Source organism: Mirounga leonina, unplaced genomic scaffold, assembly GCF_011800145.1.
Source record: "Mirounga leonina isolate KUSES-001 unplaced genomic scaffold, KU_Mleo_1.0 Mir_92, whole genome shotgun sequence".
Taxonomy (NCBI): domain Eukaryota; kingdom Metazoa; phylum Chordata; class Mammalia; order Carnivora; family Phocidae; genus Mirounga; species Mirounga leonina.
The window spans coordinates 11877826-11949914 of NW_023270852.1; the positions used below are offsets into that span (position 1 = coordinate 11877826).

General features: G+C 41.5%; 3 protein-coding genes across 3 annotated transcripts in view; 2 read left to right on the forward strand and 1 right to left on the reverse strand.

Annotated features, from left to right (window-relative positions):
• LOC118003920 (putative olfactory receptor 52P1) overlaps nt 1-3295 on the forward strand; it is a 3979-nt gene extending 684 nt beyond the window's left edge. Inside the window, exon 1 of the mRNA XM_034995030.1 lies at nt 1-3295. This exon is cut by the window's left edge and continues 684 nt beyond it. Within this exon, the coding sequence (XP_034850921.1) occupies nt 2113-3060 (948 nt within the window). The 5' untranslated portion in view covers nt 1-2112 and the 3' untranslated portion in view covers nt 3061-3295.
• A 12210-nt stretch (nt 3296-15505) lies between these two features.
• Nucleotides 15506-16459, reverse strand: LOC118004010 (olfactory receptor 51H1-like). The gene has a single exon (XM_034995136.1). It carries the CDS (start codon nt 16457-16459, stop codon nt 15506-15508), a length of 954 nt encoding a protein of 317 aa, XP_034851027.1.
• Nucleotides 16460-29878: 13419 nt separating this feature from the next.
• Nucleotides 29879-38065, forward strand: TRIM21 (tripartite motif containing 21). The gene is made up of 7 exons (XM_034995181.1): nt 29879-29984; nt 31033-31487; nt 31959-32054; nt 33117-33347; nt 35148-35170; nt 35840-35940; nt 36187-38065. Exons 2-7 carry the CDS (start codon nt 31080-31082, stop codon nt 36735-36737), a joined length of 1410 nt encoding a protein of 469 aa, XP_034851072.1. The 5' UTR covers nt 29879-29984; nt 31033-31079; the 3' UTR covers nt 36738-38065.
• Nucleotides 38066-72089: the final 34024 nt, after the last annotated feature.

The following is a 72089-nucleotide window of genomic DNA, read 5'->3' on the forward strand; positions in this document are numbered from 1 at the left end:
AAATATCATTGAGGACAGGAAGTGATGACCCCCAAGGCCTTCACCTTGATCTCTCTTAGAATCCGGGCATACTGTGCTCAACAAGTGCTTTTCCAACTTCATTTTCTCTATCTGTGCAAATGGGTCTGAGGCAAGGGGAGCATGCAGTCATTGTGCTATGTAACTACAAAGATAGAGTGAACATTCTTTGAGAGGCAACTCAGGGGCTGAGGAAACTTGATTCAATTATTAAAAGGCTGAGTAGAAGAAGAAAAAAGGGAAAAAGCAAGGCTGTCCCATTTATGTCTGATTATTCAACTCTCAATTTTCTCCACACCAAAGAAAGGGCATTGAAGTATGAACACTCCAAAACAATGTCTTAACTAAATGGATGTACCTGTGTCTTCTGAGTACAGCTTTGTTCACGCATTTTATACAGCAACATATATATACACACAGTTACATGCTGAACTAAGCACATAGTGTGCTTATTCATAGAATGGAGCAGGTTTACATATACCATTTTTACAAGGACCCCCTCACCCAGATTGTTCTCTGTCCCTGACACCTCAGCCGCCACCAAAATTGAAATACCCTCTGGATATACTCGATCCCAAGCTGAATGGTAGAAATTCAGGGAGGGGAAATAGCACAGAAGAAAAAAATAGGAAACACATGGAAGAAGGGATGATGAGACATAAAGAAACAAGATGATTGTCTCAATACCACAGTGACAGCCACAATTGGCACTGGGATGGCAACCTGGTCCAGGGTTCCTTCGCCCAGACCACATTAGAAGAACTTACCCTTTCTCTTCTTGCCTCTTTCTTTCTGGGTATGGATAGCTGATGTAAGGGATTATAAGAAGTATTGTAGCTTAATGTTAGGGATATAAATGGGCTATCTCCAGAAGGTTCAATTAGTTCCATTCTCTGTCCCAACTAGTAACCAGAACACAGTCAAATCCCATTATATGTAGAAATCAGTGTGAGAAAGGTACTCTTCTCTCACCTATGTCTATTCCTGGTTCTTGTTCTCAACTTTCCTTTTCATCCCTTGTCCCTCTACTGTCCCCTTCCTGACTTTCTTACTTAATCAAATTCTTTCTTAAATTCTCAATTACTCGCTGGCTAGTGGATAAGAGAGTAACGAGAAGGTACATGTAGGTAAGGGAAGATCAGGGGATATAGAAAGTGCGGATAAGAGATGTGGTGGACATTGTTAACATTTGCTTACAGTTAACAATTGTGTTCCCAGTGATTAAAAGTCACTTCTCATACCATCTTTATGTACCTTTGATTTTTATGAGACTGTTTTCATCCCTCAATAACTTTATCAGATCACATATTATGGCCAAATTAGCCTGACCTCTGCCACTGACCAATTCTGCATGATCTCACTTGTTTCTACCAGTATCCATACAGACACCTACAACAAGCACAGGATCCTAGTACTAACATGAGCCAGGCAATGTTATGGCTTTAGCAGGCTATAAGAGACTCAGGCCCTCACCATGTAAAGGTTGTTCTGGATCAGAAGTCAGGTTCTGAGTCTCATCCATGAGTAACCATGGGCTCAGTGCCCGAAAAACCCATTGAACGTCCCCCCACTTTCCTTTCTATTACTTCTCAGTCCTGATCTTCCCATCTTGAAAAGTAACTATATTTGAGTCTTCCATCCAATCTGCCTGACCTTTCATCATTACATCACCCTTTTATTGTCACATAGGCAGATGGATTAGAAAGAAATGAGAGTATAGGCAGAATAGGATTCACAGGCAGACAGAAGACTGGTAAGATTCTCTAATCACTTACCTTCACCATGATAGCTCTATAGCCATGCCACTCACCCTACAGCCCCAGCCTAGACATCACTGAATCAGACACAAATGGAAAGGACTCCTTTGATCCCTGGTAATGATAACTTCACCTCCTGCCTTGCATCACTTCCCAATGCTCTACAACCTTCTTATCCTGGATGTTTCTCATGAGCTCTAACTCAAATATTTTCTGCTGCCCACTTTGTTTCAGCCACAGCATAAGAATGAGTCCCAATGGCTTCATCTCCCAGGGCTTCCTAGGGTTTAGAGCAGGGTAATAAAGTCTTCTCCACCCACCCTACCTGGACCTGACCATGCAGTTCACAAACCACAGCCATCAGAACCCAAACACTTTTCTGCTCATGGGAATTCCTGGCCTGGAGGCATCCCACTTTTGGATTGCATTTCCCTTTTGCTCCATGTATGCCCTGGCAGTGCTTGGCAACATGGCAGTGCTACTGGTGGTGCAATCAGAGCCTGCCCTGCACCAGCCCATGTACCTATTCCTATGCATGCTGTCCATCATTGACCTGGTACTCTGCACTTCTACTGTGCCCAAGCTCCTTGCACTTTTTTGGACAAATGCTACTGAGATCAACTTTGGGGCCTGTGCTACCCAGATGTTCTTTATCTATGGCTTTTCAGCTGTTGAATCTGGTATCCTGCTAGCAATGGCCTTTGACCACTACTTGGCCATCTGCCGGCCACTGCACTATGGGTCATTGTTGCCCCCAGAGACTGTGGGCAAGCTGGCAGCTGCTGCTGTGTTTCGTGGCTTGGGGCTCATGACCCCACTCACCTGCTTACTGGCAAGGCTGAGCTACTGTAGCCGAGTTGCGGCCCACTCCTACTGTGAGCACATGGTTGTAGTGAAGCTGGCTTGTGGGGGCACACAGCCAAACAACATCTATGGCATCACTGCTGCCAGGCTGGTGGTGGGCACAGACTCCATTTGCATCGCTGTCTGCTATGCACTCATCCTCTGGGCTGTGTTAAGCCTTTCCTCCAAAGAAGCAAGGGCTAACACATTTGGCACTTGTGGCTCCCACCTTGGTGTCATCCTTCTCTTCTATACACCAGGACTCTTTTCATTCTACACACAGCACTTTGGCCAGCATGTACCCCGGCACATCCACATCCTCCTGGCTGACCTCTACCTTGTTTTACCACCCATGCTCAACCCCATCATCTATGGCATGAAGACCAAACAGATCCGGGATGGAGCCCTCCGACTGATGAAGCAGGGCATTGTTCAGTCTTAAGTCTTCAACCCCACCCTGGAAAGCTATCTTCTTCCTTTAGGCCTTGGGCAATTGTTGGAGGAGGCCATTGAGAGGATGTGACCACCAGTTAACCTGTGAGCTGGCTGGGGGTATTTGGGCATTCTTTATCCCTTCCTCTGTCCCTGGAATGTACATTCTGACCACCATTCCCACAGTGAGAGCTGCTCTAAGTACACAGCCTTGAGAGCGTAAGGTATTGTTGAGCCCATCTGGACCTTATACATGACTAAACCCAGTTAAGGCCTCTACATAAACTTTTAAGATTTGGCAGATGGGTACTTATCTTGTGGCCACCAAGACAAATCTCTTAAGTAAGTCCCTTGCTCTTTAAACCTGCCACCTACCCATCTGGAGTGGCCTGCCTCTTTCCTTGGTCTCTTCTTGCTCTCTGTGTATGGGAGCCAATTTGTGAACCAACATCAATTGTTAAGAGACCAGTAGTTTCCCGCATGGTGGAGAGAGAAAAACCCACACTCAGTGGTATCCTTACTTCAATAAGGAGATAAAGCACAAGTCTGATGGGTGAAGAATCATCATATATTTCCCACTTGTGATGTAGATATGGTTACAAAGCCTAGGGATCCCCTGTCTATTGGGAAACATGGTCATCAAGCTGATGATAGCCTCCCCGGGAATTCCACACTGCTCTTCTGACATGGCTCCTACCTTCTAGGAGACCTTGATAAAATGAGAAAGATATGACTGATGATCTGAAAAGGAAAAAAATCCTCATCCATAGTCAGGTGTTCCTACTCTGATATGGATACATGAATACCTCCCTCAGTGAACTCCAACTTTGACAGGAGAAACACATACACAGAGAAGAGAAGCAGAGAGATGGAGATAGAACACTCAGCAATGGACCATAGGGACAACCGTGTCCACTGTACAGAGGAATATGCAACAAAGTGTAATGTCAATCTAGGAAGGTGAGAATTTTCATCTTTTCATTGAGCATTTAGTATGCTAAAAATCTAGGGGTATGGACTTGATTAGGTCAAAAGTCCTTGTGAAGACTGTTAACTGTTAGCCAGAGGAAAATGACAATAGGGAGACAACAGTGAAATAAATTAGTTTAATTAGCCAAATTAAAGAAATATGATTAGGATAAGCACAGGGACCATGGGTATTGAGTAAGGACACCTAACTTGCTCAGGGAAGAGATCCCAGTACCCACCTCTTTTCATTCCACATCTCTACACATAGGAAAGGCCACTTTCTCAGAAGCCTTCGATGATGCCTGGGGTGTAAGGTGTGGGAACAAAGTCTCAGACTAGATGATATCAAGTCTGTTCCCTGGGAGTGGCCATGTGGAGCTGCCACCAAGCCTCAAATGTCCAGGGAAAAGACTACACCCCTTCTTTGGAGAGAAAATAGAGAAAGCAGTCCAATTTGACCTCCAGAGCAGGTTTTAAAAATTAAAGTGATGGCTGTGATTAGAAGGCCCATTAGGATCCAGAGTTCGCAGAGTCTCTGGTTTTGACATCCCTGCTCAGAATCTACATTCAGGGGCGCCTGGGTGGCTCAGTTGGTTAAGCGACTGCCTTCAGCTCAGGTCATGATCCTGGAGTCCCGGGATCGAGTCCCACATCGGGCTCCCTGCTCAGCGAGGAGCCTGCTTCTCCCTCTGACCCTCCCCCCTCTCATGTACTCTCTCTCATTCTCGCTCTCTCAAATAAATAAATAAATAAATCTTTAAAAAAAAAAGAATCTACATTCAGATTGGTAAGGAGTTAATAGGTATTTGGCTTTCAGGCAAAGCATTCTAGTAAGTTAGGGAAGAGCTTGCACAGAAGGCCACTAGCAGGCTCAGGAAGACCTAGGTCATCAGAACTTCATCCAGTTATAGCAGTAGATTAACTTAACACTCTGCAGTGCCTCACAAGAATATGCATCATCTTCTTAGAGTTTCATAACCATCTGATGAAGGCACATAATTACCTCCAATTTAGAGTCCAAGGCAGAAGATTAGGAAGGTAATAACTTGCCCAAGAAATCAAGTAAATATCAGAGCCAGAATTCAGATCTTTTTAATTCTAAATTCTGTGTTGTTTACCCCTTATCCAATAAGTTCCTATAAATCTAGACCCTGGAAACAAAAATCTAATAAGATTTAATCTAGGAATGAGGGGATAATTCTTTCCCTAATATCACTGACCTTACTGAGAATATGCAACATGACAAACACTCTTCTAGGGTTTGGAAATATAATGATGATTCAGGAAGATAAATCCCTGGTGACAACTTAAATAGGAGACCTCAGCAAAATCCCCCACCCATGTACTCTGACTCCTGTGTTACCATAATAATTCTTCCTTCACTCTAGGGCTCAAAATTAGTAGCTTTAATTTTCCCACAAACAGCCCAGGTTGCCAGGCAACTAGAGACCTCAGATTGGCCAATAAATTCTAGTCTCCAGGATACTTAATTCAAATTATGGGGGAAATCAAGAAAACCAGCTATACTCTATTTGGGACCATTGGTTACAGTTGATTTATTTTTCCAAAACTATTTTTTAATGAGGTATAATTTACCTAAAATAAAATGCATATGTTAAATATATAATTAGATGATATCTGACAAACATGTGCATCAGTATAAACACCACCTAATCAAGATACAGAATATTTTTATAATCCCAGAAAGTTCCCTTGTGCTCTTTCCAGGTAAAACCCTTAGGGGTCCTCCACTGAGAAAACCACTGTTTGATTTTGATTACCTTGGATCAAACTTACTGTTCTAGAAGTTCATATAAGTGGAATGCTATAATATATATTCTATGTGTCCAACTTCCTTGGCTCAACATGTTTTTGAGATTCATTTGTATTGTGTGCATGAGTTGTGAATTCCTTTTTATTTGCTAGTATTCCATTGCATGAATACACCAAAGTTTAACTATTTGGGGACACTTGAGTTGCTTCCTTTTTTTTTTTTTTTTTGCTATTATAAATAAAGCTGCTTTGAATATTTCTTAAACTAAAAGTAGAATTTCTGGGTTATAAGGTAAATGTATGTTTAATAGAACCTACCAAATTGTTTTCCAAAGTAATTGTACCATTTTATACTCTCGCAAGTGTTGTATAACACTTCTCAGTTGTTCTACATCCTGATAAATCCTTGAAACTACCATTCTTTTATTTTAACCATTCCAATGGTAAAATGGTAATTTGTGGGTTTAATTTGCGTTTTTCTGATGACCGACATTGAGCAACTTTTCATACATTTACTGTTTGTGCATACACCTTCATGAAATGTCTGTTAATATCTTTTGTCCATTTTTTATTGAATTTTTTGCTTATTGATTTGTACTAGCCATTTATATATTTTGAATACAAGTCATCTGTCATATAAACATAGTGAAAATATTGGCCAATTTTGTGGCTTGCCTTTTGATTTTCTTGTATATCTCTTTGATAAAAAGAAATTTTTAGTTGCATATAAAGTAATGAATCATTGAACACCACAACAAAAATTTATGAGAACTATATGTTGGCTAACTGAACATAATAAAATAAATTTTAGTTATAAACTCAAAATTAGCAATCTTATTCATGGTTAGTGCTTTGTTTTACAGATTTAACTTATAATTTTAGCTGTAACCCAACACAAATAATAATTGTATAAGGTGTGAAGTAGAGATCAAGATTTATTTTTTTCACTTATGTATATTCAGTTCCAGAATTTATTGGAAAGACTCTTCTCCAAATTGAATTGCCTTGGCAACTTTATCAAATATCAGTCAACTCTTTATGTGTGGATATATTTCTGGGTTTTCTTTTCTCTTTCATTAATCTATTTGATTATCATATCAATCTCATATCCTCATATCAACACTGTCTTAATAACTTTATAATAAATCTTGAAAGGAAATAGTATAAGTCCTCCAACACTGTACTTCCACAGTTGTTCTGGCTGTTCCATATTCTTTGCATTTATATATATATATATATAATGTGTGTGTCAATTTGTTAGAAAACATAATCAAACCTTAGTAATATTTTTTGTAGAAATTATTTTTTTCTGATTTCATATTGGCTAGGACCTCTGATACAATATTCAATAAAATTAGGCAAACATCCTTGCCTTGTTTCTGATCTTAGGAGGAAAGTATTCAATCTTTCATAATTAAATATCATGTTAACTGTAGGTTTTTCATAAGTTTCCTTTACCATTGTTGAAAATTATCCAGATGTGTTGAATTTGGTCATCATTTTTTTTAATAGAGTTAGGTAATCACATGATTTTTCTCCTTCATTCTATTAATGGAATATACCAGTTGACTTATTTTTAAATGTTAAACTACCTTATATTTCTGGAATAAATCCTACTTGGTTATGATGTACTATCAATTTTGTATATTGCTGGAATCAGTTTGCTAATATTTTGATAGGGATAATTGGCTCTCTGTTCATGACAGATACTGATCTTGTAATTTTCTTTCTTATAATTTCCTTGTCAAGTTCTTATATCAGTTTTGTTTACCTCCTAAAATGTACTAAAGTATTCCCTATTGCTCTATTTTCTGAAAATGTTCATATAACATTTATTTATTCCTTAAATATTTGATAGAATTACACAGGAAAGAAATTTGGGTCTGAATTTTCCTTTGTTTTTTATTTTACATTTAATTTTTAATGAATAATACTATTCAAATTTTCTATTTTCACAATCTTTCCATTTTCTCTAGATTGTCAAAATAACAATTGTCATAATATAACAATTTTATAAATTTTATAATTTTATAAATTACTCATAATATCCTTTTATTATCCTTTCAATTCTGTAGGACTTGTCACCTTTTATTATATTGGTTATTCATGTTTACTTCGTCCTGTTTTGTCATGCTGGTAGGGGAGAAAGGTATATCAGTTTTATTAATTTTTAGAACCAGACTGTGGCTTTATTTTTGTTTTTCTTTAATTTCTGCTCTTTATTTCCATTCTTCTACTTACTTTGGGTTTAATTTGCTCCTCTATTTCTAGCTTCTTAAGGTGGAAACTTAAGACCATTGATTTTTAAAAACTCACATGTATAAGCTTCTCTCTATGCATTGCATTAGCTGTATCCCACAAATTTTGATATGTTGTGTAAAAATATTTTGTACTACTGTTTAATTTCCCTTATGACTTTTTTGTGACCCATTGGTTATTTTTTAAGTGTGTTATTTACTTTTCAAATACTTGGTGATCTTATTTATTATCACTATTAATTTACAATTTAATTCCATTACGGTTGGAAAACATAGGCTGTATTTTAGCCCTTCAAAATGTATTCAAAATGTATTCAGACTTGTTTTATGGCCCTGATATAGTCTGTCTGGGTAAATACTCCATGTCTACTTCAAATTAATATTTCTTCATGTTTTGAGTGTATTTTATGATTATCAGGTAGATCAAATTGATCAATGATCAACTTTACCATATCTTTAAAGATTTTTTTTATCTGGCTCTCCTATCAGTCACTGACAGGACTGTTAAAAATTTCTAATTACAATTATGGTTTTCTCTATTTTTCCTTTTATTTCTGTCAATTTTGCTTTGTGTATTTTGAAGATCTGTTATTAAGTGTATACACATTTATAATTTTTATATATTTTTTCCTTAAATTTTTTTTATTTAAATTCAATTTAGGTAACATATACTGTACTATTAGTTTAATGGGTAGAATTTAATGATTCATCAGTTGCATATAGCACCCAGTGCTCATTACATCAAGTGCCCTTAATACCCATCAGCCAATTGCCCATCATCCCCTCACCCACTTCCCCTCTAGCAACCCTCAGTTTGTTTCCTACATTTAAGAGTCTCTTATGGTTTGCCTCCCTGTTTTCATTTTATTTGAATTGACATTTTAGCATTATAAAATGAGAGACTATGGATTCCAGGAAACAAACTGAGGGTTTTAAAGGGGAGGGGGGTGGGGGGATGGGTTAGCCCAGTGACAGGTATTAAAGAGGACACGGATTGCATGGAGCACTGGTGTTATATGCAAACAATGAATCATGGAACACTACATCAAAAACTAATGATGTACTGTATGGTGACTAACATAACATAATAAAAAATAAAATAAGATGATCCTCTTTATCTTGAGTGGTAATCTTTCAAGTCAATTTTGCCTGATTTATACAACCAACTTTCTTCTTAAACTGTATAGTACATCATATTCCATCCTTTTACATTTAAACTGTCAGTGGCTTTATACTTAACTGTAAAGAGCAAAAAGTTGGGCCTTATGTATCTAGTCTGACAAATTCTGCTTATTAACTGGAATATATAGTCTGTTTACATTTAGTGTTATAATATACTTGGGTTTAAGTCTATCATACTATTTGTTTTGTATTTGCCTCCTTTGTTCTTTGTCCTTTATTTCTGCTATATTGCTTTGGGGGGGGTAATTGAACATATATTGAAATACCATTCTATCCCCTCTACTTGTGGTTAGCTGTACTTCTTATTATTTTTGTATAGGTAGCTCTAGGGCTTACCCTATATATCCCTAATTTATCACAATCTTCCTTAAATTAATGTTATATCACTTCATGTAAAACATAAGAATAGTAAACAGTTCAGTTCATTTACTCTGTCCTTTGTGCTATTTTTAACATATATTTTACATAAAATATATATTTACACATATTTTGTATACATTATAAACTTTGAAAACTTATTTAAACTACTTTAAAGAATTTAATAAAACTATTTTATGCATATATTTACTATTTTCAGTGCTCTTCTTTCCTTCCTCTAGATCTAAATTTTCATATAGTATTTCTCTTCAACATGAAAAACTTTCTTTAACATTTTTGTAGTACAAGTTTGTTGGAAAGAAATTCTCTCAGCTTTTACCTGAAAATATTCTTACTTAAAATGTATTTTTGATAAAAAATTTTTTGCTAGCTATAGAATCCTAGATTGACAGGTTTATTTTTCCTTTTAGCACTTTAAATACATTGGCCCTTTGTTCTTTTACCTCATTTTTTTCTTATGAAAGTCTTTCATAATTCTTATTATTCCCATAAATATCTTTTTTCAGAAGCTTTGGTTACATTTTTTTCTTTGTATTTAGTTTTCATCAGTTTGACTTTGTGTCAATGTGTAATTTTCTTTGTATTCATTTTGCTTGGGACTCTGAATTTCCTGGATCTGTGAATTACTTTTGTAATTTTGTAATCAAATTTGGAAAATGTTTTTAATTAGTTCACAAAGTATTTTTCTGACCCGTTTTTCTCCTCCTCAGACTTCAATCACTTATATGTAAGACTACTTGGTAGAGACCCAAATGTCATTCTATTTAAATTCTTTTCTGTTTCTATTAATTGGTTAATAGAATACTGGATAATTTTTATTGACTTGGTCTTCAGGTTCTCTATCTTTTCTTTTGCATTATCCAATCTGATGTTATCCCCAACAATGATTTTACTTCAGATATATTTTCAGATCTAGAACTTTCATTTGATTCTTTTATGCAGTTTCTAAATTTCTCCTTAAATCCCTATATCATCAGGAGGTAATCAGAAGAACCCCTGGACCCAGGCAATCGGAGGCTCCTCACCTCCTCCCCTGTCCTGGGGTTGTTTGCTCTGCCTACCACTCTCACAGTGGGACCTGTTCCAAGGACATATTCTTGAGAGAGTAAGGTGTCTGAGATCATCTGGATGGCATACATGACTAAGCCCAGTTAAGGCCTCTATATAAACTTTTAAGGTTCTGGTGGGTGGATGTGGAGATCAACTCACCTTGTGGCTACCCAAGACAAGCCTCATATATAAGTTCCCTTGCTTATTAAATCTTCCACCCACCAATCTGGAGTTATTTGCCTCTTTCTTCAGTCTTTCTTTGCCTTCTCTGTACAGGGGCCAGTTTCATATTACACCTGGGAAGCTCCCAAGAAGGTTGCATACTAACGGTCACCTATTTATCCATCTTCTTTGTATTTTTTAAACTTTTTATAGTTATGCTAAAATATGTTTTAATATTTCATTCCAAACACAAAGAGAAAATGTTTGTGTAACCCAAAATATGATCTATAAGAAGTCTCTTTCTGCTTTTTTTCCTCTTGATTATGCTTTTTTGGTATGTATAGTAATTTTTCAGACTATAACAGACATTGTAAATGATGTATTGAAAAATCTCTTGATCCTGTTATCTTGCCTTGAGGAGTGTTTAGTTTTTGTCTAGCAGGCATAATTTACTTATTGATGGGTCAAGATCTTATCCTAAGAGGTTTAACTTCAGGCTTTCAGACTTTATTATTCTATTTTTCTCTTATTCCAAGATCAAAGCCCTTAGTATGTGGATGTACTATTAAGGCACAGCTTTTCTGAAGGTTTAAAGTCTGAGGTGTTACCAGTTGTTCTCAACTTAGTGAAACTAAAATATCAAACTCTGTCTTCCTAACAGGAAATTGCTGATATCAGGGATGCTACCCTAATTTAAGCTATTGTACAATTTTCTTAGTTGTAGTCTCTCTGACCTTGTAATACAGGAAAAATTATACCTGGTGGCCAGGATCATTGCACTCTCTGCTCCTTCATTCTTGTATGGCTGGTTCATCATAACATGTACTGCTCTATTGTCTCATCTTCTCCTTAGGCCCACCTGTTCTCCTCACTTGAAGGTCCATTCTAGGGTCCTTTGGTTTCCCTTTCCCTTCTGATATCCACTATTTAAGCATTCTCCCAGCAGGGTTAGAGGTCCAAGCCCTTCTCAGGACACTACTTTTCTCTATTTTGTAACTCCAATAGGCCGGGGGCCAACATTATATCCTATTCAGATGAGTGATTAGATGGGCTTAACCAAGTTACTACTACTAATAAATGCTTTGAAGTAGCAAGTAGATATAAAGTAACTCTCTGGACCATCTCAAGAGTCAGAAGACGGATACTAAGTGTTTTGGTGCCTAGAAACAGAAGAATATCCATGGGTCAGGACAATCCTTTCAGTTTTTCTAAGAAATAGAGACAGTTGCCAGTCTTAAGATTGTTATACAGAGCCTGAGCCACCCTAGGATTCAAGGTCAGAAGAGGAAAAAGCAAAGAAGGGAAGAAACTGATGAACTAAGAATTTATATAGGAATTTTATTATGTTATTACAGTGTTTCTCAACTGGAACTCAGACTTCTGGGATTCTTGGTGGGAGGAGATAAGGGATATACCATATTTATACTTTCTACAACTTTATTTGCATATAAGTTATTTCCTCTAGAAGCAAATACTATATTTCTCCACCTACACTGTTCTAGGGTATAACCGGGCGTGAAAACCATGAAAAGTGATGAAGTAGATCTTGAAGAGAGCAAGAAACTTCTTGCAAAGCACCTGCTTCAAATAAGGTCATGTCATGATTCCCAGGCAGAGAAACTGTTCTCTTCTTGTGAAGGGAAAAGAAGTGCTTCTGCCAGCCTGGAAAGTTCAGAAAATATTGAAGGTTGAGTAGTTGTAGGCTCATTCACTGAAATGCCTCATTTCTTGCTCTTAAAGTCCCACACTTTCTGTATCAGGTCATCTACACCAAAGTAAATTTTCTATTGAGACTGTATATTCAGTTGTCTTTATATTTCTGCCAACCTTAAAATCCTAGCCTGGGTTTGATTTTCAGTAGTCTGTCTTCTGGCTGAAGAAATTAGAGTCCCTTTTAAAGCTACCATGGAGGACCTCTGCCTTTTACTGGTATAGGCCAGAAGATTTTTTTTTTTTAACTCTAGTTTTCTGCATGGGTGGAGGATAGTCTGGTGTTGTGGGGTTTTTTTTAATATTTTATTTATTTATTTATTTGACAGAGAGAGAGAGACAAGAGCACAAGGAGGGGGAGCTGCAGGGAGAGGGAGAAGCAGGCTCCCTGGCCCAATGCAGGGCTTGATCCCAGGACCCCAGAATCATGACCTAAGCTGAAGGCAGACACTTAACCAAACAAGCCACCCAGGAATGGGTGGGGGGATAATCTTATTAGCCTAAAGATTAAGAGCAGGAGCTTTTAGATACATGTACATAGACTTTTTTTTAACTAATAACAAAATCTAATATATATATCACACTTTGATAATTTTAACAGGGCAAACTAGTAATGAAGCTTTCTAGAAACCATCTTAGGATTCCACCTTGTGTCAGGCTCAAATACTTCAGTAGTTATCAGGTCTTTGGAGCAGAGGAAGGCATTACTGGAACATGCCGGGATGTCTGTACCCCGAAGGTAAAGTAGTAGAGACATTGACCCCAGATCTCTTCCAGTTCTTGATGTCAGTGGAGCCACAAAATATAAGAGTGGTTGTGCTATGGCAACAACAATTAAAATGAGACAAGTCTCCAAGCTCAGTGCTGCTGTTGAGAAAAGGTAAAAATGACAAAGCCAAAGAGGACCCCTACAATCCTAGATTGGGTGTCTAATATCCAAGCTTAATTCTGCTAACCGTCTCAATAGAACTTTTCCAGCCTTGGGGCCTGTATACATTTTTTGTTTTGTTTTTCCTGCCCAAGGCTGCTTGTGATTCTGAACACCATCCCGTCAGCTTCGGGTTTCTGATAGAAATAGGTGGGACCCTCCTCAGCAAGATGGACATGCTGTCTCTCTGGTCAGAACCTTACTATTGGGATGGAGAGTGAAGTGGGCAGAGGGGCCTAGATAACACAGTTGCTTGTTCAATCCAAGATCTGTGGCTCTGATGAGGAACCTTGTCATATAACACAAACTATCTTTTCAAATGACCTCCTCTTCCAAAGTAGCCTGTCAAACTAGACTTACTGAAACCTTTAGTTTGCTACTACTAGACATAATATTCTAAAATGGTAACTCTAAACTCATGATTTATTATCCTTGCTTCTTGACCTCTATGGGCAGGATCTGTGACCTTCAGACACACAGGGTTGGCAGTGGCTTTCTCCTAGTTACTGATAAGCATGGGGATCTGAGTTCTTTGGAATCCTATAGTAGAAACAGTGGTCAATGTAAATACATCTAATAGGGGAAACAGCCTTTCCAGCTAGAACTGCATGTAGAGGGCTCACAGCTCCCCATCCTGCCTCCTGCCTCTGAGTTCCTATTCTCTTGTCTCAGTTCATGAAAATGATACATAGAAATGACTATGAGCAGTAAATTACTAATTATCTAGATAGCTATAGATAGAAGCTTTATTGTGGCCTTTTCTATTAAATTTGAGTAGTGATTTTTCTACCAGGAATATCCCTATTTCAGTTCTCCATGAAATGTTTGGTTATTTTAGGGCTGAGCAGGCCAAGGGCAATGCTAGTGCTGGAGTGGGATACCCTTCAGTTTCTGGGTAAAATTCCTTCTGAAAATTTGCAAACAGCTTTGGAAAAATCTCCACAAAAAATTTAAGCTCCTCTCTGAGCTGCACCCTTGGAACCAGGCTTCTTGATCATGTGATATAGAGATAGTCACACCTTGTCCCCAAGGCCTGTGACATCCCATCCTTACCTCATTCCATCACAGTTTACCAACTGCTCATTATACCCCACAGGCCTCAGACATTCAGATCTCTTGGTCCTCTCCCTTCCTGAGGACCAGCCATAAAGACTTTTCTTGTCCCTTTGTCTTCCCTACTCATTTATTCAACAATATATATTGAGCACCTCTTATATGGTAGGCACTGTTCTTGGAGCTGGGGACACAACAGTGAACAGAACAGTCCCCAAATTTCTGGCCTTATGGAGCTTATATCCTAGTAGATCACCTGCATTGGAAGTGAGTGGGCTATTCCACCTTTACCATTGATGCTTGAGAAACCAGCACGATCCAGAAGTTCTGCTGAGCAGCTTTCCTAGGTTTAACAGTACCAAACTTCAAGCTCAAAGCAGAGACATGCCTGAAGAGAATCAAGAGAAAATTACCACTCCCTAGGCTGCAGATAAGTGCTAGATAAATTCAGCATGTGCAGTGTCACCCTGTGTGTTACCCACCATCCACACCCACCCATGTCTATTTCTTGATATGTGAGCTGGTTAATATTGAATTTGGGAGAAGGCCAGTGTCAAGGTGAATACAGTTTACTTCTACCTAACCTTATATATAATAGGAATATAGTTCTTCCTTAGGCTTAGAAATGAAGTGGTGGGAGGGGAATCCAATGGGGAAAAGGAGAGAGGTGCCTGCACAAATGGGTATGCACACATATCCTCTCAATTGCTGTGTCTGGGTCCCCTAGGAAAGGAGATGTCACAGTATGAGTCTGAAATAGTTTAGCTCTAATCAGACAGAGCAATGAGAGGATTATCAAGGTAATACTTAAATATACTTTTCAGTGGTCTCAGTCCCCCAAAATTATAAAAGCTGACTGTGCCCCCACAAAGGGCTCAACAAAAGCTGAATCATTCAAACCTCAAAAATTAACTATCCACCACTAATTCTCCCCCACCCCAAGACCCAGGTTTCCCCACAGGGGTCTGGTATTTCTGGGTCCTTCTGTTCTTCTAGAAGACATCAACCCTTTTCTGCTGGAAGCGCTTAAGGAGGCCCTGACGTATCTGCTTAGACTTGAGGCAGTAAACAATGGGGTTCATGAAAGGTGGGACCAAGAAGTGCAGGTTGGCCAAGAGCACTGCCAGAGCAGGATAGCTGTGCTTCTCTACTCGGTGCAACACAGACAACCCCAGTTTGGGCAAATAAAAGATGAGAACAATGCTGAGGTGTGAGACACATGTGTTGAGTGCCTTGAGCCTTTCCCCAGGTGAAGCAATGCCCAGCACTGTTCGTAGGATCAGGGCATATGAGAGCACAATGAGAAAGGAGTCAAGGCCCAGTGACAAGAGGATGGAGACCAGGCCAACAAAGCTGTTGATCTGGGTGTCTGAGCAGGCCAATCCCACAAGGTCACAGTGCAGGCAGTAACAGTGAGAAAGTACACTGATCTGGGGGAAAAGCAGACGCCGCAGGAGGATGGGTCCTGGGAGGTTGAGCAGGACAGCCCTCACCAGGATGGCAGCCCCCGCTCTGGCCATGGCTGAGTGGGTCAGAACCGTGGCATAGTGCAGAGGTTCCCGGATGGCGGCAAAACGATCAAAGGCCATGGCCAGCAGCACACCAGATTCCACATAGGTGAAGGCATGGATGAAGAACATTTGTGCTGCACAGAGATCAAAGGGCAGCTCACGAGCACCCAGCCAGAAGAGCCACATCATGGTGGGGAAGGTAGAGGCACAGAGTCCCAGATCAGAGGCTGCCAACATGGATAGGAAGATGTACATAGGTTCATGTAAGGACGGATCTCTGCGGATCAGGAGAAGGATGATACTGTTACCCAGAATGGAAACCACACAGATGAGGTTGATGGGGATGGAAACCCAATGATGAGAGGCTTCCAGGCCTGGAAAGCCAGTGAGGAGGAAGGTAGAATGACCAGAAGTGCTGGTGTTGCAGGAGAACATAGTGATTCCAGGACGGAGTGGTCCACCCTACAAGTAAGAGGCATTCATTCATTTGATCATCACTTATAAAGTCCCTACTAAGTGTGGGATGGAAAGGAAGAGCTGCCCCATAACCCTTTCTTAGGCCATGAAAGAAACCTCATTCCCCTCCATCTCCTGGCTAATTTAGTCTCCTCTTTGGATATAGTGACAATGAATACATTTTAAGAGTTGATCTCCGTTTACTGCTTTAGCCACTCAATATCTTCTCTTGGGCCTAAACAACCTCCTTTATTCACTTAAGCCATACCCAAAGGCCTATCTCCAGAGTGTCTCCTCAGATTAAATAATGAAGAAAGGAGAATAATTTTCTGTCAAAATTTAGGATGGTATTATGAATAAGCAGTAGAGACTCCATTTTTCTTTATTCTTAGAGGCAGGTTTTCCACAGCCCGAGATACCTATTAGCAAATACACTAGAAAGGACACATTCAAACAAAGGATGTATTTTCAAAAACTTTGTCTGACGATGGACTCTGAAAAACAAACTGAGGGTTCTAGAGGTGGGGGGGGGAGGATGGGTTAGCCTGGTGGTGGGTATTGAGGAGGGCACATTCTGCATGGAGCACTGGGTGTTATGCACAAACAATGAATCATGGAACACTTCATCTAAAACTAATGATGTAATGTATGGGGATTAACATAAGAATAAAAAAAAAGAAAGGAAAAAAAACTGTGTCTGAGGAGGCTGGTTGGTTTTTTCCTCTGGTGCTGCATAAAACCAACATTTTCTGTACTTCTTTTCTGGAAATGCCTTTGGGACCCCAAATAGGTTCTTTTGAATGTGTTCAATAGTGACAGATTACTCTCCTGTGAAGATGGGTTGGCTTAGAGTAAGTATCCAAGGATTCTTCAAGCTAAGTCTGGTAAAAAAGACAGGAACTCGGATGATGCACTTTTTGTTAAAATGCCATCCTCCCCAGCCCCAGCTCCAGCTCCCTTCCCTGCTTAAAGCTTCTGACTCTGCCTTTGAGACAGTCCTGTGGACACGGACTCAATGGGAAGGCACTGTCCTCCAAAATATCTTTTTCAGCCCTCTTGCCATAAAAGCTGTTATGATAGCCCCCAAGTACTTTGAAGTTCTCCTCAGTGTGGGCAGAAGGGTGAGGCTGACTGGCGTGAGGGTAACCACCTGAAGAGTTAGAGCAGCTGAGGTTCCAGAACCCCCGGATTAATAATGTTAAGCAAGGAGTCCAGAGTGTAGTATTAAAGCTCCTCTGATGCCATAACTTCACATCGCACCTTTGGGCTTTCCAGACTCCCCAGATTCTCTCCTCAGCAACAGCACTGCATCTCCTTGTGTCTACTATCTTCACGTTGGCTTGCATTATAAATTGAATGTCTCACAGAAGCACAAACTGTAATTCTCCTACTTTGTCCTCAGAGCTCACCCTCTAGTACCTGTCAGGCCTTCCTCCCATTCCTGTTATCCATGAAATCTCCAGGGGAAAAAAAAAAAAAAAACACCTGGTATCTTTTTTCACTCCATAACATATTCCCCAAATCAATTGTATTTGAACACTCCCCTCCTCTCAGATCCCAGTGAAACTGCAAATTGTCATCATTTCTCTAGATATTTATGCCCCCTAACTGTCCTACTTTCTTCATCTTCGGGGTCCTAAGGTTTTCTTCTTACAAAATAGTAGTAAAAGTCAGAAACAACATTTGTCTTTTATAAATGCTCCATACATGTATTGCTTGCTTAATCCTCCAACCTGTGGAGAAACCCTTTTTCCATTTTCTGATGAAAAAAACTGGGGCTCTGAGATGCTAATTGACTTTGCCAAGGTCATGAAGCTAGGTGGCAGATCTGGGACTTAAATCCAAGCTGGCCTAAAGACAAAGGCTATTTGCTTAATTGCTTTATACAAGAAAGCATGGTTCCGGCACTTTATGGTTATTAGATCCTTGGCCCTCAAGACAATTTAAAGGCCAGTTTTTCTGTCTCCTCCCTCCAACCCCACTTCCTCTAAAACAGATGCAGAAGTTGGGGACTGGAATGAGGTCACCCACTAGAAGTGGTCCTCAGATCAATCCAGCCAGACCCCTCTGCTCCAATCATTTCTAGTTTTTCTAGCCTTTCCACACAGATTGTGACTCATCCTCTGGATGCAGTGGCCAAGTCCTCTTCCACAGCCCACCTGCACCCAAGACCCAAGAGTGCTGTGGTGGCTGATACAGGGAAGCTGGTCCCTCCTCCCCCACCCCCGTGCTGCAGGAGTGACAAGTTCACCAAAAAGTTGTGTCTTGTCATAGAAAAAGGACAAGAATACTGACCTCACAGAGTGTGAACACGGAAAAGACTATAAACTGTTCAGCACATGGTAGGCATTAAAATGTAATAACAAGCAGATTTCACATCCATTATCTCTTGAAGTCTCCCTACTTCCAAGGGCTGTTAATGGCAGCATTCCCCTTCTGGAGATGAAGAAATAGAGCCTGAGAGGTGAGGAAACTTGTCAAGGACCACACAAAGAATCCGCAGAAGAGAAGACCAGCTTCAAGTTTCATCCATTTGACTCCAAAACTCATGCAGCTGTCCATTCCTCAGAATTCTCACCCCTAAAATCTTTGAAAATAATATTTATCCTTTGAGATCATTATAAAATGAGAATACATGCAAAGCACTTAGGACAGTGCCTGGGTTGCAACATAATAAGCAGTTGCAAATAATAATGGCTAACATTTGAGTATTTACTGCTTCATGATCATAAGCAAGTTTCCCACTTCGCATATGTGAAAACTGAGCTACCAAGTGGTTGCAAAACTTGCTTAAGATCATGAAGTAAGAAAGTGGATGAGCCTGGGTTCAAATCTAAGCAGTCTGACTCCAGAACCCACATTCGTAAGCATGGTGTTCCTCGGCTGCTTTGTTGCTAGCTATGATGATTATTAGTGCTGCGAATGTTCATCCCCAAAGAAGATGAAATAGGACTACAGATGTATGGAATCTCCTCGTTTACCACCCCTGCCTCCTCTCTGGTCACTTATAATATGCATCAATCCTTGAATTTCCTCATAGAAAATTTCTAAATTTATAAGGGGCCCATGTGCTTATTAACTGTCCCTGTGTTGCATAGTGCATGAGTTTAATTATAGGCTCATAGTTTAGGAAGAAGAACTTTCTCCTCAAAGTAGTAATCTCCTGAGAAAGTAAAGGAGAAACATGATAAAACTATATCTGGAAAGAAAAAACAGGGAGACAAAGGGAGGGAAACAATGCAGAGCAGACCCTTCTGAGGATGGGGGGAGGGGCAGAATTAAACTACACTTTCTGTCCCTCTACACTCTTACTCATTCAGGTTCCAGAAAGACTTTGTCTTTCTCTAATCAGGGAAGTCTGTCCCCAGATGGCCTGTAGCTGAACTATGAGCCACTGAAAAGAAATGACCCAACTTAGAGAAGACTGGAGACGCTTTTCCCCCACCCCGAAAGATTTCTATGGCAACCAGGTATCAGTCCCCAGCACTCAAGGGGATGTAAAGCTTTAAGCCTCTGGATTTGCCAGCTGAGTCCTGGGACTGAAGAAGTCCCAGGCTTGGGGCCAAGAGGAAGTTTTTTGTTTGTTTGTTTTATTTATTTTTTTTATTGTTAGCCACTTTATAGTACATCATTCGTTTTTGATATAGTGTTCAATGATTTCTTTAGTTGCATATAAGGAAGTTTATGGAAAAATAGGCTTTGACATTTAGCCTAGCAGAGACCAGCAGGAGCTAGGGACCCAAGTTTTCCCCAAGCCCATGACGCTGTTATGCTGTAGCCAAGATTAGCTTTATCACTGCTCTGCTCAGAAATAAGCTTAGCATAAACCTGCCTGGGCCACATAGCAATAACTGGGCAGTCACAAACTGTCTGCAGGGTCTCCAGCTCCCCAGAAATAACTCAGGCTCCTTCCACCTACAGCTGCTTTCTGGTTGTTTGAAGCTGCTATTATGATTTACGAATGAATGGGGATGTGTGGGGAGATTTCCTACCCTCCATATATCTTTCCTCCTCCTACCACATATAAACAGATTCTCGGAGGCTACAGCTTTCATACAGGACTTAGATCCCAAAAGCTATCAATGAAATTGCAGTGAAATCTGAGTGAAGGAATAAAATCGGAATTCCTCAAAAGGTTGTCATTTATGTATAGATTTAGGATCCATATAGTAAAAAAATCATTAAGTAAATCTGGTTCTATCAGTCTTCTAAATCACTTTAAATATTTTTAAACAGTAGATTCCCTTCAAATTTAACTATATGTGTTGCCTCATTTAGAAAGTTGACAACCAGAATCCTTGATTAGATTTAACTGATGAAGTGTGGTTATTTACAACAAGATGCCAAGGTCTGGAATGAAGTGGGACTATCTCTAGTACTTAATGGTATTAAATTTTAAATGATAGAATCATCCTGGTATACAGGCCTGCTTGTATAAATCAGACTTATGAATGTGTTATTACCCAGCCTTCTGTGATCTTCCTTCCAGAATCAGCATATAAAGCTCTAAGGTGTCTGCAAAAGGGATCTCCAACTTCCTTGAATGTCTTTAATAGCATGAATACTGTAGGTTCTGTTAAAATCACGTGTCGTCTCACATTAGCATTTCAGAGTTTGGGACAGGCTCACATCTAATATGTATTTTATCCTGGGTGGACAGTACAGAGTAGAAGTATATGCAGTAGACCCAGACTACCTGGGTTTGAATCCTGGCTTTATACTACTGATTAGCCACATGACTATGGGCAAATTTCTTAACCTCTCTGTCCTAATGTTCTGACCCATAAAACATAATGAGTACTTCTCCCATTGAGTTTTGGTGAGGTCAAATGAGTTCATCAGGAAATCATAATCTTTTCAATGTTTACTATGATCATCTATTACATAGCTGACTGCCTTCTTGACTTAGAATGAGATGGAAAGTGGCATACTGGTTCAATATGGCATACCTCCATACTGGTTCAAATTAGTCAGAATACGCTGTTTCAAGGAAGGTTTTGTCATATACCTGAACCCCAGATTGAGGCGGAGTCTATCCCTATGCCTGTCTTTGCCCCAAAATCAGAAGCCCCACACTGTGATGCAGGAAACCTGTCAGATTCAGCCTTTCCTACCAGAAGCCTCTGCTGGTGAACCTGGAGATTCATCTATAGTTCATTTTGCCTAGATTTGGCCAGGTAATTGAAGATTGAGAAGGAACCGTGTTTCCTCTTATCATGAAGTAACCATGTTTCTCAGCCCAGAACAGCAAGGAATAATCTAGCTCAAAAGATGGCATTGATTAATGTAATAACAACTCATTACAGATGCCTACCCAAGCCTATTATGTTATAAGAAAAAGGATCTGCAAAAGCCTTAAAGTAACACTCACCTCTCTGGATTTGGAAAGACCAGAAGGGTGGTTGCCTGCCCTAAACAGAGACTGGGCAGTGCAGCCCAGAGGCAGAAATGCTGAATCAGGCTGAAGCTACAAGGTTCTGTGCTCCACCTCCTCACCCTGGGCCCTGGCTTTGACCCTCCAGTGCCAGCACTCACCATTGCTCCAGAGTGTATGTCTCTTCTCATCTGTTTCTCTGTTTGTGAAAAGCATTTTTTGCTGTGTCAATAAAGACCAATATTTTATAATCCTCCTGATGGAAGTAGGGGAATAACTGGTCTTCTGGGATCCAAGTGCAAATCCAAGAGATTTTCATAGTTGAACTTCCTGAACCCCCTGAGTGCTGCCAGGCAGCTCTGGGACTTGGAAGGAAGCATCAAGCAGTACATGCTGATGATTTTTCATAGTGAGCATCAGAAGAATCCTAAGTTGCCCCAGATTGACCACCTGCCCTTCCCAAAGAGCCAGCCCCATGAATAGCCTGGTGACAGATGGAGGCAGGTGGGAACCAAGAGGATAGTTAGAGACCAGGACACCCAACTGTCCTGCTGGAGCACCAGAGACCATGAAGAATTTCCATTTCTAGAGAGAATAAGTATAAGTTCTTTCCAAATCCTGCCAAAGAGAAACCGGTAGTGTAGCTAAAGAGATGTGCATGAGTGCTTTATACATGGGGAACGTGTTAGAGAGGAGAAAAGAAGTTCTCTTTTTGCCCATACCTAGGGAATGAAGGTGGTTGAAAATGAAGCTATGATGATGAAGCAATCTCTCTCTCTCTCCTGGTAATACCCTTGGAGGTCACACATCAAGCATGATGTAGTAGAAAAGCTGGGATCTATTTCTGGGTCTGTCACTTACCAACTGTGTGATAATGAGCAAATTAACCCCTTGAGCCTTTTATGCTTCACTTATAAACTAGGAATAATGGTTATTTCTTGGGATTGTTAGAATTATCCTAGACTATGAAGGCACTCAGAAAAGGACTTGGCACATCATATAAGCTCCATATACGCTCCTTTCCTTTCCAGTAGGAAATCGAGAACAGGCTTCCAGTAATGTCTGGACGCCCCCGGTCTTGCCCCTCCACAGATCGTATTTCCCCTACCACTCATAGAGTTTTGGGCAGGGTGGGAAGAGGTGGTTTAAATAAACTTTTTATTTGGGGATACATTCAGATTTACAGAAAAGTTACAAAAATAGTGTAATTTCTATATATCCTTCCCCTAGTTTCCTTAATGTTAACAACTTACATAAACATGGTATATTTGTCAGAACTAATTAATAATGGTACATTGCTATTAACTAAAGTCCAGATTTTCTTTAGATTTTGACAGTTTTTCCATTAATATCTATTTTTTGGTCCTGGATCCAGTGCAGAGAACCACACTGCAATTAGTCATCATGTCTCCTTAGTCTCTTCTGGTCTGTGATAGTTTCTCAGTTTTTCCTTGGTTTTCATGACCTTGAGAGTCTTCAAAAATATTGGTCAGTTATTTTGTAGAAGGTCAGAGCATTTAATTGACTAACCTCAACCATCCCCTCCTTCCTTTCTCTCCAGCATGGAGAGGAGGACAATGTAGGAGTAACAGGCTACCCCACAGGATGTCCTGACTCCTCTTTATTCCACTCCAAGTCCCAGTGTGTCCTGCAGATTCGAGAACAGGACATTTCAAGGTTCTGTCTGCATGAGGCCATCAGCATTTCCTGAGGTTTTCCTGGTGGTTTTCCTGATTAGGAGACCAAACTCTGTCCTCCATGGGCTGCACCCCAATATAAGGCTTTCCCATACCTATCACACACCCTTTTTCTCATTCATTGAAATTTTAGAAATTTTTTAGGTTCTTATGTTTCAGGCTCTAAAAAGCAGATAATTTTTTTTTAATTTTATTATGTTATGTTAGTCACCATACAATACATCATTAGTTTTTGATGTAGTGTTCCAAGATCCATTGTTTTCATATAACACCCAGTGCTCCATGCAGTACGTGCCCTCCTTAATACCCATCACCAGGCTAACCAATCCCCCCTCCCCCGTCCCCCCTCCCCTCTAAAACCCTGTTTGTTTCTCAGAGTCCATAGTCTCTCATGGTTCATCTCTCCCTCCAATTCCCCACCCCCTTTTTTCCCTTCCTTCTCCTAATGTCCTCCATGCCATTCCTTATGTTCCACAAATAAGTGAAACCATATGACAATTGACTTTCTCTGCTTGACTTATTTCACTTAGCATAATCTCCTCCAGTCTCCATGTTGATGTAAAAGTTGGGTATTCATCTTTTCTGATGGCTGAGTAATATTCCATTGTATATATGGACCACATCTTCTTTATCCATTCATCTGTTGAAGGGCATCTCAGCTCTTTCCACAGCTTGGCTATTGCAGACATTGCTGCTATGAACATTGCGGTGCATATGGCCCTTCTTTTCACTACATCTGTGTCTTTGGGGTAAATACCCAGGAGTGCAATTGCTGGGTCATAGGGTAGCTCTATTTTTAAATTTTTGAGGAACCTCCACACTGTTTTCCAAAGTGGCTGTACCAACTTGCATTCCCACCAACAGTGTAAGAGGGTTCCCCTTTCTCCACAACCTCTCCAACATTTGTTGTTTCTCTCCCTGTCCATTTTTGCCATTCTAACTGGTGTAAGGCGGTATCTCAGTGTGGTTTTGATTTGGATTTCCCTGATGGCTAATGATGATGAACATTTTTTCATGTGTCTGTTAGCCATTTGTATGTCTTCTTCAGAGAAGTGTCTGTTGTTCATGTCTTCTGCCCACTTTTTGACTTATTTGTTTTTTGGGTGTTGAGTTTGAGAAGTTCTTTATAGATCTTGGATACCAGCCCTTTATCTGTAGTGTCATTTGCAAATATCTTCTCCCATTCTCAACCCTGTGAGTTGCCTCTGTTTTGTTGACTGTTTCCTTTGCTGTGCAGAAGCTTTTTATCTTGATGAAGCCCCAAAAGTTCACTTTTGCTTTTGTTTCACTAGCCTTTGGGGATGTATCTTGAAAGAAGTTGCTGTGGCCGATGTCAAAGAGGTTACTCCTATGTTCTCCTCTAGGATTTTGATGGATTCCTATCTCACATTGAGGTCTTTCATCCACTTTGAGTTTCTCTTTGTGAATGGTGTTAGAGAATGGTCAAGTTTCATTCTTCTGCATGTGGCTGTCCAATTTTCCCAGCACCATTTATTGAAGAGACTGTCTTTTTTCCATTGCATGTTTTTTCCTGCTTTGTCAAAGATTATTTGACCATAGAGTTGAGGGTCCATATCTGGGCTCTCTATTCTGTTCCATTGGTCTATAGGTCTGTTTTTGTGCCAGTACCATGCTGTCTTGGTGATCACTGCTTTGTGTAATATAGCTTGAAATCGGGCAACGTGATGCCCCCAGCTTTGTTTTTCGTTTTCAACATCTCCTTGGTGATTCGGGGTCTTTTCTGATTCCAAACAAATTTTAGGATTGTTTGTTCCAGCACTTTGAAAAATGTCATTGGAATTTTGATCAGGATGGCATTGAAGGTATAGATTGCTCTGGGTAGCATAGACATTTTAACAATGTTTATTCTTCTGATCCATGAGCATGGAATATTTTTCCATCTTTTTGTGTCTTCTTCAATTTCTTTCATGAGTGTTCTGTAGTTCCTAGAGTATAGATCCTTTACCTCTTTGGTTAGGTTTATTCGAGGTATCTTATGGTTTTTGGTGCTATTGTAAATGGAATCATTTCTCTAATTTATCTTTCTACAGTTGCGTTGTTAGTGTATAAGAAAGCAACTGATTTCTGTGCATTGATTTTGTATCCTGCCACATTACTGAATTGCTGGATGAGTTCTAGTAATTTGGGGGTGGAGTCTTTTGGGTTTTCCACATAAAGTATCACGTCATCTGCGAAAAGAGAGAGTTTGACTTCTTTGCCAGTTTGAATACCTTTTATTTCTTTTTGTTGTCTGATTGCTGTTGCTAGGAGTTCTAGTACTATGTTGAACAATAGTGGTGAGAGTGGGCATCCTTGACGTGTTCCTGATCTTAAGCGAAAGGCTCTCAGCTTTTCCCCATTGAGGATGATATTCACTGTGGGTTTTTCATAGATGGATTTTATGAATTTGAGGAATGTTCCCTCTATCCCTATACTCTGAAGAGTTTTAATCAGGAAAGAATGTTGTATTTTGTAAAATGTAAAAGCAGATAATTTTTAATGGATACTTACCTATGTTTTTTTATTAACTATGTTGAAATATGTACATCTTTCTGATGAAATTGTTTCTTGAGCTTTTCTAGCTCTGCATTCAGAAATGCATTCTTTGCCTTAAAACTAATAAATATGGCTAATGCTAGTTTGTCTCTCAAATCTGGAATGGGAGGGAAAATGGTAAATGGAAGTAGATGGATGAAACCTGAGACCAATTCCATCTGCTCCTGAGAGACTATTCTATTCATTCTGAAATCTACACTATCTGGTAGTCTTTTAAATGGTTCACAATATTGGGGTTCCTATATTCACTGTACTTTACCTAGAGATTAATCAGGTTCCAGTCCTATCCTGTAGTGATTTATGCCTCCAAAAGAAAGCACGTGTAAAAACTAAAATGGACTCTTTAGTAGACAAGCGGGAAATAGAGAAGTCTTTATATAAAGAAGATGGTATTTGACTTGAGACTGAGAAGAGTTGGTCTTAAATAGGTAGAAATAAAATAAAAGGCTTGCCAAGGGGGCACCTGGGTGGCTCAGTTGGTTAAGCATCTGCCTTCAACTCGGGTCATGGTCCCGGGGTCCTGGGATCGAGCCCTGCATCAGGCTCTCTGCTCAGCCAAGAGTCTGCTTCTCCCTCTGCCCCTCACTCCTCTCATGCGTGCTCTCTCATAAATAAAATCTTAAAAAAAAAAAAAGTCTTCCCAGGACTGTAGTTAAGATCATTGTATATGGAATCAAACAGGGCTTAAACCCCCTATTACTAAACTAGATACCTTGTGCCAGGTACCTAGACTCTAAATGCATCAGTTTTAATTAGTAATAATCAGGTGAACAAGATGACCCATCCAGTGGATATTGATCAGTCTCTGCTCCAGTGACCTGTTGCCATTCAATGGGCTTTTATACAAGAGTCCATATCAGTAGAGGTAAACAGAGAAGCCTCAGTGAGGGGAAACCCAGGCTCAGGTAGAGCCTCTATCCTTGCTGCTCTGGACAGATACATAAAAGACCAACACTAAGCCTGAATTTTCACTACTTTTCGAATACACAGTCTTCTAGTGGCACATTGGTTGAATTGAACCAACAGCAATTTGTCCTCACAAAATTGGTGGTAATATTCCAAAGACAGATTCATTTTCTCTCCTACACTGCTTCTGCCAGCACCATGATTTTTAGACTTACACCATCAGGATATCCCAACATCACTTGCACCTGAGGAACTGATTTTGCAATCAAAGAATTCTGATAATGGGATTGCCCTATGGAATGCCTTAGTCTTACAATGTACACCATCAGCCAGAAAAAGTCGGCCCAATAAGACTATGAGATGCCCTGCTAAAGGCACAGCTATGACACCAGTTTGGAAACCCCACCCTATGAGATAGGAAGGTTGTCCCATAAATTCTGGTAAGTGATTAAAATCAATGACTATATCGTGGGCATTTTTTCATATCTACTATATATACACACTTCAGAGAATCAAGGGAGGAGGTATAAGTGGCCCCTATTATCACCAAATTAGTAACTCCTTTATAGAACACTTTCTTTCCATCCCCCAACATAGGGCTCAGCCTGTTTGGGAGGGCCTAATTAAAAAAAAAAAAAAAGACTTTCTACCAGAGTAAGCAGACCTGGTTCTAATAAATTGGAATTTGCAACTATCCCGTTGCTCTGTGGGTCTCCTTCAGCCATTGATGAAATAGAGGATAGGCTTTCTATACCAGCTGGAGTGACCTATTCCTATTACCAAGGAGAATTTAAGTGGCTGGTACATAATGGGGCAAGAAGGACTATGCCTAAAACCCAAAATATACATTGGAGATTCCTAGTTATGATTACCTGATGACAATGGCCAGTGCATTAAAGACAGGAACATTAAGGATACTGATCCTTCAGGAATGATTTGGATGACTCACCAGGAAAAGAACACTGAAGTACTAACATACTGGCAGTGAGTGAGGGAAATTTGGAATGAGTAGCAACTTTGGTCTTATAGCCAATACCAAGGTGGAGACTGTTGCAGCATGCATGTGTTATATTCATCGATCTATATGCATATTATTGAACATGTACCAAAGCAACCCTGTGGTATGTATTAATATCTTTATTTAATAGGTAAGTACATTGAAGCTCAGAGAGATGGCACGTGGCTGGTAAATAGCCGGGTTAGCCCTGAATCCATGACTGCCCTATCATGAGATCTATGTTTTCTACCACACCCAACAGTGGCTTACTCAGTGCCTATAGGAATGAGTGAATGCAGTGATGTGAAGCAGAGTCATTTTCTGAGTGTCTGCAAATTCATACATAGGTCTCTTCCTTTGATTTTTTTTTTTTTTCCCACTTTGCTTTCTGGAACTATATTCCGGGAATCAAATCAGTACAGTGATACAGTTTGGATATTAGAGGTCACCTAATAACCTTCCACTATACAAATTCTCTTAAAAACAGAACTGAAAATTTCAAAGAGGCATGAAGTGTTTTTAGGTTTCCTAAATCTATAGAAAACATTTAGCAAAGTTCAACTAATGTTTTTACCTTAAGTTACACAGGGACAAAAAAATATGAGCTGGAAGGAATTGAGAATTATTCTAGTCTCATCACCCTTCCTTTTTTTCCCCTTCCTCCTCTACAGCTTTTAACCACATCCCTCCCAGCTGCCCCTACAGCCTCTGCTTGAGCTGATGGGGCAGTCTGTTATCTCTGGGCTGTCACTAAAATGAGGGTCTTCCCTGGACCTTTAATTCTCATGCACCTACTTACTATGTCACTTCAAGCAAGTCACTTTACTCCATTCAGCCTCCATGTCCTCTCCTGGAATGTGAGTTTAATAACTCCTCAATCACTAAATTGTTATGTGGCTTAAATCCTATAACCTGACCTAGCAACAGTATTCACAATAGTCAAAAGATGGAAGCCACCCAAGTGTCCATTCATAGATGAATGGATAAACAAAATGCATATACAGACTTTGGGATATTATTCAGCCTTTAAAAGGAAGGATCCTGTCACATGCTACAACATGGATGAACCTTAAGGACGTTTTGTTAAGTGAAATAAGCCAGTCACAAAAGAACAAATACTGTATGATTCCACTTATATTGGAGCACCTAAAGAAGTCAAATTCATTGGGACAGAAAATTGAATGGTAGCTGCGAGGTGCTGAGGGGAGGGGATAATGGGGGAATTATTGTTGAACAGTCTCAGTTGGGCAAGATGAAAAAAGTTCTATGGATGGTGCGAATGGTCACACAATGAAGTGAATGTATTTAATGCCACTGAACTATATACTTGAAAATGGTTACGATGGCAAATTGTTATATTTTACTACAATTCTTAAAATAAAAAAAACCTCAGAAAATCCCTAGCTCAGTGACAAGTACACAGTTGGTGCCCACTAAATGTCAATTCCTTTCTTACCACTCACCGGCGTGACACCTGCCTTGGGGTCATGCGGTATAAATCCCTCACCCCCTGATGTTAAAAGAATATCAAGTCTTTCCTCAGAAGGACTTGTTTCTGGAAGTAGGAAGCAGAGGGTGGCGTGTAAGGGAGAGCTCCAGGCGCTGTGGTCGCCCTCCAAACCTCCCCAAGAGCAGCTCCCAGACGTGGGCACGGCACAACACGTTGGTGTGGAGTAATGATGACCAGTGTCAGATGGAAGAATCATGTTGTCTCCTTTCAGATGCGATATTTTATCTTATTAGAATCTGAGGACACGGGAGGGAGGGCGAAGCAAGGACGAAACGCTGCGCAGCTCTCTCTGGGGCCAGCCCGGGGCTTCCGCCCCCTGCGGCGCCCGAGCTCTGCCCCGCCTCACGCAGCGCCCTCTCCTCCCACTCTCCGCCCCTCGGCCCGCCTCCTGGGCGACGGGACTCCGACGGGAAATCGAAAGTGAAGTAGGGAACCTGCTGCCGGCTGCTCAGTACCCTGAGAAGGTGAGTGACTCGCCCAGACCCTAGTGCCCCAGCCCTGGCTGGGGGACCGCTCTCCCCTGCCCCAGCTTCGAAGGGCCCCTTCCATCCATTGCTCACCCCTAGAGCCTGTAGTCCCAGTTCTCCCTTCGCAGTGGGGCTCGCTCAGCCCCAGCCCCGCAGTCCGGCCCCCCCGCCCCGGCCGCGGCTGGCAGCCTGCCTGGAAGGGGGCCCGGCTGTGAAAGTGAATTCCAAGCCACCCGGAAGGAGGAAGGGGCCAGGGCCGCCTTGCTGCTGCCGCCTGAGCGGGGCCGAACCGGGGCGGCATCCTAGCCCGGAGCATGGGCCAGGGACTCCCGTCGACAGTTCCCCTCTGAGGGTGAGGGTTAGGAGTTAGGGTTAGAGTTAGAGAGGGGCAGGATGGTTTCAGATGTTAGAAACATAGGAGTCCGTGCCCCAGAGGCAATGAAGACAGCTACCAGGTTCCCAGGAAGGAGAGGAGAACCCAGGGAGCGCTTGACCACACGTTTGTGTGTATAGAAACACAAACATGGAAGCCCATACATACCTACAGGTATATATGCATACAGATACACATATATAATAAATATGTACGTAATCACAGATATATATAATTCCTGCCATTATTGTGCAGATTAATGATGTTTGCAAAGCATGAAGCACCTTCTCAGGCACATGGAGTGTGCATAGTAAATGTCCCCTATCATTGATGATGAGCTGCTCAGCAGGGGACTGGTGACCCGAGAGGGGAGAGGATGAACAGGAAAAGCCTGGGAGCAGAGGATGAAGCAGAGATGGCCATGATGAAAATAGAGCTGTAAACAGCTTTATCACTGAAGTTCTCAACATTCACAGTCTCTTTGGGGGACTCAGTTTCGCCTTCTGTCTGACTAGATAAGTAGATGAGACTAGAGAGGAGAAGCTCTTATTATTCAAGTTAATGTTCTGGTCTTATTTTCACCCTTTCCACTTCACTCATCCTCATGTTTTCCTTTGGATTGTTTTTTCTCACACAACACTTACCTTCTTTCTTTTCTCGTCTCCCCACTAGGCTACCCCAGAATCTCCACAGCGCTGCTTACTAAGAACACTATCCCTATGGCCTCAGCAGCGCCCTTGGCAATGATGTGGGAGGAAGTCACATGCCCTATCTGCCTGGATCCCATGGTGGAGCCTATGAGCATTGACTGTGGCCACAGCTTCTGCCACAAGTGCATCTCTGAGGTCGGGAGAGATGGGGGCGGCGTCTGTCCTATATGTAAGCACAAGTTCTTGCTCCGAAACTTCCGACCCAATTGGCCACTAGCTAATATGGTGGACAACCTCAAACAAATGGGCCAGAGTGCCAAGGAGGGCACACAGGGGGAGCAGTGTAAGGTACACGGAGAGAAACTGCACCTGTTCTGTGAGGAAGATGGGAAGACCCTTTGCTGGGTGTGTTCCCAGTCCCAGAGCCACCGTAACCACCACATGGTCCCTATTGAGGAGGCTGCTCGGGAATACCAGGTGAGGCCTTAGCACAGAGGCATGAGCAGGTAGAAGGGAGATGTGTCCCTGGGAGGGGGGGGTGCTTTGTTCCCCAGAGCTGGGGAGGCAGAGTCGCCTGTGGAGTGGAGGGGTTGGGGAAATGTAGGGGGTCTCCCACCTTCCATGTCTAATTTAAGCAGAACTGCAAGCTCAGCACAACTTTCTCATTCCCTAGGAGCAGGGAATATGCTTGGGAAAATGCTGCAAGGATCACATTTCCTTGTAGCCTCCTGGTTAATTAGGAATGAGTAGTGCCCCACCCCATACCACCCCCCCAACAGTATGGCTGTATTTTTAAGAAACATCTGCTGAATTCCTACCCCAGTCAGACCGTAGTCTTCCCTCTTTCTCTGCACTCAGGCTTTTCAAAGTACCAGCATGGTGGTCATCTTCATGCCACCCCACCCCACTTTTTGGTCTGGTTGGGCACTAATCTATCTTTCTCTGCAGGAGAAGCTACAGGTGGCATTAGGGAAACTGAGAAAAGGACAGGAGTTGGCTGAGGAGTTGGAAGTGAATATTGCAACAAAGAGAGCAGCCTGGAAGGCAAGTGTCGCGTCCCAAAGGGAATCTCAGATCAGAAGCCAGGGCAGAGTCCAGGGTCCCGGTCTCAAGCCCTAACCATAGCTATGCGCATCTGGGGAGTGATAGTATATCTCACTCTCCAAGAACCAGCTGTTCTCTAGGTCTCCTGATAGAGGAGATTAAAAAGGAGAAAATTCCCAATCAGAAAAATCAAGAGTCTTAGAAGAAGGTGCCAAGAGGAACAAGACATACCCTAAAGCTCCTGATCCTTGAGCCTAGTCTTAAAACATGACAGCACCCCTGCCTTTGTGTCTGGGACAGAGGTCCCCTAGGAGAGATGCCCAATGGCTAGACCTGTCAGGAAATGACAAGGGCTGTGAGGAACAGAGTTATGGGAATGACCAAGGTCAGACAGAAAAACCAGTGTGAGCAGGTAGTTGCTTGACCGTGTCCAGATCACTGGTCCAAAGTAGAATGGACAACTAAAGCTTGTTCTGCCTCTAACTGGGAGATGGGGCAGTCAGGGATTAGAGGAATGGAGGGAACTCATGGCAAAGCCCAGAAAAGGAAGATGTGGGATCAGAGAAGGGTAAGTCAGACTGTGGTGGCAAAAGGAGTCATTCTGTGTCATCGGGTGACCTTCAGTCACTAACAGGAGAGGACAAGCAAAGATTATCCCAAAGACTCCCTTTCCTCAGGACTGAGGAACAGTGTTGTGAGCCTGTGTTTGGGAGGTTGTTGGCAGTGGGGACGGGTCACTCTCTCAGGAACCCACAGAGATATGAAGACAGAGTGGCACCGTTGGGGGCTAACTAGGTTTTGAAAGAGGCCATAGAAAGTCTGATACCACGGGCAGTACAGCTGTGGTTGTGGGGCAGCTACAGCGGGCCCCCCCATAATCCCATCTCCCTCTCAGCCCAGAGGCCTCACCCACGCACCTCCCCAGCAAAACAGTATGTGTACGTACATATGTTCTGAGACCCAGAGTGCTGAGTCTATGGGAATAGAAATAGACATGAACACCTTCCTTCCCGAAGCTGAGGAGATTTTGATCAAAACCTTCTCTTTCCATTGACACCAAAGAGCCAGGTTGAGACACACAAACTGAGGATTCACGCAGAGTTTGTACAGCAGAGAAACTTCCTGGCTATGGATGAACAGCGGCAACTACAGAGACTAGACACGGAGGAGAGGGAACAGCTGAGAATCCTGGGGGAGGCTGAGGCCATGCTGGCCCAGAAGAGCCAAGCTCTGCAGGAGCTGGTCATGGAGCTGGAAAGGAGGAGCAGAGGCTCAGCCCTGGAGCTGCTGCAGGTGAGCCGGCCCCTTCCCTGCAGCCCAAGGAGAAACTGAAAAACGGGCAGCCTCGGGGAGCTCTAGCATCAGCAAATGGAAACCCGGTGCCTGGAATAACCGGAATTCAGACCCATGAGTGGTTTGCATTCAAGCCCTGGAAAGGTCCCGATTTAGGAGGGAATTTTCCTTGCGGCAATTAAAAAGAACATGCATCCCTGTTAGAGCCTGCTCTGACACATACAAGGTTCACGACCTTGAGAAAGTTCCTTAACCTTGCCGAGTGTCAGATTTCTCATGTGTTAAGTGGATAGTATAATATTAAATATCCCAAAGGATTTTTGTGAGGATTAAATGAGAGAAACAACAAAAGCTTCTACATGAGGGTTTGGCCATAGGAAAGTTCTCATACATGTAACTGAAAACACGGCCCTAGAAATGGAGACAGTAGCCCAGCCCCAGCCCTGCCACCAATTGTCTCCATCATTCTAGGGCAAGTGCTTTTCTTTTCCTAGACCTACTTTCTCCATTTGTGAAACAAGCGGGAGGAAGTGGACTGAATAACAAGGATTCCCCAGACGTTAGTCACGATGTATCATCTTCACACTTCTGGCATTTCTGTGGACTACCCAGATCCTGTTAGCATGTTGTTTCCTTGACCTGTCTCACTCTTTCATCAGAAGAAATTTAGCATAAAAGGAAATTTGCCCTAAGCACTAATAGCCACGAAATCCTGTGTTAATATGTTACGGATTTTTTTTTCTATTTTCATGACAACAATGGCCATTTCTTAAATAGCACATAGGACACGCTTCAATGTATTCATTCTGTCATGACAATGCAGTGAGGTATGGGTGCTGTTATCCCCATTTTGTAGATGGGAAAACAGAGGGGCAGAGAGTTTGAGAAACTTAGAGACTAAAGCTGAGTAACTTGACCAGTTTCACCCAAACAGTAAGAGGCAGAGCTAAAATTAAGGTAAGCATATAACTATTTTTTTAAAAAACCTCACCCACGTGTGTTCTACTTAAAATCATCTCTCATCCCCTAATATGTTTGCCTTGTTTTGGGAAACTGTCGACCAGAGGGTCTCAAAAGTTCCTTCTGCTCTAACCTCCTGCAGTTTTTCTCTTCCCCAACCTTTTCAAGGTCTCTGTCAGATGTGGTCATGAAGCCATTCTTGTGTTTTTTATATTTTGTTTGTTTCTTCTCATTCTCTAAATCTTGCTTCTGCCCAACACTGAGCCATGCTTTCTAACACTTTTGACTGGGCCTAGGAGTGTGTCCGTTCCCAGGGAAGGGCTCCTAAGTCCTGCCACAGCATATTCTCAAATGATTCAATTTCACATGCATGAGAAAGTAGCATTAACTCCAGCGTAAAACAGAGCCCTTCCTTCCCAAACAATACAAGCCTGCAAATGAGATGGAGCAGTTTCTGTGCATCGTGACCTGGCCATTCTCACCCTGTGACTGTCTCTGGGCCTCAGCCAGGCTGGGCTACTTATTCCTTTCCACTGTCCCCCCACTCCTCTACCCACAAATCTGGGCTTTCTGATTTGTCTTCTGAATCAGAGTCCTTAAACTGGTCATCCTTCCCCTCGCTATAGGTCATACCCATGCCAGTTACCCTGGTTACCCCACAAATATCCACACCCTTTCTCCTCCAAGCTGGTCAGAAATATTTCTGGTATTGGCCCAGAGGAACAATAGGGTAGAGCAATGTCCCATGGGCTTCAGGGGGGCATCACCTCACCCACAGAACTGAGGTCTCCATGAGAAACCAGTGATCCAGAATTTACACTCTATCTCTTTTCTCCTCAGGAGGTGAAAAGTGTCCTGGGAAGGTAAGGAGAGGTTTTCTTTGTAAGAGGAGAGGGTGACAGGAAGCATACATACCTGTGGAAAAGGTTTTTGAGTTAGAAAAACATGCACTGATGTTTTCCCCATTCTCCTCCCTATTTTCAAAGACCCAATCATCCATAAAATATTTTCTGGTCTGAAGCTAATTAATGGGCATCTCAATTGGTGAGTTGCCCAAAGTAATTGGACTATAAGAGCTTCACAAAGTGAACCCTGACAAACCGGGAAATTCTGAGTCCACAGCCTGGTGGGTAAAAAGAATCTAGCTGGTTACAAATCTCCCAGAAAGAGCCAGGTGTGAGACCAGCAGCATGGGGCATGGGCAAGACTCCTTGGGGATCCTTACGGAAGTGATTCCATCTGTAGCACATGCCTCACCTGTAAAATGAAACAATGTGCTTGCCTGCTTATCTCAGGCTTGGGGAAGAGATATAGACTGTCCAGTAGCTTCAGGGGGCCCATGTAACCAGGAAGGCCTAGATAGGAACCAAGTCCTGCATCTTTTTGCCTTCCACCCGCCCTCCCACCCCGGGATCCTAACACAGGTGTTTGTAAATTTGCACTAAATTGTTATCCACAAGGGAGGTTATAGTGTCGTGGTTCAGGAGGGTGGGGCAGGAGTTGGAGACAGAGTCTGTAACTGTTTGCCCCAGGAGTGAGTCTTGGAACCTGAAGGAGCTGGACGTCACCTCCCTAGACCTGAGGAGTGTGTGCCTCGTGCCAGGGCTGAAGAGGATGCTGAGGACATGTGGAGGTGAGGCGAGTACCAGGAGTGTGGGACTGGGGAACAAAGTGGGTGATGAGGGTGCAGAGTGAGTCCTAGGGTCAGGGAGAAATGCAGGTCAGGGTAGGTGAGGCAGGGACAGAGAGGCAGTTCCCTCAAAAGTCAGGCCTGGGGTTCCTTTCCTCCCACAGTGAGGCCACAGTCACCTCCCACCACCGGCCCAGGGTTCCTGATTCCCCTCCCTCTCCCATCCTGACTGTGGTCCTCTCTCTGCAGTACACATCACTCTGGATCCACACACAGCCAATCCGTGGCTCATCCTTTCAAAGGATCAGAGACAAGTGAGGCTTGGAGACAGCCAGCAGAAAGTGCCTGAAAATGAGGACAGATTTGACAGTTACCCCATGGTCCTGGGTGCCCAGTGCTTTGACTCTGGAAAGGTTTACTGGGAGGTAGATGTGACAGGAAAGGAGGCCTGGGACCTGGGTGTTTGTAGAGACTCTGTGCAAAGGAAGGGGCACTTTTTGCTCAGCCCCGAGAATGGCTTCTGGACCATTTGGCTGTGGAACAAGCAAAAATATGAGGCTGGCACCTGCCCCCAGACCCCCCTCCACCTTCAAGTGCCTCCGCGCCAAGTTGGGATCTTCCTGGACTGTGAGGCCCGCATGGTCTCCTTCTACAATGTCACTGACCATGGCTCCCTCATCTATACCTTCTCTGAATGTGCCTTCGCTGGACCTCTGCGGCCCTTCTTCAGTACTGGTTTTAATGATGAAGGAAGAAATGGAGCCCCTCTTGTCCTCTGTCCACTGGAGATGGGATGGTAAGGATCCACTGACCTGTGGCGGCACTCTCTGGACACCAACACCTCTCTTGTTGGTGCCCTTCTCAGCCACTGACCCTGCCTCATTTCCCCAGGAACTCTGAACCACTTTCTCTGCAGAGGGGTCAGGATACCAGCAAGCAGACTTTGGCAGGGAATTCACTGAAAATCTACATCAAATGACCTTCAACATCAGCATTCCTGCACTAGAGTGCTTTCTGATTCCCTCCATGAAACAAACTACTTATATTTGGCCCAAATCACCTAGATCAACCAAAACTTGTTTCTTCCATCTTTATGTGACCCAAATCTTGTTTCCTCCTCTCCATCTCTAGACCTTTGGTTAAATTTCTTATACACCTTGCATGGTTTACAAAGGGGCTTCCTAAATGCATTGGGCCTCAACCTATCCCATTCGATCCTTGTTCTTGTATACATCAAGGATTACTGTTGCAACATACACACATCAGATCCTAAGTGGCTCCACACCACCAATAGAAAAACAGTCATCCTTTGAAAATAAAGGCTGAATGATGTATGCCTTAGATTGCCACATTACATATCCAGCCCCTGGCTCCCCCATCCCTACCATGCTCTTCCAACCACATCTTGTTGATAATGGAGTTGGTCAAAAGGTATATCAATCTAAATGGAAGGTGGGATGGATTTTTGATACGTCAACTTGTCTAGGCCATAAGCCCCCAGTTTTTCAATCACTTATCTAAATGTTGCTGTGAAGGCATTTTGTAGATGTTATTAAAGTCCATAATCATTTGACTTTAAGGGAGATTGGATTAGGCCTGCCCAACTTATCCAGGACAATTAAGTGAAAGACCTTAAGGGCAGAACTTCACTGAAGTTCACTGAAGATGATCCATCTACCAATAGTACCTTTAGCTCCTGCCAGAGTTACAGCCTGCTGTTCCTGATGCCCTGCCTTGCAGATTTAGGACCTGCCTTGCCAACCCCCACAATTGCATAAGTGAATTCCTTACAATAAATCTCTTCACATTTATCTACTAGTTCTGTTTCTTTGGTGAACCTGATGGTTATGAAGGCCAGGACTGCAGTAACAGCATCACCTGGTGATAGCAAACACTCTCTTGAGTTTAAACTGTTAAGATTGGAACAAAAAGTGCTACACTCAAGCAGTAGTAAGCTGTGAGAGAACAGCTATCCTTCTAGTAACCTGAGTCCTTGTCTAAAATAGAATCTCAGGAGGAGAGGCTGGGAAAATGGCAGAGTAGAAAGACCCTAAGCTCACTTCCTCCCATGGATACAACTAGATAACACACACATCAGTGTAAACTCAGAAAATGACCTGAAGACTGGCAGAACAAACCACCACTAAAGATAGAGAAGAGGCCACATTGACAAGGTAGGAAGGGTAGAGATGTGGCCGAGAGCTAAATGGACCATGGACCACCCACAGGAATGAGGGAGCCACTGGAGCAGAGAAGGGCAAGAAGCAGACTATCACTCCAGGGAGCTTGCATGGGGAAGACCAATTCCTATAAACTTTGGCTTCAAAAACTAGAAGGGCTGAATTTGATGAGTTCTTACAACCAGTGGGACTTAAAGCCTGGAATTTTGAAAATTAGCTGGCTTGGCCCTGAGAGAGTCCTGAGGATGATAGGAAGTTGAGTGCCAGACTTTAAAGAGCATGACAAACAGCCCTCAAAGATTCAGCATAGAAGCAGCCATTTGAAAAAACACCTGGGGCATGTTGGAGGGAGTGTTACTCATCTCAGAGTGCATCCTGGAGGGGCAGGGTTTGCTGAGGCACTCCTCCAGGAACAAAGGAGCTGGTAGACCCTATCTCCCTTCCCCATCACCCAGCACAAACACAAGGCCATCTGCAGGATACAGCACAGTGCCAACACTATCAAACTTGCTTACACCAAGCCCTGGCCACCCACATGTCGGCAGATCTGCCTTTTCCAGTCATGCTTGCCTTGGCCCCAGCACTGCAGTCCCCTCCCCCAGAAGACCAGGACAAACATTGCCAACACTCTGTTTCCCAACCCATGCACTTTGTGGGGCCTCAGTCCTGGAGATGGCAGTAGCAGGCCACCTCCAGAGGAAGACTAGGGCACACCTTGTTAAAATTGTACACCCTGCCCACGTGCTTTGCAGAACTGGCCTGGTCCCAGCAGCTGCAGTGGTGGCAGATCTCATTTCAAAAGCAGACCAGCATGCACCCTGTTAAAACCATATGCCCCACCTGGGCTGGGCTGGTCTCAGAGGCAGTGGCAGGTCCTCTCTTGCTGGCATGCATACCTTGCAGGCACAGTGCACCCACCTCCTCCAATTCACTCTTGGCCAGAGCCCATACACACTAGGGCCATGAGCCTGGCAGTGTACAAACAGCCCCAACAGGGGCCAGCACCACTCCAAAGTGACTCCTGCCTTCAGGTGAGGGGAAGATAACTACACACATCAGTCAGATGAGTGCCACAGCAGTGGGCTGGGGGCAGACAGTTGGTGTGATTGCAGGTCCCACCCACCAACAAAATCTCAGGGCAGAACAGGGAAAGCACACTGCAGTTTGGTGCTACTAAATCTTTAACAAATGCATGATCTGACTAAACTGAGGCCCAAGGACACCCTAGACTGGCCCACTAACACCACAGGGACCAAACATTGCCCACAACAGGCAAAGAGAACCACTGCAGATAACTGAAGGAAAAAGTGGCCAAGACACAACAGCAGGGCACACACACATACCTAGGAGCCACCTCTGAAGTGCCAGATTCTGGTAAACAGGGGACACTGCCCTGCGGGGCACTACAGGACTTCATAAGGCCATTACTTTTTTTTTTTTTTTTTAAGGCCATTACTTTTAAGAGCAGGAGACATAGCTGATGCTCCTAACACACAGAAATAGACACAGAGAGTAAGATAAGATGTCCCAAATGAAAGAACAGGACAAAACCACAGCAAGAGACCTGAATGAAACAGATATTATTTATCTGCTAGAGATAGAGAATTTAATGATCATCAAGATAATCAATGGACTTAAGAGTAGATTACATCGGTGAGATCCTTAAAGCAATAAAGAACAAATCAGAAAAGGAGGGCACAATAAAATTTAAAATACACTAGATGGAATAAATAGACTAGAAGATGCAGAAGAACAAATTAGCAACCTGGAGGACAGAGTAATGGAAAGTAATCAAGCTAAGCAGGTGAGAAAAAAAATATTAAGCAAATGAGAATAGACTTAGGGAATTCAGTGATTCAACCATAATAACATTCACATTATAGGGATCCCAGAAGAAGAGAGAAGGGGACAGAAAATGTATTTGAAGAAATAACAGAAAACTTCCCTAATCTGGGGAAGGAAACAGATATCCAGATCCAGGAAACTGATCCCCCCAAAAAAATTAGCCCAAGGAGGTCCACATGAAGACACATAGTAATTAAAGTAGCAAAAAGTAGTGATAAGGAGAGAATTTTAAAAGCACTGAGATAAAAGACAGTTACATATAAGGGAAGCTCATAAGACTATCAGCAAATTTTTCAGCAGAAACTTTGTAGGCAGGAAGAGAGTGACATGATATAGTCAAAGTGCTGAAAGGAAAAAGAAATCTGCAGCCAAGAATATTCTATCCAGCAAGGCTATCATTCAGAATAGAAGAGGTAAAGAGTTTAGCAAACAAAAGCTAAAGGAGTTCATGACCACTAAACCAGTCCTACAAGAAATGTTAAAGGGAACTCTTCGAGTGGAAAGGAAAGACCATAATAGTAAGAAAGTAGGAAGAACAAAAGCAGTAAAAATGAGTATATCTGTACAAATCAGTCAAGAGAGTCACAAAAAGATGTAAAGTATGACAATATATACCTAAAACATGGGTTCAATCTTAAGTGACCATCAACTTAATATAGACTGGTATATGCAGATGTTATATACAAACCTAGTATATATACCCACAAATCAAAAACCAGCAATAAACATGCAAAAAATAAAAGAATCCAAGTATATCATTAAAGAAGTCCAGTAAACCATGAGAAAAAAAAAGATGGGAAAACAACAAAAACCACAAAACAAGTAACAAAATGACAATAAATATATACCTATCAATAATTACTTTGAAAAATCAACAAAGAAACAGTGGCTTTGAATGACACACTGGATCCGATGGATTTAACAGATATATTCAGAACATTCCATCCTAAAATAGCAGAATACATATTCTTTTCAAGTACACATGGGACATTCTCCAGAATAGATCACATAGTAGGCCACAAAACAAGTCTCAACAAATTTGATCATGGTATGGTCAAAGTTTTACCATGTATCTTCTCTGACCACAACATTATGAAACTAGAAAGCAACCACAAGAAAAAATCTGGGAAGTGTACAAATACATGGAGGTTAAATAACATGCTACTAATCAATGAGTGGCCAACCATCAAAAAAAAAAAAATCAAAAATTACATGGAGAGAAATTAAAATAAAAACACAACAATCCAAAACCTCTGGGATGCAGCAAAAGTTTGCTAAGAGGAAAGCTTATAGCAATAGAGGCCTATCTCAAGCAGCAAGAAAAATCTCCAATAAGCAACCTAACCTTACACCTAAAGGATCTAGAAAAAGAACCAAAAAAACCCAAAACCAGCAGAAGGGAGGAAATAATAAGTGATATAGAAACTAAGTAGAACAGGGGTGCCTGGGTGGCTCAGTTGGTTGGGCAACTGCCTTCGGCTCAGGTCATGATCCTGGAGTCCCAGGATCGAGTCCCGCATCGGACTCCCTGCTCAGGGGGGAGTCTGCTTCTCCCTCTGATCCTCCCCCTCATGCTCTCTGTCTCCCATTCTCTCTCTCAGATAAATAAATAAATAAATCTTTAAAAAGAAACTAAGTAGAACAGATCAATGAAATCAGGAGGTTGTTCTATGAAAAGATCAACAAAATTGATAAACCTCTAGCCAGACTCATTAACAAAAAGAGGACTCAAAATCACAAATGAAAGAGAATAACTGACACCACAGAAATACAAAACATTGCAAGAAATTATGAAAAATTATATACCAACAAACTGGACAACCTAGAAGAAATGAATAAATTCCTAGAAATATATAACATACAAAAACTGAAGCAGAAACAAAATTTGAAGACTGATTACCAGCAGTGAAACTGAATCAGTAATAAAAAACTCCCAATAAACAAACGTCCAGGTCTAGATGGATTCATAGATGAATTCTACCAGATATTTAAGAGTTAATACCTACTCTTCTCAAACTTTTCCAAAAAATGAGAGGAAGGACAATATTATCCTGATGCCAAAACCAGATAAAGACACCACAAAAAAGGACAAGTACAGGCCAATATCCCTGATGTACATAGAAGCAAAAATCCTCAACAAAATATTAGCAAACCAAATCCAACAATACATTTTAAAAAATCATTCACAATCAAGTGGGATTTATTCCCTGAATGCAAGGATGGTTCAGTATTCACATGTCAATCAACATGATATATCACATCAACAAAAGAAAGGGTAAAAACCAAAAGGTCATTTCAATAGATACAAAAAAAGCATTTGATGAAGTACAACATCCATTCATGATAAAAACCTTCAACAAAATAGGTTTAGAGGGAACATACATATCTCAAAATAATAAAGGCCTTATATGAAAAACCCACAGCTAACATCATACTTAATGGGGAAAATAGGAGAGCTTTTCCCCTAAGTTCGGGAAGAAGACAAGGATGTCCACTCACCACTTTTATTCAACACAGTCCTGGAAGTCCTAGCCACAGTGATCAGATAACAAAAAGAAATAAAAGGCACCCAAATGGGTAAGGAAGAAGTAAAACTTTCACTATTGCAGATGACATGATACTCTATACAGAAAAACCCTAAAGACTCCACCAAAAAAACTTCTGGAACTGATAAATGAATTCAGTAAGATTACAGGATACAAAATTGATGCACAAAAAATCTCTTGCATTTCTATACACCAATAATGAAGCAATAGAAAGAGAAATTAAGAAAACAATCCCATTTACAACAAAAATAATACCTAGTAATAAACTTAAAAATTTAGGTGAAAGACTTATACTCTGAAAACTATAAAACATTGATGAAAGAAACTGAAGATGACACAGAGAGATTCTATGTTCATGGATTGGAAAAACAAATATTTTTAAAATGTCTACACTACCCAAAGCAATCTACATATTTAATGTAATCCCTGTCAAAATATGAAGAACATTTTTGTAGAACAATCTTAAAAATTGTATGGAACAATAAAAGACCCCCAAATAGCCAAAGCAATCTTAGAAAAACAAAACTGGAGGCATCACAATTCCAGACTTCAAGTTATACTACAAAGCTGTGGTGATCAAAACAGTATAGTACTGGCACAAAAACAGACACAAAAATCAATGGAACAGAATAGAAAGCCCAAGAAATAAACCCACAAATATATGGTCAATTAATCTTTGACAAAGTAGGCAAGAATATGCAATGGGAAAAGGACAATCTCTTCAACAAATGGTGTTGGGGAAACTGGACAGCTACATGCAAAAGAATGAAACTGGACCACTTTCTTTCACCATACACAAAAATAAACTCAAAATGGATTAGCTATTTAAATGTGAGACCTAAAATCATAAAAATCCTAGAGGAGAACACAGGCAGTAACCTCCTGGCATCAACTGTAGCAACTTTTTTCTAGATATGTCTCCTGAGGCAAGGGAAACAAAAAGCAAAAATAAACTATTGGGACTACATCAAAATAAAAACTTCTGTAGAGGGAAGGATACAACCAATAAGACTAAAAGCAACCTACTGAATGGGAAAAGGGTTTTTTTGTTTTTTTGGTGCAAAATGGTGGTTTATTAAAGCACGGAGACAGGACCAGTGGTCAGAAAGAGCTGCTGCACCAGAGTTGTGAGGGGTGGCTGATATACTATGGGGTGGGGGAGGTAAGGAAAAAGGAAGGTTTCAAAAGAACTTTCATACACTAAAGAGGACCTACAAGATACCAGAGGCCTTGCCATTGTCAAGTTAAGGTTGTTTTTCCCCTCTAGTAAGGTATTAACATTAAGATATTTGGGAGATTCCTGGAAGAATATCACACATGGTTCTTCTCTCTCCTCTTATTAATGTGTTCTATCACATTGATTGATTTGCGAATGTTGAACCACCCTTGCATCCCGGGGATAAATCCCACTTGGTCGTGGTGGATGATCCTTTTAATGTATTGTTGGATCCTATTAGCTAGGATTTTGTTGAGGATTTTGGAATCCATATTCATCAGGGATATCGGTCTGAAATTCTCCTTTTTGATGGGGTCTTTGCCTGGTTTGGGGATTAAGGTAATGCTGGCCTCATAGAATGAGTCTGGAAGCTTTCCTTCTGTTTGTTTTTTGAAACAGCTTCAGGAGAATAAGTATTATTTCTTCTTTGAATGTTTGGTAGAATTCCCCAGGGAATCCATCAGGCCCTGGACTCTTGTTTTTTGGGAGGTTTTTGATCACTGTTTCAATCTCATTACTGGTTATTGCTCTATTCAGGTTGTCAATTTCTTCCTGTTTCAGTCTTGGCAGCTTATAGGTTTCCAAGAAGGCATCCATTTCATCCAGAGGAGAGAGAAGAACCATATGGTCCTCTCAACTGATGCAGAAAAAAGCATTTGACAAAATTCAGCATCCTTTCCTGATTAAAACTCTTCAAAGTATAGGGATAGAGGGAACATTCTTCAAGTTCATAAAATCCATCTATGAAAAGCCCACAGCGAATATCATCCTCAATGGGGAAAAGCTGAGAGCCTTTCCCTTAAGATCAGGAACACGTCAAGGATGCCCACTCTCGCCACTATTGTTCAACATAGTACTAGAACTCCTAGCAACAGCAATCAGACAACAAAAAGAAATAAAAGGTATTCAAACTGGCAAAGAAGTCAAACTCTCTCTTTTCGCAGATGACGTGATACTTTATGTGGAAAACCCAAAAGACTCCACCCCCAAATTACTAGAACTCATCCAGCAATTCAGTAATGTGGCAGGATACAAAATCAATGCACAGAAATCAGTTGCTTTCTTATACACTAACAATGCATTTGTAGAAAGAGAAATTAGAGAAATGATTCCATTTACAATAGCACCAAAAACCATAAGATACCTCGGAATAAACCTAACCAAAGAAGTAAAGGATCTATACTCTAGGAACTACAGAGCACTCATGAAAGAAATGGAAGAAGACACAAAAAGATGGAAAAACATTCCATGCTCATGAATTGGAAGAATAAACACTGTTAAAATGTCTGTGCTACCCAGAGCAATCTATACCTTCAATGCCATCCCGATCAAAATTCCAATGACATTTTTCAAAGTGCTGGAACAAACAATCCTAAAATTTGTATGGAATCAGAAAAGACCCTGAATCACCAAGGAAATGTTGAAAACGAAAAACAAAGCTGGGGGCATCACGTTGCCCAATTTCAAGCTATATTACAAAGCAGTGATCACCAAGACAGCGTGGTACTGGCACAAAAACAGAAGTATAGACCAATGGAACAGAATAGAGAGCCCAGATATGGACCCTCAACTCTATGGTCAAAGAATCTTCAACAAAGCAGGAAAAAATATGCAATGGAAAAAAGACAGTCTCTTCAATAAATGGTGCTGGGAAAATTGGATAGCTATATACAGAAGAATGAAACTCGACCATTCTCTAACACCATACACAAAGATAAACTTAAAATGGATGAAAGACTTCAATGTGAGACAGGAATCCATCAAAATCCTAGAGGAAAACATAGGCAGTAACCTCTTTGACATCAGCCACAGCAACTTCTTTCAAGATACATCTCCAAAGGCTAGAGAAATTGTGATATTGTATCTTTGCTTCTGGAACAATGTATTTGACGAAGATCATAATCTAGCTGTTACTATTTTAATGAAGTTAGAGACTTTACATCAGTAATTACCTCCCAAATATTCAAGTCTAGCAATCATGCTTCATTTCATGTTAAAAATTAGTTGTATGAAAGTTTTGACAAAGTTCTAAATTCCTACAGAAGTGTTGAGTGTGTGTGTGTGCATGTGTTTAAAAACAGACCATCTCAGGATGCCTGGGTGGTTCAGTCAGTTGAGCATCCGACTCTTCATTTCAGTTCAGGTCATGATCTCAGGACTGGGAAATCAAGCCCCTTGTTGGGCTCCCTGCTCAGTGGGGAGTTTTCTTGAGATTCTCTTTCTCTCAAGTCTCTCACTCTCTCCCTCTGCCCCTCTCCCCACTCGCTTGCTCTAAAATAAAATCTTAAGAAAAAAATACAAAGTTTCAGAGTAGTATCATTGGAATTTACCCCATCCTGACGGTCACCATTATTCTAAGACTCAACTGGAAAATTGCTTCCTTTTGTAGCTTAAACATGGATTTTTAAGCCAAGTGATCTGTTTTCATATTAGTAAATCTAACTTGATTTCAAATAAGGAGATAATCTTTCCTGATAACAAGGGTTAGTAACTGAACCAGACTAAGCATAGGAGTCTAAGACTGTAGGAAGTGAGGAAAAAGCAGGAGTCAAGAATCTTGATCAAAGACTAGGCAGAAGACTCCATTGCTTTTCTTTACAGGTATGTAAGGGGTTATATGTGCAGGAGAGGGTAGGTGAACTCGTGGAAACCAAGTGGATGGCAAAAATTAAGGGGCCAGGAGAACAAAAAATTCAGTTAAGAGTCTAACATGCCATATCAGGGGTAAGTTTGAGGAAGAATGCTACAATAGACCATCAGAATTCGAGGCCTCTTCTTCCCAAGAAGAGCATATTTCCTCCATGGAAAAAGGGCATGCATCCCCCAATCCCTATTTCATGATGATCTCTAGCTAGAGCAGACTTGAATGAAACCCCACAACACTAGAGGCCAGTGATGCATAGGACATCACATAATATGTTCAAGTTCAAGGGGCCCATTTAACATTTCTAGAAGTTTGGCCACAAGTTTGTCTTTTCTGAGGGGGCAGTCTTTTTAGGGGATGTAGGCTCCCCAAAGGAAAAGCTTTAAGTTAGCTGCTTGTATCTCCCAGAATGGGCCTATGGATGAAGGTGCTGACGACAAATGGAAACACCCCAATGTTGGATCATTTGGGATAGTGGGGAAACTTCAATAGATCTCTGCACCCTACTGAGAACACCAGCTCCTAAAGAGTTTTCCTGAACTTTATGCTAGACTACTGAACGACACAAAAGTTAGTACTGAATAGCTCATAAAAATACACTTGGATTATTTCAATGAGGAAGGCAATTCTGCACTTGGATAAGAAACTGATTAACACAGGGGAAGGGAAGGAAAAATAAAATTCAGAGAGGGAAGCAAACCATAAGAGACTCTTAACTATAGGGAAGACTGAGGATTGCTGGAGGGGAGGTGGGTGGAGGGATGGGGTAACTGGGTGATGGGCACTTGATGTAATGAGCACTGAGTGTTATATGCAGATTACTACATTCTACCTCAGACTAATAATATACTATGTTAACTTGAATATAAATCTAAAAACAGTGGGAAAATAAAGGATTAGTATGGAATATGATCTATATTCCTTTAATGCCCTTTGAAAGATAAGAGTAAAGACTAAAATTGTGCTTATTAAAATTAGTAATCATTTGCCTGTTTGGACTGTGCTTAAGTGTATACTGCTCCTGAATTGAACACATGGGTGATGGCTCAAACAGGTGAGGTCATGAGGCTTATCACTGGGAGACCAAATATGGGTAGGAGTGAGCTTAGGGGAGCAGGAGAATTTCAGCTTGCTACTCGCTCACCTGGTCAACTGCTATGCATCCTGACATTGGGGCTTCATTTGGGGGAATAAATGCTCGTGGAATGAACAAATCTTTTTTGTGGCATGAAACTTCAGAGGCTGCTCCTCTCCTGGTTTACATGGTTAGGTAGTCGTACCAACAGAAGATTGACTTCCATAAATATCAAGCTAGTTGATCATATAATTCAAGAAAACCCATCTTTTTATTCAGCCATACTATTTGGAGTGTTTCACCTTGTCTTAACCCACGAGTTTGAAATCCTGAATAGGTGCTCGCATTGTCTTGGTGTTAAAGGCCATCTGTACTCCTAGATGTTTTTCGGTCAGGACTCAGTCATTTAATAAACCTTGACTAAGCATTTATTATGTATCAAACAGTATGCTCAGTTCTGGAAATATAAGAGAAAAAAAGTAAGATCCCAAGCTTCATGAGGCTATCATTCAAGAGGTAGAAATAGACATTTCACAAGTTAAAAAACATTGAGATAGTCAGACTCTGATAAGTACACCATGGAAAATAAGAAAGGGGATTGGATACAATAGAAGAGGATACCATAGGTGAAGAAAGAACTGTCTGGAAGAACATTTCTCAATGAGAAGGAGTCCTCTGTAGGAAAAGCTAGTTGGAGAACATTTTAGGCTGAGGGTACAGTCTGTACAAAATTTCAGCAGCCAGAGAGAGGATGAGAATTTGCCAATATAGCTCCTGGGTTGCAAGGATCTACTTTACAGACTCTCTTTCTCTTCCATTTCACAACCTTGAAAATTACCTAACTTTTTAAGCCTCAGAATTCCTATCTTCATTGCAGAATTTTTAATGGTGTTATGTAAGTTAGACAAAACACCTAGCAGGGTCTCTAGCATGTAACAGGTGTTTAGTAAATGATCACTCACTGTCATCACCACTAGAAAAATAAAAATCTAAAAAAAAAAAAAATGGGAGGAAAATAGGTTTTCTTTGCCACAAAAAGTTCTTCACCTGGAGCCTGAAATATCCTTGACTGATGCCATCTCAGGAGGCAAGAAACCATTAATACTTCCACTATTCAGCTGAGAATGTTCTTGTTTTAGGATTTCTCCAACAGACTCAAACAAGATAGGAGATGGAAAATTCTCCAAGAGATTACAAACCAAGTGCTCAACCCAAGGGTTTGGGTAGGCAGAGGTTTATCGTCCATCCAAAAAAAAAAAACCTGAACAAAAAGGCTTAGGGTACCTCAATAGGGAAAAATCACTGGTAAGCACAGGCTTGCTGAATCTTCAGGTAAAACTAATACCCATAGAAGGACATTAAAACAAATCCTGATGGAATTGTCAGGTAGATATTTCTTCCAGAATGCATGAGGAGACTAAGGGACAGGGACTGGATTTCTGCTTCAGAAGTATCAGGTATGGTTAATGTTGCCAAGTGGACACAAATTGAAGCCTTATGTCAAGGACTGAATAAAAAGCTCTGGGATAAATTGGGGTGGGGAGCTGGAGATGGCTGGTTTCTGAAAGCAACGGAGGCCAGGACTAGTCACCTCTCTTGTCACCTAACCCAATCCATGGTCCTACCATTAACCCTCCTGAAACACCACCTGCCGGTGGCTATTTGTCCATTTGAGCTGAGGAGATGAGCAAGAAGGGGTAGGAAGGGGCTAGTTTATGGATAGGGAAGTAAGGGCCTTCTATAGACCAAGGAGTCCATTACTTTGATAATTGAGTCAGAGAGTCCATATTTAGTCCTCTTTGAGGAGCTTTATAAGACTCTATACTAAAGGACCAACCAGAGGCCAAGCCACTAGCTTGAAAAATAAAGCACAAGTTTTATTATTTTTCTTGACCCCTAAAGGGGGTCATGGATATTTTCTATCTCTTCAGTCATACAAGGATGAATCTATGAGTTAGGGTTCTGAAAAATCAAACTTCTGAATGTTATTTCATGAAATAATATATCGAGATTCTGATTTGGCTGGACTCAAGGAGCCTAAGACTTGAAGTTTAAGGTGGAAAAGACCGATTTGCAGATACCCCTTTGTTAAGTGTAGTAGATACCAATGTGCCACCCAAGACTTTCCTTGTGATGGACGTATTGCCCCAACTGAGCCTTTAGCTGCTGGCCTCTTCAGGGATTATCTCAGCCTCAGAAACTTCAAGACCACATCTCATTTAAGGCAGCCCAATGACTGAAGGGGTGAAACATCATGGTTAATGTGGCCCAACTTAGGATAAAACTGAAAGGCCATTCTAAAAACTGCTCCTGGAGGAGTTGGTCAAGGCTACAACTGGATCTGCATCATAGCTTGATTTTTTTTCTCTGCCATCTTTTCCCTCCTTTCCACTCCTTAAATATCCTGCACAACCCTAACATTTGGTACTGGAAGAGATTCGAGAAAGTACATACTCAAGGTAAGATGTTAGAGTTGTAACACCTGCTGCCTGTCAGGTAATGAAGATCCCCATCCCTGTTGTAGGAGAAGCACAGATAACCCCTGGTAGCAGTCTGATCATTAAGATTTACTGATGGTGGGGCACCTGGGTGGCTCAGTTGGTTGGGCGACTGCCTTCAGCTCAGGTCATGATCCTGGGGTCCCGGGATCCAGTCCCGCATCGGGCTCCCTGCTCAGCAGGGAGTCTGTTTCTCCCTCTGACCCTCCCCCCTCATGTTCTATCTCATTCTCTCTCTCAAATAAATAAAATCTTTTAAAAAAAAAAGATTTACTGATGGTGTATTGGGATGATAGGTTGGTGAAAAGTAATACAATTGATTGGTATGGCATAGCAGGCACCTGTCAAAGGTATTCTATTAACATGTGTTCCCTATCTACCTAGGATGAAGATAACAGGAGAACTACTCCATCTGTACAAAAATCAAGATGGTCAGGAGGCTAAGGGCAGTTTATCCAATCAATATTCATAATCCTGTACCTTGTGTTTAGACTTGGAATTTACTAATTGAATGTCTTCCCTCCTGGGAGGAAAAATTCAGCAGAACCTTGGCAAGAGTACATGGTGATGATTCCATTAGTTCTTTCTCCTAAGGGACCTACAGCCATTTATTCTCTGCTAGAGCCCATTATCACCCTCAGGTGCATGGCACACAGCCATTGATTTGGTGGAGGCTTTTCTACAGCTTAAGGGGCTCAGATGCACTTTTCATTCACCTGAAATGGGCACATTGGTAATTTCACCTGAAGGTTGGTTAAATTTCACTTTGTTACAATATAGCTCAGAGTCCTGGAGCTGTGCTCTACCAGTGCTCTGTGATGATGAAAGGGTTCTATCCTCTGTGTTGTTCAATTTAGTAGACAGTAGCCACACATGGCTATTAAGCACTTGAAATGTAGCTTGTTGGAGGCCTTAGGTTACACACACTTCAGAACATGGAAAATGAACACTAGGTAAATACCTAAGTTTGACTCCTAGATTACTTGGTATTTCAAGCCAAAGATGGATGGCTGCTGCACAGTCATCCCACTCAAGAGTAACCTTAAACAGTGAAGAGAAGTAAATCCTCCCAATGGGTACAGCTTCAGCCAGTGCATCCATTTTACGTAAAAGTCTTCATTGTGAGGTTTAAATACATATATATATACTAAAGGGCAATGGCAAATGGCTTGACTCCTAGTCAGAGGCCTAGAAGGAGAAAAACTGAAGACAAGGTGGTATAGGGTAGAGATAGGTGGATGGGCATATGGGTATAGATCAAAGTGTCTTTATAGAGCAAAAAACACCATCAGAAAGCATCTACCAAAAAAGAGTGCTAGTCCTACTGGGTATTTATCCCAAAGATACAAATGGAGGGATCCAAAGGAGTATGTGCAACCCGAAGTTTATAGCAGCAATGTCCACAATAGCCAACTGTGGAAAGAGCCAAGATGTCCATCGACAGATGAATGGATAAAGAAGATGTGGTGTATATATATACAATGGAATATTATGCAGCCATCAAAAGGAATGGGATCTTGCCATTTGCAACAACGTGGATGGAACTGGAGGGTATTATGCTGAGTGAAATGAGTCAATCAGAGAAAGACATGTATCATATGACCTCACTGATATGAGGAATTCTTAATCTCAGGAAACTGAGGGTTGCTGGAGTGGTGGGGGGTGGAAGGGATGGGGTGGCTGGGTGATAGACATTGGGGAGGGTATGTGCTATGGTGAGTGCTGTGAATTGTGCTAGACTGTTGAATCACAGATCTGTACCTCTGAAACAAATAATAAATGTTGAAGGAAGAAGGAAGAAAGAAAGAAGAAGAAAGCAGGAGAGAAAGTATGAAAGGGGGGAAATCAGAGGGGGAGACGAACCATGAGAGACAATGGACTCTGAAAAACAAACAGGGTTCTAGAGGGGAGGGGGGTGGGAGGATGGGTTAGCCTGGTGATGGGTATTAAAGAGGGCACATTCTGCATGGAGCACTGGGTGTTATATGCAAACAATGAATCATGGAACACTACATCAAAAACTAATGATGTATGGTGATTAACATAACAAAAAATTTTAAGAAAAGAGTGCTAGTCAAATAGATACTATATGAAGATCTGCAATGTTTAGCAGTTCTGAAACTGGCACCTCATTTTATACCACTATAGGCCAAAAGAAAAATGTTGTCAAGGGTTAAGATGGCTGCCAACTACCACATACGACCTAAGGCCATATGGAAGTCCATGACATTGCTACATCTCTCCAAAGTTTGGGTTACAGAAGTCTATAGAAGGCCCAGCTAGAAACCACTGGGGTGATAAATTCTATAGATTTGAAAAATAAACCACAGCTTAATATATAGCTGATAGGTTAACCAGAAAAAACATGACCAGCAGAAAAAGCATTTCAAAGTTCAACATTCAACTCACAATAAAAACTCTCAACAAAATGGGTTTGAGGGGAAATATACCTTTTCATAATACAGGCCATATATGAAGAACACAGAGATATCTTATTCAATGGTGAAAAACAGCTTTTCCTCTAAGATCAGGAGCAAAACAAAGATGTCCACTCTTACCACTTATTCCACATTGTACTCTCCCCAACAAGGACCAATTTGGTGGGTAGGAAAATGGTAGAACTCTGTTTCCTGGGCCGTAAGTTTAGTGATTTATTTTCTTAAAGAGGATAGAGAGCTTAAGTTTATGCCTTTTACACAGTCACTCTGCATATACTCTCCAAATACTGGGTTTGTTCTTTGGTTTCTAGTCCTCCATCCTCCTTTGACCCTATAAATTCAGACAATAAAGTAATTTGCCTAGTTCAAGCACCCCTAATGGGAAAGAGTCTTCCTAACTTATCTTGGTAAGATGTTTCATCCAACACAAGCTTCCACAATAGGGACACACTGCCCCCGAAGTAGTTCAGGATCTCCATGGTAGAAAAAGATAAGGTTCCCACAGCATCTTTGTCTCAGGTAAAGGTATGGGACGTGATGGAATTGGGACTGCATGATAAACACTGCCTGGGGCAAATGACAAACTACTGGTGGAGGCAAATAGGAGTCTTCTGGGAGACTGTGGGATTTAAAAATTTTAGAGGTTGGGACATACCCTCAAAGCATGTACATGTGATTATATAATTCTAGGATGGAGGATAGCACTGATCCATCATTAATTAGAAAACAGGGTATCCTGTGTTTGTCCTCAAAAATTATGAAATACATACTCTGTGACTGTATTTCAAGTGTTTAGCTTCAACCCCCACGAAGTTACCCAAAGTCTAAGAAATTACCCTTATCTTCCAGGGTAAGGGAGAATCTGAAGGAAAAGAAGGCATTTCCTAGGGTCAGAGGCCCCCGTTTTACAGACCTTAGACTGAATGGACAGCCATACTTTCTCAGGGCTTTGAGTCCCACACATATAGTAGAAGACTAGAAACTTCAGTGCAGGTGTTTTAAGGACTGGGGGATATGGAATAATTTTTGCCAATAGCTTAGTTCTCCTTACCACTTCTAAGCCAGGATTGCATTTTCATGGTTTAACCATTTAAAAAAAAAAAAAGTGTTGTGATGAGCACTGGGTGTTATATGCAAACAATGGATCATGGAACACTACATCGAAGACTAATGAAGTACTGTATGGTGACTAACATAACAGTAAAAAATGTAAAAAAAAGATTAAGTTTCTTGTGATTTAGAAGTCAATGGTGTGAGGCATGAAACTCTAGAGCAATGCATAAGTAGGCATTATCTTAGTTGGTCCAAGTTGTTTATTGATTTGAGGGGCTTTTAGGAACAAAGGAATCAAACATCACTAGCATGAGTATATAAAAAGTAACAATGGTTGATGATCATTAGGAAGTAGTTATAAGTCATGTTAGAAACAGGAGTAACCTATTACCCAGCTGGTTTCCTCCAGAGAGAACTAAAATGGAATTACAATTGGTATTAAGCTCAGTAGTTGAAAAAAAAAAAAAAAAACTCAGAACTTTGGACTGGAGGATAAAATCCCTGTTCCCAGTCTTTTCTGCTTTCTTCCATGAGGATTTGTCTTATTTCCCAGAAATGAACATTCTGGTCCTTCTTGGACTTATTCCTTCCCAAGAGGAAAAGATTTGATTGTACATTAATAAAGCTGATGCTCTATTCTGATCTGGTTGCTAGTGTCTTTTCCACTGTTAATGTCAACCTCAGGAAGGGGAAGTTTTGTGTTTTGGGAGGGCTGATAACATCTATTCCCACCTGTTTAGAGAAATGAGTTACTGTGTGCAGCACTCATGAAGTCTGCTCAGCTGTTTGATTTCATCTGTTCCTGTATGTTCAGTTAGCCAACATATAGTACATCATTCGTTTGATGTAGTGTTCAATGATTCATTAGTTGGGTAAAACACCCAGTGCTCATCACAACACATACCCTCTTTAATGCCCATCACCCATTTACCCCATCCCCCACCTACTTCCCTTCTGTAACCCTCCATTTGTTTACCAGAGTTCAGAGTCTCTCATGGTTTTCCCCCTCTGATTTCTTCTCATTCAGTTTTTTCTCCCTTCCCCTGTGGTCCTCCACACTATTGCTTTTATTCCACATATGAGTGAAACCATATAATTGTCTTTCTCTGCTTGACTTATTTCAATTATACCCTCCAGTTTTGTCCATGTTGAAGCAAATGGTAGGTATTCATCCTTTCTGATGGCTAATATTCCATTGTATATATGAACCCCATCTTTATCCATTCATCTGTTGAAGGTTATCTTGGCTCCTTCCACAGTTGGCAACTGTGGACATTGCTATGAACATTGGGGGTGTGTGCCCTACCTACATCTGTATCTTTGGGGTAAATATCTAGTGTTCCTTTGAGGTTATGGAGCACAGTGAGCTTGGAGTGGCAAAGAGGAGAGGCTGCTTTGCTCCATTCTCAAGTGGCAGGAATCACAGGATCCTAAGATATGCCTAATCAAGGGCCATCACAGCCTGACACAGAAGACTTCATTTGAGTTACACTGGATCCAGATCAGCTTGCCAAAGGAAGGTAGCTGCAGGTGAGGACAGTCTAACCCTGCTGGGTCAACAGTCTCATTAGTAAGTGTTGAAAGGCTTTTGTGAGCTGCCATATTTAGGGATAAAGTGGTTCTGGAATTTCTTACAAGATACAATTATGAACCTTCATCCTGGAATTGGAGTCTGATGACATGGGTCAACCCTCAAACATTCAGGAAGAATTATCTTTTCATGCAGCCCAAGGAAAAATACTTGGGATCTTCTCTTGTTGTTAGGTAAGAACCCATAATCAGATGTGAGGGCTGAAAGCAGGATGCCAAATTTAGATGCATAATTAAATTCTTTAATGATTTCTCCTGATTCAATTCACCCTATACATTTTTGCTAACTACTTCAGTCCACTTCTAGAAGCTGGTTTGATTTTCCTGCTAAATGGAGTATAGACTCCCTACTACATTGTTGCCTTTATAGCTGGAGTTGCTTCCTGAGGGGGGGAAAAAATCTTGGGAACATAGGCTTTTAAGCCTCCACTACTGCATCACACTACAGACTGCATTGCATAACCTTTCCCCCTAGGGACAGAGCACTGTATCTGAACTTCCTGGACCTTCTTTCCTAGCCCAAACTTAGTGCTGCCCAGCTATCCCATCAAACATGGTATCATTCTTGACCTGCTTCCACTCTCTCTAGGGGATCCTCTCATTTCTGGTCTTTGGTGGGAGTCTCCTTCACTGGTTTTCACTTAGCCAATATATTGAAATATATTCTGCCACTACAGTGTTTCAGCTATTGGTCCTATAGAGGTGAACATGTTCTCATGGTGCGAGTTAGTCTAGCAGGAGAAAGGGCTTCATTAAACAAACAAGTAAAAAACATGGTTCAAGCAAGATTTCTCCAAGCGACAGCTGATAGCTAAGTGATAGAAGACATAACTACACCTAGAAGAACTCTTCCAGACTGAAGAAACTGGAACTGTGAAGATATGGAGGAAGGACAGAGATTGGTATTTCCCAGGAAATAGAGAGTTGGTGTGGACAAACTGTAGAATTGCTGGGGTTCCCAAGTGCTAACTACATTCCTTCTCCTATAGGTACATAAACACTTAAGGCTTGTGAGCCAAGTCAATATTTTAGTGCCTGTTATCAATTAGCTACTCTAAGCTCTTTACATTTGTTTACTCCCTTAGTTTTCATGACCACCTTGTAGTCTAAGTACTATTATCCAGATTTTACAGGCACTGAGCAGCAGAGGTTAGTTTCAGAGGACACACAATTCCTAGGTAGTAGAGCTGTGATTCAAGCCCAGATAGTCTGACATGAGAATCCAGGCTTCTAACAAACATACTCAATTGCCTCACCATAGGAATTGAAGTATTGGTTTGACTAATTAAACTGAATTGGATACAGGACCAAGATCTAAAGCCATTCACCACCTGTCCACTTCTCAATTCAAGGGGATAGTTTAAAGGGCTGAGCAAACACTAGCCCACTTCATAAATAAGTAACCTTTCACCTACAGGCTACAGACGGCACCAGGATTAGAGGCAACTACTTAAGACAATGTGGACAAGTACTTGACTTTTGCAGTCACCATGAAGCCAATGGATTGATAAGCATCCCTTGTGAAAGGGCCAGTTAGAGGTGGAGAGCAGTTAGACGGGTTTCTTTCAATGTTGCTCCCTTCATGGGGGTGTAGAGGTCAGACTTCATGGACATGGAGATTAAGCGGTCATCCTCTCATTGATCCAGCAGTAGAGGCAAGCAGGAATGGGATTCCCATAGTACACCAGAGTTTGTGGGTTCCGAAAACTAGAGACTGTTAAGCAAAGTTCCAACTGCAGGAACCAAATGCAAAGTTCTAAAGGAACCTGGATAAGTCTGAAGATGATCTTTGTGGGCAAGGATAAAAAACCGTTTTGAACATTAGGCAGTTACCGGTGAGGAAGGTGACTGCTTACAAGACCTATTTCCAGAAGGATGGGTGTTTGTGGCTTGTTATTTGACAACCAAGTGATGAATAATATACATTATTAAAGTCATTGCAGAAGAGATTACAAAGACGACCAAGCAACAAGTAACAGCAGCTAGAAGGAAAGAAATATTTTATGTTAGGTTAGTCACCATACAGTACATCATGTTTTTGATGTAGTGTTCCATGATTCATTGTTTACGTATGACACCCAGTGCTCCATTCAATACATGACCCCCTTAATACCCACCACCGGGCTAACCCATCCCCCCACCCCCCTCCCCTCTGAAACCCTCAGTTTCCCAGAGTCCATAGTCTCTCATGGTTTGTCTCCCCCTGATTTCCCCCACCTTCATTTTTCCCTTACTTCTCCTAATGTCCTCCATGTTATTCCTTACATTCCACATGTAAATGAAACCATATAATTGTCTTTCTGTTTGACTTATTTCACTTAGCATAATACCCACCAGTTCCATCCATGTTGATGCAAAATTTGGGTATTCATCCTTTCTGATGTCTGAGTAATATTCCATTATATATATGGACCACATCTTTATCCATTCATCTGTGGACGGGCATCTCAGCTCTTTCCACAGTTTGGGTATTGTGAACATTTCTGCTCTGAACACTGGGGTGCATGTGATCCTTCTTTTCACTACATCTGTATCTTTGGGGTAAATAGTGCAATTGCTGGGTCATAGGGTAGCTCTATATTTTTTGAGGAACCTCCACACTCTTTTCCAAAGTGGCTGCACCAACGTGCCTTCCCACTAACAGTGTAAGAGGGTTCCCCTTTCTCTACATCCTCCAACATTTGTTTTCTTGCCTTGTCAATTAGAATGGCAAAAATTGACATGTACTATATTTGGATTAACCATATGTTCCCACCAACACATCCCCCCCCACACACACACACTTTATGGCTACTGATGTCACCAGCTCTATAAAAGTTTAGAGTAAGGCAGGTAATCACAAGTCTGCTTATAGGTACAGGAAGGAGAAAAGGTAATAGCTTGCATCATGAGTTTTTCTCCTATTCTAGTTGTATATAGTCAGAAATCAAGCATTTTTGAAGGTGGATAAGAAGGGGTTCATGAAAGATATGTGAACTGCAGTCATTAGTAAGGACTACAGGAAATTCAGGTAGCCCATTGCAGAAAGGCCTTCAGTGTAGGTCTGTGTAAAGGGAGTCTGGGCTTTCCTGTTCCCAAAAGGGAGGCTTCTTATCTTGATCTACTCAAGTGAAATCTTGGTACTGATGCAGGACATGCAAACCATAGGGAAGCCGTTGATGGGGGCTTGGGACTGTGTGACAGACCACCATAATGAGACCTGAAGATGCAGTCACCTTGGCATGTTTTTTGAAAATGACTGTTATCCCTGCTCTGACCTAGACTGTTATTACAAAAACCAAACATTACAAGTTTAAGACTGCTTTAAAAAAGCATCCTAAATTGAACTCAGCTCAGGAGCCATCAGCTAAGGACTGCAAACAAAAAGCTCCCAGGTGATCTGAATAGTCTTCAGCTGAAAACATTACTCAGGTACAGAAATCTAGTGAACCACCAATTGAACCATCAAATCTCAGTTCCTAAGGGGAAAAAAGTCCTATGGTAAGACCAAAGCAATACCGTGAACAAGTCAGGAAATAGGAAGATCTCCACTGGGATGTAATGTCATGTCTCTAAGTGCCAGTTGCTAAGATGTGTGTTAGGTTGAGCAGCAACTCCTCCCATAGTACTGCTGCATTTCCTCAGGGGAATCCTTGAGGCTACCAATAGCTATGGTGCCCTACTACAAGGAGCACCTTCTCCTAGACCCAGCAGGTCTCAGTTGTCCCTGCTCTCCTCTTCCCTGCTCCAAACTCCTTCAACCTTTGATCCAGGTTTTTACCACCTTTCTTCCCCCAAAATGTCAGCAGCCACTCTCCACCACTGTAACTGGCATCGTCAGGAGGTGGTTGGTCTGCTGTAGGACTTTATCTAGATCCAAGACTGACAGTTACTAGGAAACAGATTCTAAGATATCCCTATCATGAGTCACAGAACAGTTTTCATTTTACACTGGGTCAACATAAGCTCCAGGGGAAGGCAGCCCCAGGTGAGGCTATCCAACTCTGCTGCGTTGAGTCTGGTTAATAAGTGATCAACAGCACCTGATTTTCTGAATTAAGGACACAGCTCATCCATCAGAGAGAAGTAACTACTCCTACACTTCAAGGGGAAAAAACCTTTAAAATCTGTTTTAAGGGATAGACAAAGGAGTCTCCCTATAGGAACGGGCCCTTAGATTTCACCTCTCAATAGGTTCTCAATGCATTTCACAGCTTCTTCTGCTTGTATCAGGATTCATTCCATGAGTACATAAGTAACCTGAGTATGAGGGAATGAGCAAAGTTTCTAGATCAGCATCACAATCCCACCTACTGGTCCAATTCCATCCCCTATAGAGCTCATATACATTCCAGAGATCTTGTTGCTTAAATCAGTATTAAGAGATTAAGCAGAGGGGCACCTGGGTGGCTCAGTCATTAAGCGTCTGCCTTCGGCTCAGGTCATGATCCCAGGGTCCTGGGATCGAGCCCCGCATTGGGCTCCCTGCTTGGCAGGAAGCCTGCTTCTCCCTTTCCCACTCCCCTTGCTTGTGTTCCTGCTCTTGGTAGCTCTCGGTCAAAATAAATAAAATCTTTAAAAAAAGATTACGTAGAGACCCTTCAGTCTGAGCAGCATCTGAATACAAAACCCTAGGAGAAAATGGGGTTCTCAAGTAGAGATTCTTGAAGTATCTGTAGGTTTAACATAAGGAAGTAGGAAAGGGAACTCTTGGGTCTAGGATCCCACAAAAATGCTTAAGAGTGGACTTAGCAGTACTGTTATGATCTACTCTCATCTAAAATCCAACGGCAGGAAAAGATTAAAATAGGTCACTTGAGACAAAGAATGTCAAGGACTGGAACAGCTAGCGGCCCAGAAAGTACACAGGAGGAATCATGTGCTTCTTTGAGGATGAAGTAGATACCAAATCAGGAGTCTGAAAAGGAGAGATGAACAATAGGAATAGGAGAACTACCCCCCAGTAAAAGCCATTCCCTTAGAGCCTGCCTCTCCAGTTCCAACAAGACAAAACGAATCAGAACCTAAACGAACACCAAAGTGTTTCTCAGGTTTCAAGTTACCTGAGAGGAAAGGTAGAAAAGAATAAGGAATGTTCAGACTAACAGCCCTGGCGTTCTGAAGAAAGGCTTTGTAAAAGATCTCAGACAAGGCAAATATCCTATAAAATGCTCTGCACATTATGAGTCACTCCTCAAAGAAGATCTGGATGGCTTAGAGGCAGAAAGTAGCTATAAAGTAAGCCTACTGAAGGCACCAGGAGGACAATGGGCTCCAGCCACAGCTTCCTTCGGACATGGGATATTTTAAGTCACAAAAGGAACGATAACAACCAGTAACCCTATCAAGGATGGGGGCGGTTAACTTTAAGAGATTATGCCAAAATTAGAACCAGAGCTTGCTCCAACTAAAGAATGTCCTTCCTGCAACCTTGCATCATAAAAGACACTAAATCCAAGAGTTAAATACCCTTCCTGATAAAAGAGCTGTTAATTCTCTCATCCCAACCAGTAGCTAGCGTCAACCTCGAGAGTTCTTTGGGAGCTCTTCCCAGTCCCAGGTTTTCCAACAAGCCCACAACAGCACATAAAGGAAGTCTGGATGGGAAAATGAGCTCCACCTGGACTAAGAGGTCGTTTCTAGTATTTGATCAGCTCAAAGCGTTTCTCTCAACTCAGTGCCAAGTTTCGCTCTCCTGTTAGTGAAAGGAAGGAAAGTGCTGCTTACTGCCTAAGCCTCAACTAAATTTTGTGATTTAGTGAGATAAAGGGAACTAAGTCTAGGTGTCTCATTCATCTTGCCTGTCTTTCCCACAGCCAGGCAGCAGGAAATTCCCGGTCTCTTAAAGGAGGCAGAAACAGAAAAGCAAAGAGAAATAGACATTGACAGAAAAGAAAAACTAACTTTGATAGATCCAGGTTGCTCTCCTGCCACTCACAGTCAACCCTCATTTAAGTCAGCAGCATAAACACCCTGGTGGACTGTGGAAGTCTCACTTAAATAGAAGTGAGAGGACATGATTGGTCAGGCTGTAGCCAATGAGGTTCCTGGGTCTTTTGAACCTAAGCAAAGTGCCAGCCCAGGATTGGTGCTGATTTTTTTAAATTGGGAGACCCCCCCTGAGTGTGTACACCTGAATGATAATTAACTCTCCAGCATTTATTATCAGGATTCACAAGGGAGAAAAAAGTTTCAACTGTCAGAAATGGGCTAGAATCTGAAATTTGATAGTAAAAAAAAAATAATAACCTCAGTAAATAGTGATAATACACCATTCCACATGAAAAACAATATTTATTTCCTTATTACTACAGAGGAACCAAATCATGTCACTTTCTGTGTGAATAGAAATCACTGTGTACATCCTCCTTTGAAGGTCTCTTCTTAGTGGCCCTAACCCTCTTCTTCCAGAAATATGTTTGGACAAAACAAGACTGTGTAACCAGTGGCCATTCAGTCACTTCGTAGTCTCAAGCAGATGGCCGCTCCTGATATCAAAACCCACTTTTCATGTCTGAGAATGTTTCTCATCAATACATCCATGTCCTCAGCCCTGAGCTTAGGAAAATTGGTGAAATCTCTAACGGGGTCAGCAGGAATACAATTATTATCCTTACCCTGACAAAACCACCTTAGTAAAAGAGGGCTTATCCTGGCAGGAGACTATTCATAAGTTTGTGAATCTTCTCTCCAGCAGCTGTACCAGCAGCATCACCTTAGACATGTTAGAAGGTGAATTCTTAGTCTTCTGAATCAGAAACTCTTGGGATAACATGTGCGGTTGAACAAAGCCTCCGTGTGGTTGCAATGTATACTACAGGTGGACAACCACTGCTCTGTACCAATTCAGTCAGAATCTGGGGGTTGTGTTGCTTTCCTAAACATCAAGCTGAGGGTTTCAGAGGGGAGGGAGGTGGGGGGGGTAACAGGGTGCTGTGTATTAAGGAGGGTACATGTTGTGATGAGCACTGGGTGTTATATGCAACTAATGAATCACTGAACACCACATCAAAAACTAATGATGCTAAACAGTGGCTAACTGAACATAATAAAAATAATTAATTAATTAATTAATTAATAAAAACATCAAGCATACCGGGGTGCCTGGGTGGCTCAGTCGTTGGGCGTCTGCCTTCAGCTCAGGTCATGATCCCAAGGTCCTGGGATTGAGCCCCGCATCGGGCTCCCTGCTCGGTGGGAAGCCTGCTTCTCCCTCTCCCACTCCCCCTGCTTGTGTTCCCTCTCTCGCTGTGTCTCTCTCTGTCAAATAAATAAAATCTTAAAAAAAAAAAATCAAGCATACCTTTTGTAAAGCTCTCTGGGTGATTTCCATGTGCATTCAAGGTTGTCAACCACTGCCTTCATTATGCATGGATTCAGTGACCATCTCTGTGCAAACTGAAGGTGATTACCAAATCTTTAATTCTGGTCCAGACCTCCCTCATCTCCCTCAGGCCAATATAATCAACTGATTTATAGAGAATTAATTACATGTACAGCTAGGTGCTAAGTGCTTTACAGTTTACCATTTCATTTAATCCCTGTGACATAGCTATTCTCATATTCCTTTTGTAGTTGAACTGAAGCTTTTAGATATAAATAACCCACTCAAAATCAAACATTTAATAAGTGGCCAAGTCCAGATTCAGGAACATGACTTGCTTGATGAGCACTGTATTATTTTTCATGCTACTTCCCAATAATTAATCAGTAAATAGAATCAGCAAACCAGAAATGTGACGATTGAGTGACAGAATAGATTCAGAATAATTTGGAGCCATCTGGAAATTACAGAGGCGCTAGGATTCACACAGAGTATAGAAAATCCTGAAAGGAGGTTGTCACAGAACATAAGCACAATTCTAGGTTTGGCAGACCAAAGTTGAGACATTTATTTGCGTCAAGAAAAGCCCAAGTCCTCTAATGGACCATCCCTATCTCCAGTTTTACAATAAAGGTTTCAAATTACATTCATCCTAAGGTTTACTTACTAGGTATAATGAATAAAATCTGTGGCCATTTTTTATATTCAGATGGAAATGGTAGAAATAATATGTCTTGCTGGCCCAAAGGCATATTTATCCTGTTCACACTAAATGTTATTGGTTTATTATTTTTGTGTTATCAAAGCAAACATTAACATTCTTTAAAATTTTGCTTTGGGTATGACATAGTAAGACACGACATGATAATATCTCCATTGTTACAACCAGAAAAAGACAATTAAATTTCAAAAGAAAAAAAAAACACATATTAAGCCATCAGAGAGCCAGGAAAGCGAAAAAGACTAGATAAGCAAAAATTCAAGGGACAGGAGAACTTTTAAAAGCAAGCTGAGAATTGTCAACCACCTTTTCCCTTTGGAACCATTTGCAAATACTGGACATAGGCTAAGTAAGAGTCAGTCGTGGTCCAGAAGCAGGGCTTCTCCTGGGGAAGAACCAAACCCACAGAGCTTTTTTTTTTTTTTTTTGTCATTTCTTTTTCTTTTTTTTTAATTTTATTATGTTATGTTAGTCACCATACAATACATCATTAGTTTTTGATGTAGTGATCCACGATCCATTGTTTTCGTATAACACCCAGTGCTCCATGCAGTACGTGCCCTCCTTAATACCCATCACCAGGCTAACCAATCCCCCCTCCCCACTCCCCTCTAAAACCGTTTGTTTCTCAGGTCCATAGTCTCTCATGGTTCATCTCTCCCTCCAATTCCCCCCGCCCATTTTTCCCTTCCTTCTCCTAATGTCCTCCATGTTATTCCTTATGTTCCACAAACAAGTGAAACCATATGATAATTGACTTTCTCTGCTTGACTTATTTCACTTAGCACAATCTCCTCCAGTCCCATCCATGTTGATATAAAAGTTGGGTATTCATCTTTTCTGATGGCTGAGTAATATTCCATTGTATATATGGACCACATCTTCTTTATCCATTCATCTGTTGAAGGGCATCTCGGCTGTTTCCACACTTTGGCTATTGCGGACATTGCTGCTATGAACATTGCGGTGCATATGGCCCTTCTTTTCACTACATCTGTGTCTTTGGGGTAAATACCCAGGAGTGCAATTGCTGGGTCATAGGGTAGCTCTATTTTTAAATTTTTGAGGAACCTCCACACTGTTTTCCAAAGTGGCTGTACCAACTTGCATTCCCACCAAAAGTGTAAGAGGGTTCCCCTTTCTCCACAACATCTCCAACATTTGTTGTTTCTTTCCCTATCCATTTTGGCCATTCTAACTGGTGTAAGGTGGTATCTCAGTGTGGTTTTGATTTGGATTTCCCTGATGGCTAATGATGATGAACATTTTTTCATGTGTCTGTTAGCCATTTGTATGTCTTCTTCAGAGAAGTGTGTGTTCATCTCTTCTGCCCACTTTTTGACTTGATTATTTGTTTTTTGGGTGTTGAGTTTGAGAAGTTCTTTATAGATTTTGGATACCAGCCCTTTATCTGTAGTGTCATTTGCAAATATCTTCTCCCATTCTGTGGGTTGCCTCTTTGTTTTGTTGACTGTTTCCTTTGCTGTGCAGAAGCTTTTTATCTTGATGAAGTTCCAAAAGTTCATTTTTGCTTTTGTTTCACTAGCTTTTGGAGATGTATCTTGAAAGAAGTTGCTCTGGCCGATGTCAAAGAGGTTACTGCCTATGTTCTCCTCTAGGATATTGATGGATTCCTGTCTCACATTGAGGTCTTTCATCCACTTTGAGTTTATCTCTGTGAATGGTGTTAGAGAATGGTCGAGTTTCATTCTTCTGCATGTGGCTGTCCAATTTTCCCAGCACCATTTATTGAAGAGACTGTCTTTTTTCCATTGCATGTTTTTTCCTGCTTTGTCAAAGATTCTTTGACCATAGAGTTGAGGGTCCATATCTGGGTTCTCTATTCTGTTCCATTGGTCTATAGGTCTGTTTTTGTGCCAGTACCATGCTGTCTTGGTGATCACTGCTTTGTAATATAGCTTGAAATCGGGCAACGTGATGCCCCCAGCTTTGTTTTTCATTTTCAACATCTCCTTGGTGATTCGGGGTCTTTTCTGATTCCATACAAATTTTAGGATTGTTTGTTCCAGCACTTTGAAAAATGTCATTGGAATTTTGATCAGGATGGCATTGAAGGTATAGATTGCTCTGGGTAGCATGGACATTTTAACAATGTTTTTTCTTCCGATCAATGAGCATGGAATATTTTTCCATCTTTTTGTGTCTTCTTCAATTTCTTTCATGAGTGTTTTGTAGTTCCTAGAGTATAGATCCTTTACCTCTTTGGTTAGGTTTATTCTGAGGTATCTTATGGTTTTTGGTGCTATTAAAATGGAATCGTTTCTCTAATTTATCTTTCTACAGTTGCGTTGTTAGTGTATAAGAAAGCAACTGATTTCTGTGCATTGATTTTGTATCCTGCCACATTACTGAATTGCTGGATGAGTTCTAGTAATTTGGGGGTGGAGTCTTTTGGGTTTTCCACATAAAGTATCATGTCGTCTGCAAAAAGAGAGAGTTTGACTTCTTCTTTGCCATTTTGAATACCTTTTATTTCTTTTTGTTGTCTGATTGCTGTTGCTAGGACTTCTAGTCCTATGTTGAACAACAGTGGTGAGAGTGGGCACCCTTGACGTGTTCCTGATCTTAAGGGAAAGGCTCTCAGCTTTTCCCCATTGAGGATGATATTCGCTGTGGGTTTTTCATAGATAGATTTTATGAGCTTGAGGAATGTTCCCTCTATCCCTATACTCTGGAGAGTTTTAATCAGGAAAGGATGTTGTATTTTGTCAAATGCTTTTTCTGCATCAATTGAGAGGACCATAAGGTTCTTCTCTCTCCTCTTATTAATGTGTTCTATCACATTGATTGATTTGCGAATGTTGAACCACCCTTGCATCCCGGGGATAAATCCCACTTGGTCGTGGTGGATGATCCTTTTAATGTATTGTTGGATCCTATTAGCTAGGATTTTGTTGAGGATTTTGGAATCCATATTCATCAGGGATATCAGTCTGAAATTCTCCTTTTTGAAGGGGTCTTTGCCTGGTTTGGGGATTAAGGTAATGCTGGCCTCATAGAATGAGTCTGGAAGCTTTCCTCTGTTTCTGTTTTTTGAAACAGCTTCAGGAGAATAGGTATTATTTCTTCTTTGAATGCTTGGTAGATTCCCCCAGGGAATGCATCAGGCCCTGAACTCTTGTTTTTTGGGAGGTTTTTGATCACTGTTTCAATCTCATTACAGGTTATTGCCCTATTCAGTTTGTCAATTTCTTCCTGTTTCAGTCTTGGCAGCTTATAGGTTTCCAGGAAGGCCTCCATTTCATCCAGATTGCTCAGTTTATTGGCATATAGTTGTTGATAATAATTTCTAATAATTGTCTCTATTTCCTTGGTGTTGGTCGTGATCTCTCCCCTTTCATTCATAATTTTATTAATTAGGGTCCTTTCTCTCTTCTTTTGGATAAGTCTGGCCAGTGGTTTATAAATCTTATTAATTCTTTCAAAGAACCAACTTCTAGTTTCATTGATCTGATCTACTGTGTTTCTGGTTTCTAATTCATTGATTTCTGCTCTAATTTTAATTATTTCTCTTCTAATGCATGGCTTAGGCATCGTTTGTTGCTTTTTCTCTAGTTCTTTAAGGTGTAGAGTTAGTTGGTGAATTCGGGATTTTTCTATTTTTTTGAGTGAGGCTTGAATGGCTATGTATTTCTCCCTTAGGACTGCCTTTGCAGTATCCCATAGGTTTTGGACGGATGTGTTTTCGTTCTCATTGATTTCCATGAATTAAGTTCTTTGATTTCTTGGTTGACCCAAACATTCTTGAGCAGAGTGGTCTTTAGATTCCAAGTGTTTGAATTTCTTCCAAATTTTTTCTTGTGATTGAGTTCCAGTTTTAGAGCATTGTGGTCTGAGAATATGCAGGGAATAATCTCAATCTTTTGGTATCGGTTGAGACCTGATTTGTGACCCAGTATATGGTCTATTCTGGAGAAAGTTCCATATGCGCTCGAGAAGAATGAGTATTCTGTTGTTTTAGGGTGGAATGTTCTGTAAATATCTATGAGGTCCATCTGGTCCAATGTATCATTCAAAGCTCTTGTTTCCTTGTTGATTTTCTGCTTAGATAATCTGTCCATTGCTGAGAGTGGAGTATTGAGGTCTCCTATAATTAACGTATTGTTATCAATATGACTCTTTATTTTGGTTAACAGTTGGCTTATGTAGATGGCTGCTCCCATGTTGGGGGCATAGATATTTACAATTGTTAGATCTTCTTCTTGGATAGACCCTTTAAGAATGATATAGTGTCCTTCTGTGTCTCTTATTACAGACTTTATAAGAGATTTGACTGATATAAGAATTGCTACCCCAGCTTTCTTTTGAGGTCTGCAGGCATGGAAGATAGATCTCCATCACTTCACTTTCAGTCTGGATGTATCTTTAGGTTCAAAATGAGTTTCTTGTAGACAGCATATGGATGGGTCCTGTCTTTTTATCCAATCTGCAACCCTGTGCCATTTTATGGGAGCGTTTAGGCCATTCACGTTGAGAGTGATTATTGAAAGATATGAATTAATTGTCATCATGTTGCCTGTGAAGACGTTGTTTTTATAGATTGTCCCTGTAAATTTCTGTTGTAGATCACTCTTGGGGTCTTTCTCCTTTTATAGAACCCCCTTAATATTTCTTGCAGGGCTGGCTTAGTGGTCACATATTCTTTCAACTTCTGCCGGTCACGGAAGCTCTGCATCTCTCCATCCATTCTAAATGAAAGCCTTGCCGGATAAAGTATTCTTTTTTTTTTTTTTTTTTTTTAAGATTTTATTTATTTTTTAGAGAGCGAGCAAGAGAGAAACAGCATGAGAGGGGAGAGGGTCAGAGGGAGAAGCAGGCTCCCCGCCGAGCCGGGAGCCCGATGTGGGACTCGATCCCAGGACCCCGGGATCATGACCTGAGCCGAAGGCAGACGCTCAGCCATCTGAGCCACCCAGGTGCCCCCGGATAAAGTATTCTTGGCTGCATGTTCTTCTCATTTAGTACCCTGAATATGTCTTGCCAGCCCTTTCTGGCTTGCCAGGTCTCTGTGGATAGGTCTGACATTATTCTGATGTTCCTCCCTCTGTATGTAAGGAATCTCTTCCCCCTAACTGCCCTTAAGATGGTTTCCTTCGTTCTAAGATTTACAAGTTTTACTATTACATGCCGGGGTGTTGCCCTGTTTTCCTTGATCTTAGGAGGGGTCCTCTCTGCCTCTAGGACTCGAATGTTTGTTTCATTCCCCAGATTAGGGAAGTTCTCAGCTACGATTTGCTCAAATACATCTTCTAGCCCTCTCTCTCTCTCCACTCCCTCCAGGATTCCAATTATTCTGACATTGGAATGCCTCATGGTGTCACTTATTTCTCTGATTCTATTTTCATGGATTCTGAGTTGTTTTTCCCTGGCCTCCTCTTTTCCCTTTTTATCTATTATATTGTCTTCCAGGTCGCTTATTCTCTCTTCTGTCTCAGTTACCTAGCTGTTAGATTATCTAGATTGGATTGGATCTCATTGACAGCATTTTTAAGTTCTGCCAATTCACCTTTAATTTCTGCCCTTAGAGAGGGTATGTTGCCATTAATTGATTTCTCCATTCTAGCCATTGTCTTCACAATTGCTAGCCTGAATTCCATCTCCAACATCTTGGTTATATCTGCATCCATTTGTAAATCTGCAGCATAAGTCATAATCTCTGAGTCTTTTCTGTTTTGGGGGCTCCTCCTCCTAGTCATTCTGTTCATGGGTGTTTGAGGGAATGTATAGAGTCCAAATTATTGACCAGAACCCAAGCAAGATGCACCTGTTTTCTTGGGACCTTAGGGTTGCTGGCTTCTTGTTTTCCCAGCCTGTCTTCTGCGGGAGGGGCCTGCCACGCTGTTACTCAGGCAACCCTGTTTGGGCGGAGTTGCCCTGCACCCCTGTGACGGGGGATGGGCTCAGTGGGAATCAGTCTTTGGGGCTTTTGTTCTCTGACGCCTTTCCCTGGTGGCTTTCCGCGTCTCTTCCACGAGTCAGAGCAGAAGAGACCGTTTCCAACCTTCTGCCTCAGAGCAGAGAGATCGCAGTCTGTTCTGCAGTGAGCTCTCCAGGCCACACCGTCTCCGTTTCTGTCTGTGCTGCTATAAACTGCAGCAGCCTGGGTCGTGCGCCCCTCCACAGCGCCCCCAGTCCTGCCTCCAGGTCGGGGCACGTCTCTGCCCTTTGTGCTTCTAAAACCGCCAGTCGCTCCCAGTTCATGCACACGTGACCCCACCGCTCTGGTTTTCCACCCCGGGGGGGCTGCCCTAAAGTCCTTTCCTGACGCTACCGGTCTGCGAGTCTGTGCCGGACCGCAGCACGTGAGGCTGTCACTCACCGGCGGTGTAGGATCCCCATGTCCAGGCACCCTCCCACTGTCGTTTATCCTCCGATATCTGCCCACAGGATCACGGCTTTCCGCTTCGTACCTCAAAACCAACCGCCTGCAATATTCTGTGTGTAGAGATCCAGATCTTACATCTCAGGCTGGTTTCATGGGTACTAAGAGTGGTATGGTAGATATCCAGCTCAATTCCGGGGACCAGCTGAAATAGGGTCCCCTACTCCTCTGCCATCTTTCCCCCCTCCCCCACAGAGCTTTTCAGTGGCCATACAGAAATGCAGTCAAAATTTCAAACTTCAGGGGTACCTGGGTGGTTCAGTCATTAAGCGTCTGCTTGGGGCTCAGGTCATGATCTCAGGGTCCTGGGATTGAGCACTGCATCAGGCTCCCTGCTCTGCGGGAAGCCTGCTTCTCCCTCTCCCACTCCCCCTGCTTGTGTTCCCTCTCTCGCTCTCTCTCTCTGTCAAATAAATAAAATATTTTTTTAAAAAATTCAAACTTTAGAGTTTTTAAACACACAGCTGTTTTTTCCTATGGGACGTTTGCTGGGTACTGTGGCTATACTAGATGCTGGGGAACTAGGCCAAGAGATTCTAAAGGCCATATTAGGGTGCCAGGGTGGCTCAGTTGGTTAAGCATCTGCCCTCAACTCAGGTCATGTTCTCAGGGTCCTGGGATCAAGCCCCACATCAGGCTCCCTGCTCAATGGGGAGTCTGCTTCTCCCTCTCTCTCTGCCCTTCTATCTGCCCCCCCCACTTGTGCTGTCTGCTCTCTCTCATGCTCTCTCTCTCTCTCTCAAATAAATAAAATCCTTAAAAAATAAAAATAAATGAAAGGCTATATTAACAAATCAAAACCACAATGAGATACCACCTCACACGGGTCAGAATGGCTAAAATTAACAACTCAGGAAACAACAGATGTTTGTGAGGATGTGGAGAAAGGGGAACCCTCTTACACTGTTGGTGGGAGTGCAAACTAGTACAACCACTCTGGAACACAGTATGGAGGTTCCTCAAAAAGTTGAAAATAGAGCTACCCTATGGCCCAGCAATTGCTCTACTAGATATTTATCCAAAAGATACAAACAGTGATTCAAAGGGGCACATGCACCCCAATGTTTATAGCAGCATAAATTACACAAAAAAGACTAAAACTGTGAAGAGTTTTAAAAAAAGAGATAGGGAAGCCACTCAACTTTTCTGTTTTACAGACAATCCTCCACCAGGGTGAATTTGATATTTCTGTTTGTATTCCTTACCACTTAAGATTTAATATTTTTAAAGACATTTTACTGCTTTTGAAATACGCCACACCATTGTATTAGCAAAATATAAATATTCTACCTATAGAAACAAATAAACATGAAAAGAGGTATTATCAAACACCATTGATTAATATTCCCTTTTGTATAAGAAATCAAGAGATGAATTATCTCAAGTAGTACTTCTCTGAAGATATTTTAGTTTTGTCCTCATTTTTAAATTTTATTTATTTATTTTAAGTAATCTCTAGACCCAATGTGGGGCTTGAACTCATGACCCCAAGATCAAGAGTCACATGCTCTTCTGACTGAGCCAGCCAGGCACCTCTTGTCTTCAGTTGTTTTTTTTTTTGTATTTTTTTTATTATTATGTTATGTTAATCACCATACATCACATCATTAGTTCTTGATGTAGTGTTCCATGATTCATTGTTGCATATAACACCCATTGCTCCATTCAGTACATGCCCTCTTTAATACCCATCACCAGGCCAACCATCCCCCCACCCCCCTCTCCATTAAAACCCTCAGTTTGTTTCTCAAAGTCCATAGTCTCTCATGGTTCGTCTCCCCCTCTGATTTCCACCCCCTTCATTTTGCCCTTCCTGCTATCTTCTTTTTTTTTTTAAACATATAATGTATTATTTGTTTCAGAGGTACAGGTCTGAAATTCAACAGTCTTACACAATTCACAGCACTCACCATAGCACATACCCTCCCCAATGTCTATCACCCAGCCAGCCCATCCCTCCCACACCCCACCACTTGAGCAACCCTCAGTTTGTTTCCTGAGATTAAGAATTCCTCATATCAGTGAGATCAAATGATACATATCTTTCTCTGATTGACGTATTTCGCTCAGCATAATACCCTGCAGTTCCAACCACGTCATTGCAAATGGCAAGATCTCATTCTTTTGATGACTGCATAATATTCCACTGTATATATATACCACTTCTTCTTTATCCATTCATCTGTCAATGGACATCTTGGCTCTTTCCACAGTTTGGCTATTGTGGACATTGCTGCTATAAACATCAGGGTGCACGTACCCCTTCGGATCCCTACTTTTGTATCTTTGGGGTAAATACCCAGTAGTGCAATTGCTGGGTCACATGGTAGCTCTATTTTCAACTTTTTGAGGAACCTCCATACTGTTTTCCAGAGTGACTGCACCAGCTTGCATTCCCACCAACAGTATAGGAGGGTTCCCCTTTCTCCGCATCCCCACCAACATCTGTCATTTCCTGACTTGTTCATTCTAGCCACTCTGACTAGTGTGAGGTGGTATCTCATTGAGGTTTTGATTTGGATTTCCCTGATGCCGAGCGATGTTGAGCACTTTTTCATGTGTCTGTTGGCCATTTGGATGTCTTCCTTGGGAAAATGTCTGTTCATGTCTTCTGCCCATTTCTTGATTGGATCATTTGTT

What these genes read in the sequence shown, in the direction of transcription:
- LOC118004010 (XM_034995136.1), bottom strand. Translation starts at nt 16,459, where the DNA reads ATGTTCTCCTGCAACACCAGCACTTCTGGTCATTCTACCTTCCTCCTC.
- TRIM21 (XM_034995181.1), top strand. Translation starts at nt 31,080, where the DNA reads ATGGCCTCAGCAGCGCCCTTGGCAATGATGTGGGAGGAAGTCACATGC. An exon ending in CAAAGAGAGCAGCCTGGAAG is followed by an intron (nt 32,055 to 33,116) that starts GCAAGTGTCGCG and finishes TTGACACCAAAG; the next exon opens with AGCCAGGTTGAGACACACAA. An exon ending in CAGCCCTGGAGCTGCTGCAG is followed by an intron (nt 33,348 to 35,147) that starts GTGAGCCGGCCC and finishes TTTTCTCCTCAG; the next exon opens with GAGGTGAAAAGTGTCCTGGG.